We start from the raw sequence: 72089 nt of genomic DNA, 5'->3' as shown, positions 1-72089 counted from the left end.
CCTTGCCATCCTTGATGCCCAATTATCCACCACAATCACCTGGCCAGCACCAGTGGAGACCATCAACAGCGTAGAGACAGATGTATGGACAGATCACATGTGCCCATCTCCAAGCCCTTGGGTGGAAATGCAAGGGGCTTACTTACTACAACAGGAAACAATTCCATAGTATGATAATTCAAGCTACATGCAAGGAGGACCTTCGCTTCACGGACGTCAGTGTGGGTTGTTCAGGGGTGGATGCACTACGCAAATGCTTTCAGGCAATCCAGCATTTCTTAAAGAGGCCTCACATACACCGTGAATGGAGCCAATCATATTGTAGGTGATGCTGCCTATATGTCCTACATCCTTGGCTCCTTACACCCTACACCTACACCCTACAACATGGCACTGGCATCCAAGAGGGAGCTTACCAAAAGAGACTTTGGCATTGCTGAAGAGAAGATTCTCCATGCTGTGCCTAGGCATTGACATTGTGAACCTCAAGGATGCGAAGAGTGTGATAATGTCCGCTTGTGTTCTACACAGCCTCTGCATTCTCCAGCATGCCCCTGACAATTTTGAGGAGGATGAATGTGAGGTACCAGAACAAGAGGAGAGAGTCCGTCATCATGAGACAGCAGGTCCTGCAGCAGCTCCAGAGTCTGGCCAGGAGAAATGCTTCCACATCACCAACACTCCTTTCCTGTAAACTAATGTCCTGATTTATTGCATACAGAAATAATGGAACAGAAATGCTTCAAATAAACATAATTTATTTCTTTAATGTGTCTATAAGGCTTTTAATTAATTCCGAACGCTCAGCATGATGCTGTACCTCTGCACTCTCTTCTCTCATCTGATTCCTTGAGGTACTCCATCACAGTCTGAAGAGCTGTATTCTTTTTCTCTCTAATGGTATGCAGTGGGTTCATTTCAAAACCATAACAGCATTTTTTTAAAGCACACATTTTTTTGGCAGGGGATACTCGAATCTTTAACATTTCCCAGTTGAGTCGAAAGGTGCAACATTAGCTGCACTTTCGGTGAAGAAAGTTTCCGTGAGGTAATCGGGGATGTCATGTCTTCCCTCTCTGCGCTTGTTAGTCGGGGCAACAAGCCTATTATCCCGGCTCCTCTCTGCCTTCACCTTCAGCCGGCATTTTTCTGCAGACAAGCAGTTCACATCACAAAAGCTGCTCCGTGTGAACAGCTATCTTGGTCCGGGAGATGTTTTTATTCTTTGATGCAGTTGTATAGGTGCAGTTGTATAGGTGAGAGGAGCTGGTGCACTGCTGCATGGGAGCTGAGAGGATCTGGGGTTTGCACTTTGGCCTGCACACAAATAATGCATCATCTCCAAAAATTGTTGCTTGAGCACTGTGACTTCCATTGATGGGTTTAAGCGCTTAGCCAAGTTGATATATTCAGAACTTGGCAGTGTCATGCATCAAGAACACCTAAGCCTCAACCCATACAATTGTGTAAAAAATGAGCTGTGATGTCCTTAATATGACATATGTTTGACTTACAGGAATTTTGGTAATTGTGCCATATCTCGTCAATTAAGTTACGAGAGCTTGTGAGGATCCAAAAATGATATTTAGCTATATAAGCAGTTTGGGATAACAATAACACAGATAGTTGTAGTTGAAAGCAAATTGTGACAAAATGTGTTCAATCTGTTGTGCATCCTGTTGCACACAGAAAGTAGACAATGTTTGCAAGAGGAGGCCCAAACATGTCAGGCCTCTATAGAACAATAAAACACAACAAAGAGGATGAGGGTTTAGAGCAAAAAGGGCTTAAGTGCTGTTTTTGTAATTTTACAGCAGATCAAGAACAAAACTTTATAGTCATACTTTTACAGAAATTAAGAATCAAAAAAGTATATACTATAAAAAGCTAGTGCGCGCAGTTAGATCTTTTTGTACCAAACTAATGGTACACACTCATGTTCAGCCAAAATGTCACTTACGCCCTTTTCACACCAAACCCTTGAATAGAAACCACGCCCAACCGGGTCAAAAGCGGTATAGCGGCTAGCGATATAAGTTCTCCTGTCGTGTAATGTCACCAAAATTCATTTGCACACAAGAAGAGGATTATGGGAGTTTAAATTGCACCTAATATGTGAAGATATATAGGTAATTAAATTTACAATAATACAACTTTTACCTCACCTGGAGATATATTTTGTAATTAGCCAATGTGAAGGGCTATGGAGATACATTGCTGAAAACTTTTTCTGAGAGCATTTCCTCCTCTTGTGTTCGGAACTTGCTAACAACTCTTTGAAGTGGAAGTGCTCTTCCCCTGGGTTCCAAACTACGGGGACAGAGAGGTTATGAGCGTAGTTCCGGGACCCCAGAATGACAGCAGGGCGACCAAACAGCATGGGACATTTTTATTCTTTCCTATCGGTGTTGCTGGACTCGCTGCCCGCAGGTCGCCCGGCCCGCCGGGAAAACCCCCGCTACTCCAGATGGCCAGTCCACCCCCGCAAGCTACTATTCACAACACTGTTCAAATATTGACTTATTTATGTGTCCCAAATGTAGACAATCATAATCAATAAAATGTCATTTGTGCTTATACTGTGTCCGCCCACAGTAAATAGCCAATAGTATTCTGATATAAAGAAATATTTCTCATATGATGAGATTAGGATCCAAAATGCACTTTAATCAAAAATGTTCAAATATATTGATGTGATTCCATTTGATTATGGGTCATTAAACCATGTTGAAATACTGACACCAAAATAAAAGACCAATTTTAGCTCACTGAAATTTCTGACTATATGTGGATGCTCATAAAGACATGTATCCAAAATTACTAGGGTTCTTTGTGAATCAGACATTCATTAGCTCATACAGGTATCTCATTAGAAAAGGATACGACTATACAGATACAGTAGGTCCAGCTGGCACATGACAGAAGCCAGGAGGATCTCAGCATGACCATTTCACATCCACACATGTACACACACACACACACACACACACACACTAAGGTTAGACCAGTATATTGGTTTGCCGATAAATGGGGCTGATATTGGCCTTATATTAAAAATGGCATATGGTCCAGTCAGTGTCGTCCACCTCTAATATGATGGATATGATGCAGTTTATTTGATTCTAGATTTATTGTAGAATTGATCAATACTACACTGGTTGTGTATGGGAAGCCCTTAACCTCAACTGATTCTAATGTAACATTTTGATCAGATTCCACACAAGTATGCAGGAATATGTTTCTTTAATACTGTGTTTCAGTGGAGAGTTTTAGTGTCCCATGATGGTCTAAATGCTGTTTCAGAGGCTTTTCCACCCTGACAAGAATACAATTCTGGGGGATACATCTTTTTTTTCCTTTTGTCATGAAAATGGTCAATTTAAAGCTATTGAGTGTCAGCACAAAATATTGGCTATCAACAACTTCAATCCAAAAGTGTCAGTATCAGCCTTCAAAAACCCTTGTTGGTCGAACCCTAACACACACACACACACACACACACACACACACACACACACACACATACACACACACACACACACACACACACACACACACACACACACACACACACACACAGACATTTCTCTTCCAAAACCCTCAGCATATTGTAAAGTGCACTTTGTTGATCATATATATTCAAGGAAAGAAACCAAAGTTACCGTATCATTCAGCACATGCATACACACACATACTACACACACAAACACACCCTTCACCAACGATCAAACAAATTATTCACCTCGGCTGGTTTGCAGACTCATGACTAAATCTCCTCATTTATGCTGAACGGCTTCAGTTTGCATGTTAGAGCGACCCAAACTGCTGGCCAGGCCTTACAGAGGAACTCAAGGGCATTGAGAAGGGCTGAATGGCTATTTGAGCAATTCTACTGTACACTGAGCATGAACACTGTGCCGTGAGAGGGCCTAAGCATAATACACACACACACACACACACAGCTACAGTATGTTACTGTCCTCATTTTCTTAAAGTGGTAGCGATATCCTTGTTTTTTGGAGTTTGTGTGTTCGTTGCTTTGGTGTTTCTGCACTGCTCTTCCCAGAGATCACCTGTCAATCAAACAGTGTGTCCAGTACTGTGACGTCTTTTTCCTTGGATTTTCTGTTGATGCAGTTTGAGTTTCTGTAGGTGGCGCTCTTTTCTTTGTCTGTTCGCTGCTCATGCTAACTACCCAGCTCTTCTTCTGTTTATTCCAAACAAATTGTAAATGTAAAACGCATCACCTCCTGTGCACCAGAGAATTTTTCCCAGGAACGACCTACCAGACACCGGCTGTTTAGAACAGCAAATATAAACGCTTTCATGAACTAGCTATAGGTTGAATCACTATTATGTTATATGAATGCTGATAGAGTAGCCAAAGAGACATTTTTCATTCATATGAAAATGTTACCGATTGTTACTTTAAGGATGACTGGAATAAAGTATTTTGCTATGTATTTATTAGAGCTTAGAAATAACTGTGTGATTGATCACACTCATAAATACACACAACAAGAACAACAAAACAACAGCACCTCTGTAAGACAAAAAATAATGTATTATAGAGTAGGTCATCCACATTCATGGGGTCAACACTGCATATAGCAACAAATATATTGGGATGAATCTCAAAACCTCTTACTGCTGCAGACAATAAAATGCTATTTTTGTTCAATCACTGTGTAAAATCCTTCTTGAAATACATTGCTATTGTGCTATAATAAGCCTACTAATGAGGACTAGCAACGATGTAGTGGAGGGAAAATCCAACTAAACCCAGTTTACCCACTTCATATATACCCACTATACATCATAGTAAGTAGTGTCAAACTGATATAAAGTTATATGAAGATAGGGTCTTTTAAGGGGAAAAAGTCTCTTCATCACTGACCAGCAGTCATGATTCAAAAGCATGTCTTGAGTCAACAAGAGACCAGTGGCATTTGGTCAATAATATTCCAGTTCTAAAGGGCAATACCACTCAGCTGAAGGACTCACATATGTTATTTTTATGGTATAAGACAGTCCAGTCAGTAGGTATGAACATGAATACTCTCTATCAAAGCTGGTAACCAGAAAATCAACCAGGGAAACGTTTTGATGTTGAATATAAATTGATACGAAGGTTGAAAACCTGTGTAAATATAAATGAGATGAAGATTAAAGTTGAGATGACGTCCACAGTCGTCCATAGCTGCTACCTGCATTGTTCTGTGAAATCAGAACCAGTTCAAAACAGTTTCCAAAGCTGTTTTAATATTCATTTTTACCATGCCATAACATTATATAGTAACGATTTTGTGCTTATTTGGGTTTACGTTGAACCTGTCAAACATGTAAACACAAGGGGTTGGACTTGGCTGCCTCCCCCACGTCACCATCCATCAAAAGTTTGCTGCAAACACACACTCACAGACCCTGTGAGCAGATAGGATGCTTTTTTCTCCTGCTGCGCAGCTGTGAGTGTCGCTCATAACAGAAGCTCTGTTTCATTACTCATTTTAATATTCCCTGGTGGACTTCCCCTTGGCATGTCCCCATGGAGGAATCCCTGCTGCTATCTTAAGTGCCATTCTATTACTCTGATAGCTCAAATGAACTTTCTGAGATCGACCCTTCGAGGGCCGAAGTCAAGTCACCAGTAGAGTTCAGGGTCCCTCATTTATAAAACTGTGTGTAGATTCCATACTATATGGTTACGTGTGCACAAAAGAAGAAAACGGCGTACGCTCCAAAATATCCTGATTTATAAAACCGTCTGTACGCTCACCTGCACGTGATCACGCAATCACAATCAACTTGAAATGTTGCGAACGTTCACGAGCCTTGTATCCCACCCAGTTAACTCCCACCATTAACTATAAATGGTTAATCAAACGCCCATTGTGAATATTGATATGCATATAAATCAGCTTGTCATTCAATTATTTATAAGAGAAAATAGATCAGTCAGACCGCAAAACCAAAAAAAGAAACTTCACAGAGTGTGAAATAGAGGCACTTGTTGCAGAGGTTGAGGCCAGACAGGCGGTATTGTTTGGTGGTCATAGTTCTGACTCGGCCAATAAGAGAGAGAGTGTTGAGTGGCAGCTTGTCACAGCAGCAGTGAACGCTGGCAGCTCAGAGAATTGAACCATTTCAGAAATAAGAAGTGGTCAGATATCAAAGTCGTCACCAAGAAGCGCATTGCTGCTGTAGGTGCCACTGGTGGGGGTCAGGGGACACCGGAGCTCACTCCCCTCTGACCTCTATAATTGGAGACGGACTCGTAAGTGGTGTTGTTCCAGAGAGGGGAGGCGGCACAGACCTGGCAAAGGATAAAACTTGGGTTGAACCAGGTAAAGAGGCCAATTCCTTTCTTGTGTGCAAAAAGCGCACCAGACTACATGCTTCATAAGCTACTTGTCATTTCATAAATGGCTTCTGAAACAGACAAACTAAAAAAATGCCCGGCAGACTTTAATTTTGTTTTTATTTTCAGACTCCGGGTATCTGGAACAGGGTGCAACCGGTGGTGAAGAGGTGACCGCAGACGACGGTGCTGCTGGCTATGTATGAAATGTGCCTCCAGCAGTGGTCGTGTCCTCACTGATGCTGTATCACAGACACAAATGGACATGATCCGGTCAACTGACAATGTTGCAACTGAACTAAGAGACATTAAGGCCATTTTGGCAGAAATCTCTCTCAGCTTGAAAGAGTATGTAAAAAGAATGAAGGCATGAACTCTTGGCAGCTTACCATGTCTTTCACAGACGACGCATCACATCCACACGCAGCTGCATTGCAGCAGCATTGGGTAGATGGATCTGGATCAGGGTCATCAGGCCTAATGTCTGGGTGCAAAGGGAGGCCATTCCGCTGTGGCATATAGGCCAGCACAGCACATGATCTAGGCATCTCCACTGGCCCTTGAGAAGGCTGATCCCACAACGGACGGTGCCTCGAAAGGGCGGCCATTAAATTGTCTCTCTTTGGTGCTCTATTTAGGGAATGGGGTAAGGAGCCATCACTTTAGGGGGTAGCTATTGCCCCCTGCAAGATGTATTGAACATTGTTATCGGTAACCAAGCACAGAGCGCATGGTTACGAGGTCAGTTCACAATATTAGAGCACAATTTCTCTAGTAGATATTAACTTGCCAAGGAGCCAACCATCATGCACAGCTCCAGCCTCAAGCCTGTTCCCTACACTGCTGTGTCTAGGAATAAGCAAATTATGGGTTCCTGTCCACCAACTCCTTCTGGAAGGTCTCAGTTGCCAAAAAACCAAGAGTGGTCAACACATGTAACTTAGGGACCGGTACACAACAGATTCTCTGGGTTGATCTCTCTAAAGCTGAGCCCAATTCAGCACAAAGTTCCAAGAGAACAGATCTTGGTAATTGAAATCGTCATCATCATCATGGGCCAAGAAATCTTGGTGGTCCCTGAACACCCATTTCATTCTAATTCAATTTTGTGTAATCCAACAGTGCCAAAGCAGCCATTGCGCATCATTACGCACCATCACCACCAGCCCTTATATAAGCCTGTGTCTATCAGTGTAATTGCTTAACCGCCTTGCAATTAATTTGGACAAATTGGGTCTCTGCTAAAAGACTGTAATGCATTTAATTGAGACTAATTCACATCATATGAGTCACACCAATGAAATGTAGATGCTTTTTGGACAAATGATAGGCTTTCAAACCAAAGCAACCAAGACACTAGTTGTAGATGTTTTTCTGACAATAATTATTATTATTAGAGGGCTTTCTATATTTGATGTGGAGCAGGCCTGGAAATGATCTGTGTAGGCCTGAAGATTCCTGTTGACATCTTTTATTGGGAAAAAAAAGGACACCCACAGCTGTAGGAAATTTCCACCGCACTGAATATGTCACCAAGACCCACTTTACAAGGGCATTTCCATCTTTGAAAAGGAAATAAAGATTTTGCCACTTGCTGATGACGTTTGATGTTTTTAAAAGACAGACTCCTGTGCCTCAGGTTTGAGATTTAATCTAAATAAATGTGAGATGCTTTGTCTTTATGATACAGAGGAAAGTATGATTCACAATAGTCCAGTCAAAAATTATGTAAAATACCTTGACATTGATGTCTCGAAGAATCTAGCTTGCACAGTAGAAATATATCATGCAAAATGGATATATAGCATTGTGGAATGAAGCCATTCAAAAGAAGCTTTCGCTCTCTTGCTTGATTCTGAGGGACTGACACCAAAACCTGACGTTTACCGTTCATGTTTTAGTTAGCTGAAACATTTTCTGCTATTCAACTCAATTATAGATTGGTGGGATTTCTCCTTTAAGGTTTCTCTGTGAAAATGTTTACCAAGGGCTTAGCAGGTTGGTACTCTTGGACTCCTGGATACAGAGAAAGCTGAAGGTCATTGAAAGTGAAATACTGTGGACTCTCCACCAGTGTTTATCTTTCATGTATATTCTGTCAGTCTGTCTCTCACACACACAAATACACACCATGCCATAAAGAATCACAGTGCACAGGGAACAAAGTGTTGTTGCAGTAGTTTCCTGTCTGGAGCCAGACTCAGGTCATGAGATCTTGTAAGAAAGAGAGTATAGGGGAATAGCATGAAAATATGCCAGCGATGATTTGAACTCAATTTTGCAGAAAACGTGTAGGTTCCATTTGCCTGGCATTAACCACAATCTCTTTGCCAAAAATAGGCAGCATGTGGGAAACGTGTTTGATGTCACCAACAACCTGAAGTCCAAAAGGAGTTATGGACTTATCTCGGTTATAATTGGAGCGAAGTCTTTTTGAACAGAGCAATCACAAATGTCTGTTTGTCGATGTTGGTCTGAATTCAAATGATATATAATTTACTGCACTAGTGGAATGTGTAGCACAATGTGAGAGCAGAATCCTCCTTGCTTGCAGCAACACCTTTCAGTTGGGTGTAAAGATGATGAGATGATGAAAAACTGCAGTGTACAGCAGTTCAATAGTGGGAATTCTTCAAGCAAAAGTGAAAATTAGCTCTGACGAAGTAGCCATCATCACTTTGAAGTGTGGTGTCACATTTGTTTTCAACCCCCAGTAATATTAGTCCTGTAGGATTGTAGGTTTATGACATGTTGAGGCTGTTTGTTACTTTGGTTTTGTGTTAGGGATGGGACGATATGCTTATCTCACGATATGATTCAATACGCGATATGGGCATCACGATTCAGTACAACCACGATACAATGTAATAAATAAAAGTTCAATGACAACAAAGTCTGACTGTGCAGAATTATGTTTATTTCTGAGCCACAAATCTTTCTAGCAATGGCATTGTCTTGCTAGAATGTAAACAACAATTTACAAATGTCATTACAAAGTGCAAATAATATAATTTGGATGGAGAGTTTGTGAAACTGTGATGGTCAAGCGTCTCATTTGTGATTACTACAGCAGAATAAAATGGTGCTAATATCACGATTCATATTTCTACCCCACAATACGTATTGTCACTTTTTTGTATTGCGATATATTACATTTTGATATATCATCCCATCCCTATTTTGTGTGCATGCGTGCACTTCTGTTCTTATTTAGCTTTGGATTGTCCTGACACATAACTGACCTTGCTTTTCTTCAAAATGGCAACATCAACTCCAAGCGGTTGAGGGCCAATCACATTCTCAGCCCTGCCTTCCACTACAAACCAGGCCCAACATAATAGCCACAACGATAGCCAACATGCTCCTCTGTGCACACACCCATCAAGATACTACAAAACAAAATAAAAAAAAATCAATGGCTGGACCTCGGCAGAATCTGCCAGTGTTTTAACATCCCCTGACGGTTTCTCAGCCTCTCTCAACACATGGGTTCACCCCATCCCTCGCCTCATCCCAATGTCAATACAATTCCCTTCCACTCCTCCTGCTCGCCAACTTCCATCTCAACAGTGGCTTAGAAATTCTGATTGCCTGTTGTACTGTGACTTTCCCAGCCCGCTACCTCCCACTCACCTACACACACTTCCTCTGTCGTAGCCTCGGGTCCCTCAGCCCCCCCACTCCCCCAGCCCCCCCCACTCCCCCTCCCTTCCTCCCTCTGTCAACCTCTTCCTCTTGCTCTTCCTCTCCATCCTCCACTCACTCCAGTGCCTTTGTGATCGGAGTGACAGCCTTTACAATATGTCGCTGTGGATCTACCTCACCTTTAATATTTCAATAAAATGCCAATGGAGGGTGGTGTAGGACCCAGGGGAATGGCCGGCGGAAGCTCTCGCTCTCTCTCTCTTGCTCTCTCTCTCTCTCTCTCTCTCTTTCTCTCTCTCTCTCCTCTACCCTTTAAGTCAGGACAAAAGGTGTACATCAACAGCTAAACAAGCAACCAGTAATTATCATAGCAAATATAGAGGAGGGATGGATCCATGTTCAATCATAGCCGAGGACAAAAAGTCACTGTAGCCTGCACATCCGAGGTGTTGGAGAGAAAGTCTCCATCACAGAAGTGATGAGAAGAGATTAGAAAATACATCCCTTTAAAAGTTGTACTGCTCTAAGTACCTTTAAATGTCTTTTTATAGGTTGATTGTAACATTGATTGCAAACGTACAACATACAATGCACTACTTTGCACTACTTTGCAGAAATAATTAATGAAGTAAAAATATATGCAGCACATGCAATAAAAGGTTTTTCACAATGAACTAAATGTCTAATATCGCCTACTTTGTTTTGGAATGTGACACATCCTATTTATGCTGTCTAACCTTATTTAACCAGATATAAGAAACTTTCAAGAGAGACTTGGCCAAGAAAGCAGCATAAATGTTGTACAAACATAAAAAAAGCAAAAGCATAAAAACATATACATAAGCTAAAACACAATCAAAACCACCTGAAAGGTAAGAGAAAAGTCAGAATTTGTTCCAAATGCCTTCAAAAGGCAGCAGCTCGACAGCAGAGCAACCTATTAAAGCCGCTCTCAGTTATACTGCAAACAAATGAAACCAAACCAACATATTTCATATCTCCTTGAATTAATGCCAATTAGTCAAGATAGAGCAAAATGAATATTTATCAAGGCCTTATCCAAGGCATCTATGAGCTAAATGCGGTTAAATCTCCTCGGGTGAAACTCACGATAACAGATGATATCTACAATAGATAACTGAGCACTGTGACTAAAGAGCCTATTTACTTTTTCCATCATTATCTTCCATCAGCATGTCTTATTATTGGGTTACTGTAAAATCTCTATTTATTTGCCTGACACATTATCTTATTTTTTTAATCTAGGATATCAATTTATGATTTGAGAAGTTATTTCTTGCAGTGAATGCAGCTGCAATACAGTAAGACCTGACAGCGTTTCCATGTCCCTGAACTGGATGATTTGTCTCTAGCATAATACCCACAGCGAAAGGCCTCCTATCCAAGGATTCAGGATCGGTCCAGTGACATCATTATGATACAATATCCACAGAGAGAGAGAGAGAGAGAGAGAGAGAGAGAGAGAGAGAGAGAGAGAACGAGACAACTCTCCAATCTCCAGTATTAGAACTTGGCCTGGGGATAATGGCTAGCACTGGGGCCTTTGAATTCTTAATCCTGAAGACAAGGGGCGTGGATTAATCATGGAGGAAATCTATTTTAGCGACAGGTCAAGTAATGTTTGAAGGGCATTAGTAAGGGGTGGAGTGTTAACACGCAAAGTTAAAGAAACCACAAATGGGATCATTTTAGCAGATGAGACATTTTTGGAGGGGCTTTCATGGTTATGTGGATAACTGTGGCATTTTAAAGATATTTTTTGCTTTATTGGGCAATTTACGGTGGAGTGAGACAGGAAAGATGCAGGAGACAGGGTGAAGACAGGTTGGATTGACAGGTCAGATTCAAACCCAGGATATGGTACATGGTATGCGCCCAAACGAAGACATTTTAAATGCATAATTTGCCTTTACCTAACCCTAACTTTAATTTGTGGGAATCAAAATTCATATTTAAGACTAAGGTTGCAATTTGTGCATGTATAAACATGCATAACATGCAGATCATGCATATAAAAGATCAAACTAAACTTACATTACACCGCTGGCCTTACTTTATACGTAAGTTGTACATCATATAACCCTAACCCTTTTTAGAGAAAAAGAGTTAAATAGCATCTTCCTACTTATCCAGAGACCATTGTTGTCATACCCCTGGATATTTTAAAAGTGCCACAGGTGTTCTGTGGACAAGAGATGCCTGAACTAGACAAGTCAGCGAGCCTCGATGGAGGTGTATGGGGGGAGACAGGCAGAGAGGTGTCTTCAGGCTTGGCCGCCACGTCACCTTACATGCTGTTCAGAGGGACACCAATGGGACCTTCAGTGTTGGGAAGTAGTCTCACTGCACGCAAATAATAGTGATTTAACCACATTTTGCAGTAGCTTGGTGGTAATTCAATTAAATTAAAGTTTGGCTAGTGTTTGCCCAAATTGACTATTGAGTCATTTTTAGGCATAGTTAACTACTGCAACTACCAACTATTTTGGGGCAAAAGAAGGGAATTGCATTTTTTCTATTTTTTTAATTGTTAAGGTTGTAAGTCCAATGTTACAAAGACCCTTGTATTTGTTTATGTTCAATTTACATACACAGAAAGTTCCACTTTTTCTGTGAAAAAGTGCCAATGTCTCCTACAGAATATAATTTTTGTTAGGGTAGACAGGGTGGGATTAGACCGATATGGTCTAATCGTAATCAGTAGTACTTTTTTGCTGTCATATGATTTTGTATCATGTGACATTGCACATTCAGATATGATCATTATTTACAGTAGTTTGAGCTACTTTTTCTAAGTACCTTTAGTTAACAAAACTTGCTCTAGTTCATCTTCTTCCAGTGTTAAGTAACAGGTAGCATGTGCAACTAGACTTTCAACACTGGGGACCTTGAGTGTAAAGAAAATTCCACCCTCAGATCCTCTTACACATTTATATATCATCAATCTGTGAGGTTCATTGCATTCCAGGAGTTATTTTGAAGTATTGTCATGTACTTTTTTAGTGTACCCACTGTCCCTCAACCTGCCTCGTATACTTCTACTTTAGTTAGTGATTTCCTACATTTCTCTGAATGCCTTTCGACAATCCCCAGAGAACGGCAGTGAACTTGATGCATTCAGTCGGTTTTCCATGTAGCAGGAGAGAGCAATAACCATAGTGATAGCGATAGCGATAGTAATGTCAAGAGAACGAAGACCGAGTTGAGAAAAAGCGTGTCGAGTTGAGCCTTACTCAAAACACAGCATGTCTTGCAGCTGTGTTCCATTCTGGTCTATTGAGGCTACTGTCTGTGGAGAAACTGGTATCTCTGCCTCTTCTATGACATATTTCTCCCTGTGTGATTGTTGAACATTGGTGCAACACCAAAACGTTTTCCGTTGATGTTTTAGATGGTTTGAAAAGTTTTCTCCTATTAAACTCCGTTGTGGCTGCGCTGGAAATATCTCGACGTGACATTACATCATCTACATTTGGCCACCACCAAACAACAACATGGACCCAGGAATGGAAGTGCTTTAGGTGTGGACCTTTCCTTTATCGTCAGCCCAAGCAGACTTGCTATTTTGTCTTCCCAACCTCAGACGACTGCAGGACATGTCGAGAGTCTAGAGTCTCTGGGCAACGCTGGAGTGGGAAGGCGATACCCCTGTCGCCTTCCCCTCAGTTCATTCAGACGCGAGTTTGATCAATGCATTGGCTCTGTATGGACTGGGCCTGCTGTTCCTAGGCGTCACTGCACTCATTTGTGTAGACTATACTCCCTACACCCCCCCGCACCCATCCCATCACTCTTCTGGGACCCCTAGAAGGAGAGGAAGTTAAAAGACTCACTGTTTCTTGATCATGATGCCCTATCGCTTTTTTGGTTGTTAATCTTTCTTTTAGTTGTTCCTTTATCCTTTGTCTCACATTCTTCCATGCTCACTCCCAGCGATATTCTACTTTGCTGCTCCACTCTGTGTGTGTGTGACCTCAATGACAAGATAAGCAGCAGCTAGATCACCAGGCACAGTCAGTCAATTGTTCAGTGATCAAGCATCGAGATGACATCATTATGCGCTGAAATATTAGCCGAGCCCAGCGCTATCTGCCCGGTCCCACGTTCCTGTCACTTCTCCCTGGCCCTTTTTTGCATATTCATTGACGGCGTAATCTCCTTGACGTGTACCCAAGGGAATAAGGGGGATAACCTGAAGAGTTCATCTGCGCCCGTGTTTATCTGGGCCGCGGCATGGGGGTGGGTGTTAGGGTGCAGAGCGGGTGAGCCAGGGCTCAACTGGGTGTGTGCATACATGATTTATGTGGCTTACACACAGAAGGGGGAGATAGGGATGACCTTCCTTCGAGTCGTCACCAAAGCTCTCTTCCACATGTTAGAATGCACTGCAGGTGTGGTGATGGTACACAGGAAATGGCACGTCACAGTATATACGTTGGGAAAGATACAGCTCTTATGATTGAATTGTGGGTTCTCTTGCAGCTGTGATCCCAGGTTTTATATATATGGACTTTAAAACAGATGCTGCTTGAAATAATTATCCGCAACTTTTTTTATATAAATACAAATGTCCATTTTGCTACTCTCTATTCATACCATAAAATCTTGATTCAACATATACCCAGTTATACCCAAGCTTTTAAATTTGCCGTTCTAAATACCCTCCTCTCTGGGAAAAGTTCTCTGCTGCACAGGAGGCTATGAAGCTATGAAGGTGACAGGTGTGAGGCATCACACACCCCTACAGTCAATCTTCCAACAGACCATCATTAAACAGGTTAGGAAAATAATCTCAGACTCCTGTCATGTACTCCATTCACAATTCAACCCGCTCCCTTCAGGTAGATGTTTCAGGACTCCAAAATGTAAATTAAACAACAAATTGAACTCTGGAAGATCGGCAATTGACTATATAGCGCTTATGTTTGTAGATGCACTGTATTGTTTTGTCTATTGTCCTCTTTTTATATAGCAGGGTCAGACTTAGGGTTAGGGTTAGAGCCATGCATGTCCAAGGCAAATTTCCCCTTGGGGACAATAGAATTGATCTTGATCTTGATGTTGAAGTGATGCGTTTTACATTTACAGAAGCAACAGCGGTTTGTTTGGAATAAATATAAGAAGGTAGCAGAAATATAAGACGCCGCAGTCAATATTACGTGTCTTTATTATGTTGGACCAGTGCCTACACCGAGTGCAAAACACCAAAGCAATGACCGCTTATCACCATAGGTGTCGCTGAAACCAATAAAAACAAGCGGATTATCACTTTAAATACAGATACAAATTCTATGACTTGAATGCCACGTTTAGCAATTCTTGAATCGATCACATCGCTGAAATATCGTCCATGGTACACAATGCATTATATCAGGTTTGGTGGAGGAAGAATTTTAGGCTGAAGTAATTAAATATCTCCAGTAGTTGCATTGGAAAACTCGCCTAACCACATCTAATAAACTATCTCTAAGCTTCTGATGGGGCCATGCATGCCTCTAGCAATCACTTGCAAGGAGTTTTACACAATTAAAATGTTTCCAGTTGCTCCCATTGCCCTTCCGTTTACTTGGAGAATTCAATCCAAAATCAATTGCATGCTTGGCCATGACAACTTTTTAACCCTTGTCAAAACAAGGGGATGTGCAATGCGTAACGTTGCATTCAATTGCTGTGGTTGAAACCTTGTACATGAGTTCAAAGTGTCATGAATGGAATGAGGACCTTGCATTGATTTGTGTTTACAGACAGGCCACTAAACATATAGACTTTGAACCTGTCACCTATCAAGCATTAGATTGCTATGAATAAGGCACTGTGAATCGTAGTGCACAATGTAAAGTAGTCCTGGATGTAGTTTAAAAGACTGTGTGTGTGTGTGTGTGTGTGTGTGAGAGAGAGAGAGCGAGAGAGAGAGAGAGAGAGAGAAAGATACTGCTAATTTTTAGTGCCTCTTTATTTAATTCCTTTTATTGCATACAAATCGGCGTTAATTCACTTTGCTGCTGCCATCATATTATGTTCCTCTACTTATTATAGCATTTCAGTTCCAGTTGCACATTTGCGTGAGACTTATTAATACATTAAACCAAGAGGCAATTTGAGATGAATGTGGATGACATCCAGCTTGTTAGCGCAGATTAAAGCCCTCCTCCCTAGCTGTTGACTGTAGATTTTCAGAGAAATGTGAGGGGGGAAAAAGAAACAATTTACCTGTCCTTATTAAAACTGCGCCAATCACCCATTGCTTATAAAACACATTAGATATGCTGCATTATACACAGTTGTTTATGTGACAATTCTGCCACAGCTGTCATATGTAGGCCATGTAAAACCCTGGCAAAATGAGAAAGCAAGCAACGTGTTTCCTGAGACAAGATTGCTTTATGGAGGTGGTAGGTGACATGTTTATCTGTGCTTTATGGGTGTATATGCATGTGTTTCAGAGTGCACATGTGCGCGTGTGTGTATTTGTTCTTATACTTACATCCTTCTGAGAAACAGTTTGAGCGTTATACCTTCAGAGTGAGGACATTTTTGCAAGTGAGGTCATTTTGGCCACTCCTCACCTCTTCAATGGCTAGATTAGGAATAGAGGTTTAAAGCAGTATTCCACTTAGTTTTAACATGGAGGTTATTTGGCACCTGACCGCCGTTAAAACCAGAATATAATCTATTCACCAAGATCAGATGCAGCTGGATGAGTTTGTAGTGTTTTGATTTTTACTTCCCATTCATTTGAATGAGGCCACTAAAATATCCTGAAAACTTACATTGAACATGTTTGTCAACAGATCCCACTATCGTAATTTTCAATTGACTGTGGGTCCAACATTTAGAACATAATTTTGCCGAATAGCACTTTTACTGATAGATGGACTGTTTTTCTTCCACCAGTGTTATTTCAAATGAAGAGATGATTTTTAACCAATGGGATCAATGCACATTGGCGCATGCACTATTAAGAAACTATCTCATTGGTCCAACTTCCTAGAACATAGCGGAGGGATACCATTTAGGAGACCCCGGATCTACTTTCATTTTTAATTTCTAATTTTAGTGTAAACCAATAAAACCAATGCAAAATGACGATGGACCCAGGACTGCTTTATTGTCTTAAAAGTGGGATCTGTTATTGAATCTGTTCACGAATGTGATAAATGCCAATTTTCAGTGTATCACAGTCGTCACGTGTATCTGGGCTTCACGGTTTTACACTTGTGTATGTATGTATACGAGTGTGCATGTGTGTACACTCCCTCCACTGACTGGCACCACCCACCACCCTAACCTAACCCCTTTTATAAGCTCAGGATTCCTAATAGGGGGGACTTTAATGTGATGCTGAGTCATGTTCCCGAGACCCTTTTGCGATTCTGAACGGCTTCTCATCCTTATTTATATACCGCCGGCCTGCACACAGCACCTGCCCGTGTCCACACCACCTCAATCTAATACTGCGAGCATAAACAGCCTGCTATTATTCAGCAGCACATAAAGCCCCGACTGCAGAAAGCATGTACGCGATTTATATTCAAACTCACACACAGGCCCACAGGCTTTTTCTATAATATCGGTCAGTTTGTTGACAGTGTGGCCTTGCGGTTAGAGAGATTGTCATGTAGCCAAAAGGTCACAGCTTTGATGTCAGCAACAGCCACCAATAGCCTGTCGGCATGAGCGGGACACTGAGCCCTTACCTGCTCTTTCATTGTAAGTCACTTGGGATAAAAGTGTCAGCTAAATGCGTGAAATGCAAATGTTAGAGGTGGGATTCTTCATTCAGCGCCTCAGCAGAGCTCCAGCTTCTACAAAAATCCTGTATGTGATATGATTGATGTTGCAGTGAAATGTATGTAAATGTACTCACTTAAAAACTGCAAAATCTCGAAAGGGATGCTACTTATAAATAACAAAAATGTTCAAGTACATAACCGTACAAGTGTTTAAAATGTCAATCAACAGTACACACATGCTTAAGCGAAGCCATGCATATTCATAAACGTTTCTGAACGAGAGAAGGCGCAGGTGACTTTTTCTTTTTTTTTTTTCTCAGTTCAGTAGCAGCTTCATTCTTAGCGGATTAGCTGAGAAAACAACAGAACGCACGACTCGAGACTCACAGCGAGTCCGGTGGTAAAGAGCTCTAACAAGGAGCCTCTTACGGAGGTTTGCTTTCTCGCATCTATTTCTCCGTAATTTGCAATTGACAGCATCACCGGCGATAATTACTGTGGCTAAGAGAGAGGCAGTCTCATTTGTAGGGAAATATCAACAGTTTTGTCTTTGTGCAATATGTGATTTTTTTGCATTCTGCCAGTTGGGTTTGTAGTCGCATATACCAGAAGCTGAAATAATTGGTTTCACCCTGTTTGTAAGCATTCCCTCTTGAATTCACTGCAATCATCATGTGCATTACTAATGGTGGGTGGTAGAAAACGGTGTTTGACCAATATGGGTTTTTGAAAGCTGCTATTTGTTTTTGTTTTTTTGTTTTTTGAAGCTGCCAATAGCTGTTATTTTGTTGAATTTATATTCAAACTTGACAATTTTGAGGCCAAATGACAAAGATTCAGTGTTTCCCCCAGAATTTTATTCTTGTCAGGGTGGAAAAGCCTCTGAAACGGCATTTAGACCATGCTGTGACAGTCAAACTCTCCATTAAAACCCATGCTAATGAAATTCTTTAAAGGTGAGTTAGCAGCTCCTTAAGGTTGGGTGAGACTGGTTTCACTGCAGGTTTTACACACTGACACCATGAAGCTGTTGAGGATAATCAGATCTTCCATCACATCGGCTGACTGGTCGATTTTTATTGAAAGGCAGATATTGGCCCGATGTATCGGCAAACCGATATATTGGTCTAACCCTGGTGAAAAATATAGAGTCTTATCTGAATGGACCCAGTCCGATAATAGCTGACTTCTCTCTGGCTTCTGCAACATAGGCTCTTCCAACAGACGTCCATCTCCTTCCAGCTAAGTGAATAGCAACAGGAGCATGAGGAATACTGAAAGGCCACGGCTCTGTGTGAGGGTGAGGGGGGGAGGATTATCCACACAGAACCGCTTTCTTTTGGCCATATTAAATCACCTGGCGTCCATAGCCGCTGGTTGAAGCTGCTCACAGGGCCACAGGCAACTCATAACCGCATAAGCTCTCTGGCTGAAACCTCCAGCCTGACAGCGCTTTAATAAGCTGCGGGCTGACACTTAGAGTGAGGCGGAGGAAACTCCAGCGCTCGCTTTTGGAAAAGAGAGACCTCGCTCTCCCTGCCAGGCGAGTGTGCAGTGCAGGCATGAAAAGGGCTGCGGAAACAGCCTGGCTGAGGTGAAATCATAAGACTTTAAATGAGATGTCAAGATCCATGGCGATGACAGCTGAGTTTGGGAACGGCTTCGCAGCTCAGTGGTACGATAGTAATAGACCTGTAAGAGCATAGTCATACAAAATAAGTGTGGAATTTTGAATGATAATTAAGCTATGCTGTGTATGGCCGGGCTTTCTGACACATCTTAAACTAGTTTATTTTTGGTGAAGCAGCGTCTCCCGATCATAACACACAGCGATCGCAGCCCCCAAGCGAAATTAATCTGAAGCCGGGAGGGAGGGCGATAAATAAAGTTATGGGTCAACATTCAAGTCACCTGAAAGTATCAGGAAGCCCTTTATTACTTGAGTCAGGGCAATAAGACTGCGTGAGAAATATTAAAAAGGCGCCTAACATTAAGAGAAATGGAAGAAGAAAAAAATCAAGCCAAGGCTCACCTAATTGCTTGCCGAGATAGGCCGCCTGTCCGTCGAGGAGCAGCGACTGCAAATCCTGCAGGGAAATTACCTGGATGGATGCACCTCATGAGTAGGACATTTTTAATATCCTCTCCCAAAGAGAGAGTATTTGAATGATGGGAGGTTTATCAACAACTTCCTTTATTCATACCAAGACCTTTGGAGCCTATTTCCATTCTGGTTTTGCGGGACCCGTTATTACTCAAGCTCTTGCTAAAGGCCACACCAGACTGAATCTAATGTACATCAGTGAGAAATGCAAGCCCTACCGCGTCAGATATCTGAATCTGTTGGTAAGCGCTGGTGCGTCTCCAGGCAGATCGTGTCCTCGGACCTCCTGTCCAGCCATGCATGGTGACCTAATGGTCTGAAAGGCTGCGACTGGAGCTCAGATATTGTTTCCAGTTCGCCTTCCTTCACCTTAGCGTCTAAATAGTTGCCTCCGTGTGACCCTTTAAAATTGATTTACTGCCCCTAGCCGCTGCCTCTTTATCCCCATCCAGATGAACAATTGTTGCAGTTGTGGCCAGTGGAGCTAGGAAATAAATGCCTCGTGTTTAAAGATTATTCCTATCGGTCGTCCATGTGTTGACTGAGCTCCTTCTCCCCATGTAAAAGGATGCCACTGCCTGTCCCCGATTAGAGCCCTATCGCACCGTGTTTCCATTGCAGGGCAATAAAATGTAATACACCTAGCTGTCACTCACTGGTTATATCCTGCTAAGAGAATATGGAACTGTCTGGTTAAAAAGTAGGAAGATAAGCAAGCTGTAATAGTGCAGGTGTGGGCCCCTTCAGTGGCAGCTGTTGAAAAATGTGGGGCAAAACTGTCCCTTGTCAACGGATAATGTTTCCAGTGTTGAAGGTAATCCAACTGCACTGTATGCTCACAGCTAGGCTACTGATAAAATAAAGCAAATCATGTCTTAGAATCTATTTTCGCCTAGTTTTGGGGAGATGTTGGTCAACTTACCTGTTAAGTGATGAGAACATAGAAACCAAAATCATACACGTGTCGCCGGTAGATCATTGGCTCTTGTGCTCCATGCTAACACTGTAGCATACTATGTTACTCTTCTACTAAATGCAGCTTCCTTGGGACTCAAGGAAGTCAACTTTTCCTCTCATTGTACAATTTATTTGTGTACAGTACATCCAGTCTGGGAGCACTTGGCCCTTTTACGTTAGAATTATTTTTTCTTTTTTTCTCAGTCAAATCAATCTCCAACTTGTTCACTTACCCCGTCTTCACTCTGCAAGCAACACAATCACAATCATAATGGCTGGAGTGAGATTTTCATGTTATGGACTGTAACGTTTGCGCTTGCATGTCTTCGCCATAAATCATTATGGGTTACAAGCATTTCTCAATACTGAGTTCCAGTGTTGTAGTGGTATTTTTTAGAAATGGAGGAGTGCCAACCCTAGTTATATATTATGTTCCAATTCACTGTATTACAACAGATGCTATACCTTGGGTACAGTAGTACTACAACAAATATTAAGTTGCTGTCTTTCACATTCAAAAATAATTATCTGGACAATTTGCATCAATGCACAGCCAACCAAAACTGTGTAATTAACGAGGCAACACTTTAAAAGCATTAGTGAGCAGTGCGTCTCTGTAATCACATTACTTTGTCCTGTAACAGAGTTGTTCAAGTTTCAGTAATCATATTACAGTTACTGATCGAACAGATAGGTTGTTACTTGCGTCACATTCTTTAGCCTCTTTGACCTCTTTATTGGTGTAATATCTATGAAAGATTTCCCTCGTCTTATCCTGCCTTCAAGTCATGTCAGAATTATCAGAATTACAGTACAGTGACATGAACAAGCCAACAGATAGATAGTGGATATGACTCGGAAAGTCGGAAAGACTTTTTGGTTCTTCTGCCTCTGACCATTAATGGCCTGGAGGTAGAGAAAGTGGACAGCTTTACAACAATCACCTCCTCTCTGAAATGGGATGTCAACTCAATCTCCATCGTCAAAAACGCCCACCAAGGCTCTTTTCTTCCATGCCATCTCAGAACGTTCGGAGTGTCCAGAAAGGAGATGCTGCAGTTCTGCAGAGCGGCGATAGCAAGTGTGCTAACCTTCTCAATCACCGTGTGGTTTGGCAACTCCAGAGCTCAGCAGAGGAACCAACTTGACGGGATTGTGCGTTCAGCCTCAAAAATCATCAAGCATAAATGACTGATACAAATACTCCAAGACTCTGAGCACCCCACCAACCTCCTCCTAAAACTCCCCCCTCAGAAAAAGGCCCACCGTTTCCTCAACAGCACTTACTGTAAGACTATCCAGCTACTGAATGGCTCCCCAATCATACATCAGCACCTTATGTCAACTGACAATCCACTGAGACAATGGTCTTTTCAATGCACCCGTCACTTTACCCTATCATTGCACTAGATCTCTTATTATACATATAAGGTGATCTGCTACTTGGACTTTATTCTTGTACTGTGTGGGTTTTCAAGTCTTACATCCAAGGACTTATGCACTTTTTTATGAGGTGGGGTGTTATGTTATGCTTGATGTCCTTGTTCTGTTTTGAGCACACAGACAAATTCCTAGCAATCAAGTTGGTATGACAATAAAGTACTGAATCGTGAATTTTGAATTCAAATTCAAATGGGTTTTATTGGCATGAAATACAAAGGTACTTATTGCCAAAGCAACATATTACTACTGCTACTCTTCCCTGGCTGATAAAACTTGAGTATTTTATTGATACTGTATGTAGAGTGATGTCACTGTACATACTGATGGAACTCTACAGCTCTCTCATTTCTTTATGAACGTTTGAGCAGTGAACTACAGCTTGCAACTTGCAACAAGGAAAGCAAATAACCATCAGAGATTATCAACACATAAAAATGGAGGCTCAACTCAGAGCCAAAGAGCAAGAAAATGTGACCCTGAGGAACACCATCAGGAAGATGGAGCAGAGAAAAAGGAGTGATTCAGTTTGGTGGGCATCACAGGTGAGGATGACGGAGGAGAAACTGGAAAGCCTCAGGAAAGCTCTGGCTGAATCCGAGAGCAGACCAAAAACGTCCGACAGAGATGAGGACAAATTGAAAAGAGAGCAGGAGAACATGGAGGAGAAGTTGCAGAAGGCAATGGAAACCATCGAAGCTCTCACTGTGGAGGTCTGTGAGAAGAACTCTCTGCAGCGCTGCTGGGGAGTCACAGCAGAGACACACAGGAGACGGAGATGAGGGTGAGAGAGACTGAGCTGAGACTGATGTTGGAGCAGAGAGAGAAAGGGAGAAGTTTTAACTCCCTTCTCCTCGCATTGGACATGCTGACTCAGAGGCATGGAGAGAAACACCGGGAAGAGCACGGACCTGGAGGGAGAAAAAGCTCTGCTGAGCCAGAGCCATGGAGAAAAACATGGAGAGAAACCAGCCAGACTGACTGAGCAGAAAGAGACACCAGCTGCTCCAGAGACAAAAGTCGTGAACCAAGCCAGCCAGACTGAACCTGTGAGCAAGGTAGACCTACTGTGCAAAAGTCCATTTGTTCAAGGTTGACTAGTCAGTGTGTTGTCCGAACATTTAGTCAGCTAGAATGGTCTATATTTAAATTCAGCATGAAAAAGCATGAACTGTGCGTTTTTTTTTTAGTTAAAATGCTTATCAATTTATTTAAAAGGGAAAAGAGAAATGTAAAAGATCTTTCAGGTAGGACCGATTTAAGAACCTTTATAAAATTGGTGGGATTTGGCAACTTTGGTATCAAAAAAAGCTGAATGGGCTATAGCATGCAGTACAGGTTCAGAATATAGATCTAGGCCTTATTGGCTTATATCAAATTAGTAGGCATGAAAACACTAGTGACATAGTGTAAAAAATTCTTCATACTTTGGTCACCAAAATAAACCAACAGTCCATGTCAAGCATAAAAAAAATTATAATAATATTCCTAGTCAACTCTTCTAGATCATCACTAGTACTGAAGCATATATTTATTTATATTATGTTTATTTTTCTTAGCTAAGAGTTTCTGGTAAGCAAAGACAAATTGCAGCGCTATATTCTTACTAAAGGAATTCTTTCCTTCTGTTTCAGAAGCGCAAAGGACTGAGGAGATTTTTCAGCATTTATAGGAGGAAGAAGAAGAATGACATCTAATTCTGCAGTTGTGTATGGGGAGAGATTGCCAGTTGTAAAAAAAAAAAAAAAGAAAAAAAAAAGGTTAATTCAATAATAATCACATTCAATTTCAAGCCATTGCATTCAATTTCCAAGTGTGGCTTACAAATTCAATGTTTTTATTCATTTATGAAACAAATTTTCATTTTGAAATCACCAATCAATATGAGCAGACAAATTCAAATTCAATTCAATCCAATCTGTGCTGGCACTGATCCTCCTCCGTACCACTGCTTTAGCCTGCATGCTCCATCTGAAAACCACAGGCTCCTCTACTCCAACAACCAGTCAGCCAGTGTCTCCTCCTTTACTCCAACCAACCAGTCAGCCAACCAGTCAGCCAGTGTCTCCTCCTCTACTCCAACCAACCAGTCAGCCAGTGTCTCCTCCTCTACTCCAACTAACCAGTCAGTCAACCAGTCAGCCAGTGTCTCCTCCTCTACTCCAACTAACCAGTCAGTCAACCAGTCAGCCAGTGTCTCCTACTCTACTCCAACTAACCAGTCAGTCAACCAGTCAGCCAGTGTCTCCTCCTCAATTCCAACCAACCAGTCAGTCAACCAGTCAGCCAGTGTCTCCTACTCTACTCCAACTAACCAGTCAGTCAACCAGTCAGCCAGTGTCTCCTCCTCAATTCCAACCAACCAGTCAGTCAACCAGTCAGCCAGTGTCTCCTCCTCAATTCCAACCAACCAGTCAGTCAACCAGTCAGCCAGTGTCTCCTCCTCTTCTCCAACCAGTCAGCCGGTGTTCTACAACCAACCAGTCAGCCAGTGTCTCCTCTCATGCAGACAGCCAGCCAGTCAGTCAGCATCTCCTCCTCTCATGTGAACAGTCAGCCAGCGTCTCCTCCTCTCATGTGAACAGTCAGCCAGCGTCTCCTCCTCTCATGTGAACAGTCAGCCAGTCAGTCAGCATCTCCTCCTCTCATGTGAACAGTCAGCCAGCGTCTCCTCCTCTCATGTGAACAGTCAGCCAGCATCTCCTCCTCTCATGTGAACAGTCAGCCAGTCAGCCAGCGTCTCCTCCTCTCATGTGAACAGTCAGCCAGCGTCTCCCCCTCTCATGTGAACAGTCAGCCAGTCAGCCAGCGTCTCCTCCTCTCATGTCAACAGTCAGCCATTCAGCCAGCTTCTCCTCCTCTCATGTGAACAGTCAGCCAGCATCTCCTCCTCTCATGTCAACAGTCAGCCATTCAGCCAGCTTCTCCTCCTCTCATGTCAACAGTCAGCCAGTCAGCCAGCATCTCCTCCTCTCATGTGAACAGTCAGCCAGTCAGCCAGCGTCTCCTCCTCTCATGTGAACAGTCAGCCAGTCAGTCAGCGTCTCCTCCTCTCATGTGAACAGTCAGCCAGTCAGCCAGCGTCTCCCCCTCTCATGTGAACAGTCAGCCAGCGTCTCCTCCTCTCATGTGAACAGTCAGCCAGTCAGTCAGCATCTCCTCCTCTCATGTGAACAGTCAGCCAGCGTCTCCTCCTCTCATGTGAACAGTCAGCCAGCATCTCCTCCTCTCATGTGAACAGTCAGCCAGTCAGCCAGCGTCTCCTCCTCTCATGTGAACAGTCAGCCAGCGTCTCCCCCTCTCATGTGAACAGTCAGCCAGTCAGCCAGCGTCTCCTCCTCTCATGTGAACAGTCAGCCAGCTTCTCCTCCTCTCATGTCAACAGTCAGCCAGTCAGCCAGCATCTCCTCCTCTCATGTGAACAGTCAGCCAGTCAGCCAGCGTCTCCTCCTCTCATGTGAACAGTCAGCCAGTCAGTCAGCGTCTCCTCCTCTCATGTGAACAGTCAGCCAGTCAGCCAGCGTCTCCCCCTCTCATGTGAACAGTCAGCCATTCAGCCAGCTTCTCCTCCTCTCATGTCAACAGTCAGCCAGCATCTCCTCCTCTCATGTGAACAGTCAGCCAGTCAGCCAGCATCTCCTCCTCTCATGTGAGCAGTCAGCCAGCATCTCCTCCTCTCATGTGAACAGTCAGCCAGCGTCTCCTCCTCTCATGTGAACAGTCAGCCAGCGTCTCCTCTCCTCCAATCACAGGTGAGTCCCTCAGGTTGGACAGCAGCCTGTCAGCTTGCAGCAGTGATTCATCGTTCTCCATCTGAAAACTGAAAACCCGTCTGTCTTCCCTTGTTTTCACAGTAGTGAACTTAGCAGATATCGCTAACTGAAGTGAAAAGGTGCAGATTTGATCTTCAACAACCATCTTCCATATCAGCTAACACTTCTTCTATCTTCTCTCTGTCTCCACAGCCTTTCTACAACTTCAGTTTCCCAAAAAGCCCAGAGCTGCGTTCACTCGCTCACTATTCCCTATGCAGTGTTTGTCACATAGTGAACTATATGGCCAACGACCAAACAAAGTTTCGGACATTGCATTAAACGTCATTGCTTTAAAAAAATGCGCCGGATATTTGTGCGACGCACCTGGGCTCCCAGCATCTCATAAACAAACCAAGCACTCATTACAGCGGGTTGAAATGTACTCAGGTATCGATTTTAGGAATTTTTGAACATTAAATTTGAAATTTTGATCATGTGCAAGTGTGGTTTTGTCAAGTAAGGTGCTGTCTCCTAATGCGGTAGCAAGCTTTTGTGTTATTTGAATCTTTGGTTGCTAGTATAAAATATGTATAGGCTACTGTAGATAATTTGCTTATTTAACTTTTGCTTGTAAAACAGCATGGAACCTCTTGTTTTACTATGTAGGCTACCATACTGAAATATACACAATAGAAATACTGCAGAAAAGGCTTTTTCACATTCTACAGTAATAATTACAAGATACAAAAAACAAAATAGTAGTATGAGAGTAGAAACAAAAATGTCAGTACTGTAATACAGTAACACTGACATAGTTTACAGTAAAATAGAAAATGTATTTTATGTCAAAGCAATGAAAACTCACACAATTTGGTCCACATTGAACACTGTTGTGCGACCTGCATGAAGTGTTTTGAAAAAGTGAACTCAGTATTGTCTTGAAACCAGCCTGCGGTTCATATTGACTCATTAAGTTGACTCAACATCTTGCTCTTCATTAAGTGATGATTCTATATTATACGGGACGGGTGACAGCCTTACCACCGTCTAACAGTTGAATAATTATAACCTAGCCCTAACCCAAAAAGCAACACACAGCGGAGAGTCAGAGCCAATCCAGACGGGACTTGAAAGCACGAGTCTCACGCCAAATGCATGAGATTTGAAAACCCTGCAATCAACAAGTCACCGGAAGGTCCATTCATTTCCTATAGAGCTGAGCGACCAGGGAAACTCTGCCGATGTGTGGACAGTCAACAAACTGGTCGGCTGAGAAAAGTTGGCCATAGCTGAACTACAGAAAGCTGTTAATGGTGGGTGACCATCATTATTAGGATTCAGTAGGATTTGGGTCAAACTCTGTATGGCCAGATTGACAGGTTTCGGTCACATTTAATTCTACACTAATTCTCTGAGCTCACACACTAGAGAAATCTGTCCAAAACACAACTGCTTCTACTACTGCTACTGCTACTACTACTACTGCAATTGATAAAACTACTACTACCACAGGGCCGGCTCAAGATTATGACTTTTATACAACGTTTACAGATGCATACGTACAGTCTGAAATTATTTCTCCAAAGTACAGTAGAATACACTCAGTACATAAGAATAAAAACCAGGAAAAAGCCAGAAAGATATCTCGCTCTCTGGTTACCACAAGAGTGCAATAAAACAATCAATAAAGCACAGCTAGCCATGCATTATAGGAATTATCAGCACAAATGGAACACGTCATTGACCAATCAGATTGATTGCATGATTGCCACTTCTGTATAATATGCCAATTCAGCTATACTTTTGAGAAACATTTGAGAAAGAATACTGTAATTCAGTCTAATGCAGTATAGATACATTACACTGTATTTGCTGCACTAAATGTTCTGTTTGTGCAGTACATTTTCATTGAGGATAGATTTTTTTTGTGTCTCTTTGCTTGATCTCTTAACAGAAAACAATGGCTTTCACCCAATTAAACAGCTTATTGCCAAGTAATTGCCAGCTCAGCCAAGCTGGTTGTGGATAAACGTAATTAGTTTCAATTTGGCCGATAAAGTAAGTGAAATGATTCAAACACTGTTCTGCAGCATCTAATACAAAGTGCATTTTACCTCCCCCGTGTTTGCACAAATCATGCAGGAAACATCTGGTCCAAATAATTATCCAAATAAGCTGTGCATACTGTCAAAACAAATGACCAATTAGCTACGACATAGCGCATAATCACAAAATATAATTTCAGCTTTTGACACAGAAGTTCCATTTGGGACTAAAAACGCATGTGTGCAGATGATTACATAGCAGTCAGCAAATTAACAAGCATATGGTTAATAGTAACACAGAAAACACGCTCTCTTAGCATTTTAATACCATACCGGCCACAGGTTTTATCCTGTACCGTTATTGACAAGCTGACTGAGTCGGTTAAGTCATTAATTGAGTTCTAAAAAAGTAAAAGTAAGTTTATTCAGTCCATTATATAGATGAAAATAGAGGCATAGAGTGAACCACATATTACTGGCATCCACCCTAAAACTCTCTTATGGCCATTTTCTCCATGAAGTTCAAAAGAATAGTGTTGTCATCTTGTATGAGAGGACACACAGCTCCCTGTACAGCTTAATGGCCATCTGATTTCGCCCAACAATTGATCTTCGCTCTTTGCGACGAAAATGGATACGTCATGTGTGATAGGGTAGGCGTTTGAGGAGGGTGCCAGTGTTATATACATAGTGGCTTGGTGCCGAGTTAGCTTAGCGTCATGCTTGAAAAGCAGAAATAAAAATGTTGAACTTGTGTTTGATGGTATGATTTCTTGGGTCAGGTGGAGGTTGATTGAGAGGTCACAATACTTTTCCACCTTGTGCTCAATTTACCGGCAATGGCTAACTAGCATTATAATAGCTGTCGTCGCTATTAGCTAACTAGCTACCACTTGGCTGTGATGCTACGCTTGATGCCGAATAGTAGCTAGTTAGCTATTAGCCACTAGCATGCTAGTTCGCTGGAGGAAATGGAAGAAATCCTACTGGTAAAAAGTAATAAATGACACATTACTTGTTACTTTTCTTAAAAGTAATGACTTACTTTACTTATTACTCCCTGAGAAAAGTAATGAGTTACACTACTTGTTACATTACTTTTGCGTTACATCCTGAAATAATTGTGCCTGTCTTACCTGCATTCATCGGGTCGATAAATCTTGTGGAGCGAAGCCTCATGACAGCAGAAGAATCTAAAAGACAGACTAAATCTATCTTAAAGGTTTTTAATAAAGACAGAGCCTACAGCATTAAATTCAGACTTTCTGAGTCGTATTTCCCTCTTTGTGGCGTTCATGTCGCTCTGCTGTAATTCTGATATTTCTGACAGGACTTGAAGGCAGCAGAAGACGAGGGGAATCTTTCATAGATATTACACCAATAAAGAGGTTAAAGAGGCTGAAGAACGAAACACAAGTAATGACCGATCTGTTAGATCAAGAACTGTAATGAACTGAAACTGGAACAGTAATGTCTTACTTTACTCTGTTAAAAAGTCATGTGATTACATGGAGCCAACATGGCCGACACGTCAGGCTGAGCAGCATCACACTGCAACTACAACCGCTTTCTCCACACTTTTGATTTTCAATAAAAAGTCAGCGTAATTTTATGTCATTAAATATATTGAAATATCTCACTAATCCTGGTGAATCAGACAGTAGAAACATTTGGACTGAAGGAACAGCAGGAGGTTCTGCTGCTGGACTGATGGATGTTTGTCCTTCGGCTCCTCAGGAAACTGCAGCTGGAGAAAAGCTGAGGACAGAGAGAAAAGAAGAGCAGTTAGCTGTTGCACTTCTGAAAGGGTTACCATGGAAACGTGTCAGTTAGCGATATCCGGTCAGTTGTGTCACTACAGGAGTTAAGACAAGTGAAAACAGGAAGAAAACATCTGGCTCCAGTTGAGGAGCATCTGTTTTCAACAGTCAGTTCAGAGGAAAATAGGCAGCAAGTCATTCTGATGTTCTGCAAGGAAGGAAGATGGAGACTCACCTGTATGACTGATTGACTGTTCACATGAGAGGATACACTGTCTGACTGGCTGGTTGGAGGAGACTCTGGTTGACTGGTTGGTTGGAGGAGACTCTGGTTGTCTGGTTGGTTGGAGGAGACTCTGGTTGACTGGTTGGTTGGAGGAGACTCTGGTTGTCTGGCTGGTTGGAGGAGACTCTGGTTGACTGGTTGGTTGGAGGAGACTCTGGTTGACTGGTTGGTTGGAGGAGACTCTGGTTGTCTGGTTGGTTGGAGGAGACTCTGGTTGACTGGTTGGTTGGAGGAGACTCTGGTTGTCTGGCTGGTTGGAGGAGACTCTGGTTGACTGGTTGGTTGGAGGAGACACTGGTTGACTGGCTGGTTGGAGGAGACTCTGGTTGACTGGTTGGTTGGAGGAGACTCTGGTTGTCTGGTTGGTTGGAGGAGACTCTGGTTGACTGGCTGGTTGGAGGAGACACTGGTTGTCTGGTTGGTTGGAGGAGACTCTGGTTGACTGGCTGGTTGGAGGAGACACTGGTTGTCTGGTTGGTTGGAGGAGACTCTGGTTGACTGGTTGGTTGGAGGAGACACTGGTTGTCTGGTTGGTTGGAGGAGACTCTGGTTGACTGGCTGGTTGGAGGAGACTCTGGTTGACTGGCTGGTTGGAGGAGACACTGGTTGTCTGGTTGGTTGGAGGAGACTCTGGTTGACTGGCTGGTTGGAGGAGACTCTGGTTGACTGGCTGGTTGGAGGAGACTCTGGTTGACTGGCTGGTTGGAGGAGCCACTGGCTTACTGGTTGGAGGAGACTGACTCGTTGGTTGGAGGAGACTGACTAGCTGGTTGGAGGACACTGGATGACTCTGCATGAGATACATACAAAGGCTGGCTGACTGGCCAGAGGAGACACTGGCTGACTGGTTGTCTGTCTGCATCAGAGTGACCAAAAATTGTTAAACAAATCAAAACTATCTTATATTTTAGATTCTTTAAAGTAGAAACCCTTTGCCTTGATGGAAAAGCAAAGCCATTTGCATTGCCTGCTAGTCTTTTCATTTTGGCATTTGTGGTGCCCCACATTGGTTGATTGTACAAATGATGCAGTCAATCTTTGGGCCAGTCAGTAAATAGCCTTAGGGAGAGAAAACTGTTTTTCAAGAACCTCAAAATGGTGGAAAATCCAATATGGTGAACACCGATGGCCCTGGAGGGAAATTTGTGCAGCGAGAATAGCTAGATATGTGCACCAAATATCATGTCATCCCAACGTGTGCGGTGGGAGATATGACTGGTTATTAATGCAGTGATGAGATGCATAATTTCCCAAGTTTCGTCCAAATTGGATCAATGATGTCTGACATACTGCGACACATATGACACATGGACAAATGAATGAACAGGCAAATGATGCTGCGCCCCACAGGGTCTGAAATTACCACCCGCCAAGCACCAAATGCCAGTAGAATTTGTCTTCGGTAGATAAATCAATAAAGGTCACCGGCCACACTGGCTGGTTTGAGACTAGTGTTGGGTCATTTGCGAATGAGATGATTCCTCTAGGTGAACGATGGGAGCTGGCTCATTTATCTAAAAAAAAAAAAAAAAAAAAAGCCCACTAACCTGTGATCCGACTCGTAACAAAGTTAACTATAGCAAAAACAGTGTGTGTGTATGAGACAATAGCTGAGCCAAATGATGACTGAAAAGAGACGGAATTCCTATCACTATTTGAGGTGATAACATTTGAATTCCTTGGTTATATACAGTCTTTGCCTGTTCTCAAACTTTGTCCCTGCTGGCCACTGTACACTCTCTAACTGTGAGCCAATCAAATCAAAGCAAAACAATGTCTCTTTATCAAACAGGTCCCTGACTGGCGAGTTTCTGTTGTTCTGTTCTACAGAACAAAACAACAGAAACTTGTTTCTCCGCTGCCTGGATGGTTAACTAGTCTAAAGTTAGTTGAAACGTCTTCCCATGTGGTGACAAATACCAGGTGTGAGGCCACCAAAAAAAGAAAAATTGAAGAGGAAGACACTTCTTTATACCTACACTTAAGTAGGTAAGCTGATAAATTTCTATGAAAAATGTAAAAGAATTAGTTGGGCCGCTAAAAATGATTCTTGACTTTTTTTTTCATTTACTAGCCCCTGGCAGGTCAGCCAAAAAGTTCATTTCAGACACTGAGCATTCCCCTTGGAACACATTGGTAAGATGCATCATTCTCCCAAGTTTTCTCAAAATCCGATCAGCGGTGCGACGGACGGACGGATAAACAAACAAACAAACAAACAAACAGATGGAAACCGATCCATAGTCCCAAAAAGCTTTTTAGAGATTCTCTCAGCTCGTCCGGTGTTTTTTTATGATCATTCAAACGGGATCAGCTGAAGCAGACACATGCAATCTGTCCAGTCGGAAGCCATTTCTATATACTTAGCTAAGATCCATCAGCCTCATCTCCCACAGCGATTTACCCCTCGGAAATTTTACTGACAACGCACTTACACACGAACATGAACCGATGCCAGATGTTTACAAGGCATTGCAAAGGATGACCAAAGCAGAGGTAGCATTAAAGCTGCCCGGCACCAATGATATACAGTACAGCAGATAACGTGTAATATAATTTTACGTCAACTGGAAGGTAGATGGTTATCTGTGCCGGGCTTAGCACTGTCAAACAAATGGATTAAAATGCATTTGGATGCGGTCCAGCACTTCGAATGAAAGCTGCCAGACATGAAACTCCCAGTGCTTTTCAAATGTGGAGATAAAAAAATATTATAGTTTGCTTGCCAGGTCCTCGCTGCAGACAAGCCGTTTGTTAAAGACGCATTCCCCTCGAGAAGTAAACTTGAGACGCCCTGAATGCAGAGGTGGGTGGAACAAAGAACTCAAAGTCTGCATTTTCCTTTGTTAAAAAGGCTCTTTGTTTGGGTCACGAAAAAAAAAAAAAAAGACTGCTTTTAAGAATTTAATATTAAACTTGTGGATAAGCATGTGTTCAGAGTTCTGGTACAATGGTTAGAACAATGCCAGTGTCAATGCTCAATAATCTGATTTTATAATTCCATCCTTAAAGAAAAATCTACTAAGATCCAGTCCAATAAAAACAAACCATCTAGATGGTGAGTTTTATTATATTTAATTATGCTAAATACCTTATGTACAGTACCGTATGTACTGTTATGCTATTAGACTGCTTAATGAAAAGCAGTTAAATCACATTTAACTGCTTAATTAAATGTGATGTTAAAGCTCCATTGGGCAGTATTTTTATGTAAATATCTTATCATTCTTAGAAAGCTGGACTCACCAATGATGGCTGAACCACTTCACCACCTCCACCCCACCACACACTAAGAAGAAGACATTTAGATCTGAGGAGTGCAGTTTACTGACTTCACATCACATGATTTCTGGGTAATGAAGTCCTTCAAACTTTCAAAAATTTCAATTATCTTCCGCTGCCACTTGGGGACATCACAGTGCGAAGTCGCAGTCCTGACTCCAGACACAGGTTGCATGGCCAATCATCAGACATCAGTATCATCAACAGATTGTCTATGTACATTTCTATCTGATAACAAAACCCAACTCTAAGATGCACTGAACTTGTACATTTTTGAAGCTCTTCGCTGATTAATGAAAAGCCCCTGGCATTTCTTGTCACTTACAATCAAACAGAGAATGCTGGGGATATGCAAAATGTTATCAGAGCATAAGCTAGATAAGATGTCTTAGCTGCCTTAGCCTGAACGCCTTCCCGCAGCAAGTATACATGCAGTACTTTATTGTCCAGTTCTCATTATAGTGCGCTATTTCTTATGACTTTTGATTTTATGTACACATACTTGTCAGATGCACATGTTATTATACCATTGCAAGATATACTGGAGAAAGGCTTTGCACTGCTGTGAAACCTAAGATGGAAGGAATGGAGTTCTTATACATGTTGGAAAGGGAAAGCCCTCCATGCTAATTCACAAAGTTCTTAAAATCTGTTAAAATTTCAGAGAGATGTGCTGCTTCAGAAACCCATCAACACAAGCATCTCACAGTACTTCCAATGTACTGTGCAGAAACCTGATCCAACTATTTGGCTTCACCTGCCTCTCGATACCGTAGCTCTGTCGCACGCGGATCTCTTTACAGTTCACTTCACATTCCATCTGAAGGCCGGGAACACAAACAAGGGGCCGCTACACTTGCTCCGTTGGCTCCGGTTGCTGAGGCAAAGGGACAGGAAATCATTGGCATCAAAACAACTTCGGCAAAGGTCAGTCAAATCAGGGAAATTAAATTAGTCACCTTGAAGAAAAGCGGAGACCCCGCCAACAGATGTGGGAGATACAGCAGGAGGCGGAGATATTCAGCACCCGTGTATTGACTTTGTTTTAAATTTGCTAATTAAGGTGTATAATTGGGTCCTTCCCACTTAATTACCATGACGATGGAAAAGGTTTAAAATGATGAAATACAGCCGATAGCCTACATTTCGAAGTAGATAAGACGAGGGTGGCGTACTTTAAAAAAAGAAATCAATCCATTCTTTTGTTGCATTATACATCTATTCTCCATGGACTCCAAAGAGAACGGAGTGCAAATAAAAGTTGGGAGCTTGAAGACTTTGAAGAATTATTTTGAGCACGGGAATATCTTTTAAATAGCAATTGGATTTAACTTACGGACAATACAGTGCAATCTCATCATCCAGAAAGGTCTTGTTCATGATATCACAGGCAAATGTGAGGAAGGGTTGAAAAGGTCACGACTGGCAAATTTGTTCCCATTGTAGGAGACACAGAGGAGCCGCTGGGTCTTTCAACTAGGGGATTCATTAGATGAGCAATTCATTTGGTTGTTAGCGAAGGTCTCATTATGTCAGATACACAATGGCTCCGGCTGTATTTATAGAGTCAGCGAGCGTGTTAGGAGTTGTCATACACCTCGGGAGGTATGAATAAAACACAGCGTTGCAGATAGCGTTGGAGAATATCATCATGCACATTACATTCATCTCAGACCAGTGTTAAGCCTCATAACTACCTGCTTCATGATGCCTTTTTTTGTTTGTTAGTCATTCCTGACAATGAGAAGTGAGTGATATAGCAATGATAAAAGCACCGTAGCCTATAACAATTACTAGCTGATTTTCTCGTAGTACTTAGCCTAGAAAATTGATCCAGCTGGCTAAGCACTTTGGAGTGCAACAGTTAACAAGTCTCACAGTTTGATGTATACCTTGGTTACCTTGAGGTTCAGTGTGTTTTTGCTACACTGGAGGGAAAATTGTCATTGTAACGGTCATGTACAATAAAATGAATGGCAAATAAATCTTGTAAAAACTAAATTTTAACTTTAGAAACCCACATGTACTTGCAATAAATACAGGAAAATTGTTTCCATATGGATATATAACGTACTTTGTGATAGAATTTTATGTTCAATTCCTCATGGAGAGGCCAAGCCTTTTCTCTGAGCTTTGAATGCAAACATTTCATTTTACTTTACTTTATTTCCCGTTCTGGTGAGAAGGTAGGTCCATGTCAGGATTGAGGCAGATTTAGTGTTCTCTCATGTGTCAGAGAGCCCACACTTGAATGGGGTTTTCAGCAGCTCCACTCATTTAAGAGAAAACACAAGACCTTCTCCCATTTAAAAATGAAGAAACTTTTTGCCAAACTGGTTATTAGGAGTGCTTAATCATCAACACCTATTTTGAGACATTTTGAGATGATGGTGTGGTCACTTTATTTGGATAGTTCAATGCTGATACTTAACTTACTATCAATGACAGTAATGTGTCAGGTGTGTGAGTTTCAGGTGATACTCTGAAAAGTAATGTATAGATATTCATTGTCTGGGCTAGGGTACACTATAGGCCTGATGGTGGTGTTGTGCAAGGCTAGTAGAGTAACTTTAGGGGGTTTACTGCACTGTACTTGGGTCAAATGCTTCCTCAAACTCATGGTTCAGTACTACCTGTGCATATGTTTTACAGTACAGCAATATATGATTCACAAATGTGATGCAATGATTTTATTTTTTTATTTTTTTTACATTTGATTAAAATTTTATTCTGTGGTGGTGATTGCTGATTCTGTGGTGAGCCGCCACAGAATGACCCGTTTATGGGAAACACTGTATCTGTCAACTTCATCCATCAAAGCCAATGGGCGGGTTCTAACCGGTTCTAACTTTTGATTGAATTGATTGTTCATGCCTGCTTCAAAATGGCAGTGCCCAGGACAAATGTTTACTTAGAGGTTGATATAGTGTGAGATATGTTCCCATTTTTGGACAAAATGGAAGCAACTGGCCATTCTTCTGATTTCTTAGGGCCAATATGCAAATGCTTCAGAGATGCATTCAACTTGCTCTCTCTCACTATGACACTGATGATGCCAGTACTTGCAAACCTGGGGGAACTTCTGCAGCGAGTTAGGCTGCATGATAGGAGCTGCAGCAGCAACACTGCTCGCCCTGGACGCCCCTCTGTTGACATTTCTGCTGAATCAGTTGAGCTTTAGGTGCCATGAGGTGAAAATTCATGAAACAGCCTCTAGTATCAAACTAGCTGCTTCCCGAACCAACTGAGGGCAATTTTTGGAAGCCATCACTTTGCAGTTAGCTATTAGCTTATCCCTCCATAGCATTAGTTAACTCTCTCCATGCATTGTCACATGGCAATCTAGTGGACAAAAATTGCTTGAGACTGCAGCCAGTGAAGGGGTTTCTGTAAAATTTGTATGTAACTGATGTTTTAATTCATTTATTAGCCAAAAGTATAAAAAACTATAACAAAATTGGGACAATTCTAAGCGTGAAAGTAGAAAAAAAATACAAACTTTTTCCATTCAATGCCAAACATTTACATATAATAATAAAATACATCACTTTTACCATCAGTTGTTGACATTCCCATACTCTCTGTCCCCAAAACATCACATCTCAGCACCTCGGGCATCATAGAAAATTCTGACTTTCCCAGTTGTGTTTACCACTCATAGTTACAATATTTATGACAGCACTTGAAGGCAGCACAAGTATAACTTGCAGGGCACCAAACAACACAAAACAAAAAAAGGAAATGCGAGCATGGGGCCCGCATGGATTTATTGTAAAAATCAAGGTTCACTGAGAGTGTGCTCATGTTGTGTTGTCTATAATTTACATCAATGTTATGCTAAGGTAATGCCGGGATGCTCCAGGAGGGACCCATTCCCCACGCTGTTAAAAAAGCCTTGATCCAGCTTAATGTTATGTTCCCTTATTATGCTCGACAAAACCCGGAGAAAAAAGAGGTGAGTGAAGCCCAGACAATTATTTACAGCTTATTAGCCAGATGCAGTGGGGTATTACTTAGCGCCACGCTGTGCAGGCTGCCATCTTGTCTGCATCCCGGGACCTCACAGCAGAATCCTGTCATCTACAGCACATTCTCCGTCTCCGCACTTTCTTCCAGACAATGTGGCAGACTCTTTACCAGTCCCCCAGGGACGGAGAATGACCAACTTTAACTTAGTGTCCTGTTCAGTGGCCCAGAGCAGCCATTTAGGAATGCAGTGTAATGTCCCCTCTGGCACATACCGCCTCGCCAATTAGAGGTCAGAACGGAGGCGGTTCCGCAGAGCGCCGGTGTAGATAGATGATGTCATTGTTTCGGGGGACGGGCACGACGCAGGACGGAGAGAGAAAGAGTCGTGTCTCGTTGGATTCCCAAGTTGCAGCTCTCAAAAAGCTCAAAGGAAAGGCACTTTTCGCAAAAAAAGCCTGTGCAACACATCCGGAACGCTAGTATTAATTCATTGCATTAGTCAGTTAGAAACTGTGGGCGAGGAAATCGGGCAACTCTCCAGGGTGAGACGCAGTGTACTTTATGTTCACACGCCACAAAAAAACATCGGATTTACCCTATGGTTTTGAACGCGGGACGCTGTCGTGAGGTGTCTTGTTCCGAGCGTTCTTCAGGATGGACAGTAGCACTTGTGTTTGCTCTGCCTGAGGACATTGGCCCCCGCTTGCCTGGAGGCTAATGCCCATACAGTCCCCATTGACGGGGTCAAATTGGGTCATCATAACCCCCCAAGGCCAGATTTCACTTGGTGTTGCTCAGAGCGCGCTGTGTGTGTATGCAGTGTTTCGGAACAAAGCGCAGTCACAACACTTCATAGCCAAAATAGAATCTCGTGTTGGTTGTTTGGAGTGTGAAGAACACACACACACACACATGGTTAGTCACACACAAGCACACATCAGAGTCTGCAAATAAATACAGGTCTAACATCTTTTTTTTTTTATATTCATTCGGTTCATCAGTGATACAATACGAACACTTGATTCAATTGAGTGATGCATTCCAATCTCAGACTTTCTTGAGAATATGTGTGAGTGGTGTGTGTGTGAGTGTGTGTGTGGCCATCTTGTATTATTAAACAGGAGGAAAAAAGGTCCAGGTGGGTGAGTTAATATTTCAGAGGACTGTTGGATCCTTTAACATGCCTTGCATACCTAAATAAATAACCTTAGCCATTGCAGTCAATAGCAATCCCTCAGACCGCCCAGTGCTGCTTCACTCCCAACCCTCAGGTATTCAATCAGATTTACAATATCGCCACACCGCTCTTATAAAAGCACTGCTTCTATATGCATCCATATAAGTAATGATAAGATTGCCCAGGAGTGCCCGCTTATATCCCATCTGGCCAAACAGATGTGCTTCCTCATCTCCCCGATGTACTCATGCCAGAAAATTGAGAACAAACACTCTCTTTATAAGAAAATGTATGTGCGCCCATAGAAAAGTGTGGTGGATGTCAGGAAGATGCTAAATAGTTTGGAAGATATGCAGCCACCATTAAACGTAGACTGGGGCTTGGGAACTTGAAATATAAGAGGTTATCTGCATTTAAAGTAATAATCCACAACATTTTAATCTAATTAAATGTCTTTTTTTCTGCTCTGTATCACTATTGCTATGACACAACAGTGATTCAACCTATATCCGGTTCATGAAAGCTTTTATATTGTCTGTTCTAAACACCTGGTGTCTGGTAGCTCTTTTTCTGGGAAAAATCCTCTGGCGCACAGGAAGTGATGCGTTTTACATTTCTGGTTTGTTTGGAATAAACAGAAGAAGAACTGGGTAGTTAACATGAGCAGTGATAGCCACCATGGCTGAACAGACAAAGAAAAGAGAAACTCAAACTGCATCAACAAAAAATCCAAGCTCCGCCCACTGTTTGATTGACAGGTGAAGCGCAGTGCAGAAACAACACAGCAATGAGCGCTGAACACCAAATACGGTTTTATTTCAAATTTCAAAAAATGAGGAACCCGAGGATTACCACTTTAATGTCAGTTGAATAACTAAAAACTATTGTAAAGGCAAATAAGGTGAGCCATGTAGCACATATACATATCATGGAAAATACAATGGCACTTGACAAAGTAACTGTTTAGAAAAAAAAGAAACATTTGTGCCAACTGAAAAGTGCAAGTGAAAAAGGAGCAAGGAAAGGCTGGATGTAGACATTAGTTCTGGAGTATTTTTGGCAGCACATGGACACATGGCAGCACAGACCAGGAGGATTCAAATGACAACTGTACACGGCGTATACAGCAGTACAATAGTGACTTGATAATGTTGAGCCTTACAGAGGGCACAGACATGTTCTCACAATTGAATTATTCATGCAGAATCTAAGCGACAGCGATGCGATGCTATATCTGAACAAAATTCTGAATAGGCATAGGTGGAGCAGAAAAATCAAAAGCCTACAGTAACCATTTCTACGCTTCATATCTGAATCATATGGCTGAATGTGGCATAAAATCCTTTATCTGTCCACTTAAAGTCTTTCATTTCACAATTCCATTTCAACTGGAGGAGGTTGTGGGCAAATCAATGTGTGCAATTAGACACACAGAACCTCGCAATTAGCAGTTGTGCTAATGTGCTGGAATGGATTTTCTGAGTTGGTTGGAGGAAAGCAATACTGTACAGCTAAATCTCCAGCCACCTGTCCTCAGTCAGCGTCTCCCTGACAGAACAGTCAGAGATGTCTGCGGCACCTCTGCCCCTCCACACACTATTATCCCTTTAACTGACGTTTAATTATTCCTGCAGCAGCGGTGGAGCTTTTTACATTTCAGATGGCCCAGGTTCTTCGCTGAAAAACAGGGGGAAACTGAATTACAGCAATTGTCTGAGGGAAAAAAGAAATATTTCAGTTAGAAAAATGATTCTCGGCAGTGAGGGCTTGAACAATATCTGTCAAATTCTCCCAAAGAGCTTATTAAAGAGACTGACCTCTGAGCGTTCGCTCACAACTTCTCCTGCTTATGGAGGGAGAGGATTACATAATATTAATGAATGTAACAGCTGCTTGCCTTAACAACTAGCTCAGGGCGCACTGCACCTACAACACAAATGTTCTCCTTTTCATTATTTTCCTTGTTGAAGAAAGGTGTTCCTTTTTTGATTTCACTTCTCCAGTCATTAATACAGATATACTCAGACATGCGATACTGAGCAGGGAGAACATGCTGGTGGGAAACCATTCTTTGTTAGTAGATCCATCATCCAAATGAATTTCAGATCTCTCGAAATCTCACCTGCAATGTTGTCTGCTATGTAAACTGTTAAGAAGTGGTCATTTTTTTAAAGTTGTACAAGGCAACTTCACGTGTTGGCAGCTCCAAATGGCAGGGAAAATTGTATCTTCAATAGCCAGAAATCCTGTAATGTGACGTCAGTAAACTGCACACAGCTTGCTCATGTTTACCAACCCGGCCGGTCTGTGATGCTTTATACCAAAGGAAACCAAAGGGACGAGAGAGGTCTAACATTTGTGAAATAGATGTGAGTTTGTTTGTCTTGTGGGTGGAGAAGTGTCCATACCCAACACCAGAATTCCATTTGGGCTAACAGAGCGAATCTACAGAGTCTCAATTAGTGTAGATGAGGCGCTCTTCTCTTTTGCAGCCCCACTTTGTGATTTAGATTGATAAGACAGCTGGATTTTTACATAAAAATCTTGCCTATAGTGCAGCTTTAATGCCAACAGGGCTGAGGGGAGAATGTTAGCAATGCCACCTCAGTAGCTATACTCAACAAGTGCCATGGATGGGTCTAATTTACATGTTATAGTACAGTAGAACCTGGTTAAAAGGATGTGATGATGATTGGTCCCAATGGAGTGCCCACCTTTTCCCACCCCCAAATTAATATTATATATATATTATTCATTATTAGGGTTCAACTGATTTTGAAGGCCGATACTGATACTGATATTTGTGGACTGAAGCTGCTGGTAGTTTATATTTTGAGCAAATATTCAAGGTAAATCTGTATATTTGACCATTTACATGCCAAAGAATTACTAGTATTCAGTGTTTCTCTCAGAACTGTATTCTTGTCAGGGTGGAAAAGCCTCTGAAACAGCATTTAGACCATCATGGGACACCAAAACTCTCCATTGAAATCCAGACTAATGAAATTCTTTTAGGTGGGTTAGCAGCTCTTTAAGGCAGAGTGAGGCAGATTTCATTGCAGGTTTTACAGACTGACACCCTGAACATGCTCAGCCTGAATCATATTGGAGATGGATGACAGTGACTGGTCGATATCCAAGTTTAAATAAAAGGCCAATATCGGCCAAATATACCTGTATAACCCTAATCCTTATTATCCATCCAAGTTTTTGTCTGTGTGTATGTGTCTCTGTCTGTCTATGTGTTCAGATAAACCCTCCACTGACACGCACTAACTAACACTACAGGTTTTTTCTTCCCCTTCCCCTGTCTGGCTGATGCTGGAAAGACGCGCAGTGCCTTAACAGAAAGTGAATACCGCCTTGTGTCCTTCTGAAAGAGCATCGATTTTTACTTTGCACCACCCCAAGGTCAGCGCTAAGAACAAGCCGGGAGGATCTTATCACCTCAGAAGTACAGGCCTTTTCTGTCAGTCTATTTATTGAGGGATAGAAAAAAAAAGAAGAAAAACCCAAATCAAGTTGAGAACATACCTGCCTGACTTATCGTGACCTTGCGTAATGGAAGACAAACACATCGCTAAATGTTTAAACTACTTTGAATTAGAAAGAAGATTGACCAAAGCGTCGCGATAGTACGTACGTATCTCTTCGTTTCACGACTTCTGCCTTCAAATTGCCTCCATGCCTGTTTATCTGCTCTTTCTCCGTCTAAATTTACCTTGAGACTTCACACACAGTGTTTCCTAACGTTCTCCAGTCTCCAGGCAAATGACTGTACCTTCCCTCGGCTGTTTGTGATATCATACTTAGGCCGGGGGAAGTCGATGCGCGCGGTTCCCTCGGAGGCAGTAAACAAGTAATGGGCCTAATCATGGCAGGTGACAGCGCCTCCAAATTAATTCTTTCCCGTCGAACGACTTAAACTTGGCCCAAGGTCCGTAAGCGGGATGAGAAGTGACAGGAGAACACGAGAGGTAACGCGGCACAAAAGAGGGGGGAATGAAGTGGATGCAAATTTTCAAAACAAAAACATTACTCATTACATGATGGTACTGTTGTGATTATGGAAATTTCCCCGACACATACCACTTTGTGACTGTATGAATCACAAATCGCAAAAGCCATTTGCAATCCTTTCTTTTAGCGGGGGAGGGGCGGGTTTGGGGTATTCATAACATGCTCATGAATTCAGCAGTCATTACACAAAATCCTTACTGCACAGGGTTGGAGAGTAATGGACATGTAATGCGATTATTAGCAATCTGAAAAAAAAAAGTGTTATAATAAGGTGATAAAAACAGTAATCAGATTACTGTTATTTGGGGGGGAAAAATAGATGATTACTTGTTGGAATTTGAGGGAGAAAAGGGCATTTGGACTGTGACGTTATTGACGGATGGTAATATAATTTTACACATTTTGAAATAATGATTGATGCTGCTTATGCAACTATGATGGTAAAAATACCAGCGAAATTACAGTCTGTAAATTAGAATAGTTTGTTAAATTGTTACATTTTGGATGCAAAGTAGCCCAAAAATAATTGAAAGTAATCAGATGTTACTGAATTCAAGTAGACTACTGATTGCAATTTTAATCAAGTAATATAGGGAACATGTAATGGTTTACATTTTGCAAAATAACTTCAACTTCAACTATGTTTCTGTGTGTTGTATATTGTATGTACCTAAAACACACAGGGCCAACAAATGTATTATTTCATAAAACAGTGTATCTGTGATGAATTTATTTAGGGTTGGATCCGAGTTTATTTTGGCCCTCCCATCAGGATGATGGAACCAAAGCTGTCAATTCAAATGTTGTCATTCATTGTTAGGCTACATACATTACATGTAGATAGGTTTTCTTGATTCTTGTGCATTTATCATGGTCTGCCTATTCATAATACATCCTCACAAAGAGATGTGAATACTCCTACTACTACTACCACCAATAACAATAAGAAGACGACGCAGAAGAATGCAACAGTAAACATGTCATCCCCCACCAATCAAATGTGTCACCTTGTTTTGACTTGTCAAAATCCGATACGTGGTCGGATATCATATGTAACGGGGGAATGAATGCACAAAGAAATAGAGACTGACCCACTGTCCTCCCCCCGATGTCATAGTGGAGGACAAGAAAAACAAGAATATGAGCAAAAGTTATCAGTTAAATGCAAGTTCATAAAAATGAGTTTTAATCAAAGATGATACAGAGTTTAGTAAGAAGAAAAATTGTCCTCTCTGTATTTTGTTAGTCAAGTCTGCAAACTAACTTGTTGATTATGTTGTTTAACATGCCTTTAACTTTACTCAGAGGATTTTGCACAGTGCGTCATCATTTAAAGTAATACACCAAGTTTCTGGGAAATAGTCAACTTCGCTGTCAAGTGATGAGAAAATGCTATGTAAATGTGACTTGAAAGACAACTTTCTTGCAGTTTGAGATGATGAGCATATTATATTTCATTTCATGGTGTTCAATGGTTCATTTGGTTGTTCTATCTTGAAAGATGAGTTTGCTGTTTATAGAAGTGAAGGCTCGGCTGTTTGGACTTTTTATTATTTTTAAAGAGATCCAGTTGAATGGCTACAGATGATAATTCTGGCCTTTATAAAGAAGCACATTTACATTAAGAATGCATTGCTTGACAGGCTGAAGTTGTGAATTTTATGAAGCCTTTTTTACTTACTTAATGAATGAATGAACATATTTTACTTAATAATTGCTCATTTGCTTATTGTTTTTTTAACATCCGCAGAATATCGCAGAATATTACTTTCAAGCTGCATAACTACCGCAGAACTTTGGGATATTTGTCCGCGGAATCCTGGCGGGACTAATATATCCTCCTGTGTGTACCTATCCAATAACCCCCGTTAACAATCACACAATATTTCCATTTTACAAATTGCGCAGTGGGTGGGTTTGTCATCGAGTCAGCATAATATCCCCCTGACGCCGCCATAACGGCTGTCATATGCAGGTTGTACTTAGTAATTTAATCTAATTGCAGTGTAATGTAACTGATACTGGGGTGGCAGGAGGAGGGGGGGGAGCGAGTCTGCAGGGAAAGGGATGTAATTATTAAATTGATTACCGGGGCTCTGGATTGACAGGGCCGAGATCCTGTAAAGTGATTGGATGGCGCGATCGAGAGGAGGGTGTTGGGGTGGAAGGAGAGGGGGGGGGGGGGGATCTAAAAAAGAGGGAAAAGAGGGGATCTAAAAAAAAAAAAAAAGATAAACCCGGAGGGGTGGCAGGAAATTCTGCTCTCTCCCTTGTTAGAACTCGTCCGCTGATAACTCCGCTGCGCATATATCGTCCATATAGGGAGATCTCCGGGCACGAAGCTAGATAACACACACACACACACACACACACACACACTTGGAGAAGAAGGCATTCGGATGGATCCATGCGTGAAACTGTCCTTTTTGGTTGAGATGAATTATGTTTGCTGTGGGGGGAAAAGGCCGAATAAGAGGATGAATAAGAGATGGGGAAAGTGTGTTAGGACACACCGGCGTTTGCAGATCTAGGCCCTTTCACTGCGAGTGAGATATCAAAGTAGCCCGGTATTGATCGCTGGAAACGATCAATAGTGAGCCATTGCACCTTCGTATTTGTTGCTCAGCAGTCTGCTTTCCTCTGGAATGGGCGATCATGACACTGAAACTGATTGCTGGTGGTGCACGTCCTTGTACACACACATACATACTGTATATATGCATGTGTGTGTGGTGCCAGGTGCCACCTCCATGCTGCCATATGTGTTTATGCAGGTTTGTATGCACACATGCATGCATATGTAAGTGTCTATAAGTGTGTGTGTGTGTGTGTGTGTGGGTATGTGTGTATGTGGCAGCAGGTGACAGGTCCACTCACGCTGACGGGAGGCAGACAGTTCCCATGAGGCCGTGCGGACTGACAGAAAGCCGGCCGAGAAGAAGAAGAAGAAGAAAAACAGCCGCCGACTGGTTTCCAGTACAAAGAGCCCACGCTGCACTTTCCCTTTATCTGTCTTCACCCCTCTTTAGATATCTAGTCACTTCATTGCTCTCTCTTTCACTTCGTTTTTTTATTTCCATTTCTGTTTCAGTACTGATAGCCCCCCCTTCCTCCCTCCACACACACACACACAAAAGCCAAATGTCTATACCTCCAGCGTGACAGTTAAATGTACGTATGAATTTCATCTTTCTTTATGGTTTTGGCATTTTTTAACACTCTCTCTCGCTCTCTCTCTCTCTCTCTCTGCAAACAACTTTTCGAGCTTGAGGGAGGAGGAAAGGAGGGAAAGAAAGAGAAAAAAAATCTGCTTTGAGCCGGTTATCGATTTTTCCGCGACACCCCTCATTGTCCAAAGTGATTGGGCTTCCTCCCGCAGCCGCCGCGCTTGACCGACCCGCTTTCTCCACCGTCTCTCCCGCTTCAACATTATCTCTGGATTCACACGACATGTTTCAGGCACGGAGCGCTCGCACACATACAGTACAGACACACACACACACACACACACACACACACACGCTCAAACACACTCCTGCCCTTCCTCACACTTGATCATATCCCCAATCAGGTGTAGGCGAGACGACGCTATAGATGTGCAAACAGTGATTGGCCAAGTTTAATTAAAGGGGATGAGCTGCGCACATCTGTGCAAATATGTGGCTTTTTTTAATCCTCCAATCATTTTGAGAGTAGGGAACTACATTAAAAGGAATGATTTTATAGGTAGTGTCTGGGACTGGATAGTGGGGTAAAGTAAGGTGTGTGTGTGTGTGTGTGTGTGTGTGTGTGTGTGTACTTTTATCCCTGTGAGAACCAGTTTTGAGTTTCCGACCTTCAGAGTGAGGACATTTTGGCCGCTCCTCGCTTCTTTAAGGAGCTAGTTTAGGATTAAAATTTGGGTTTAGGGTTAAGATTAGAATTAGGATTAGATTTAGGTTAGGTTAGTGTTAAGGGTAAGGTTGCACAAACCTTTGATACCATGTGATTGAGCCTCCCTGTTTCCATGAATAAACCAATTAACAGAACATCCCCCCTCCCTTTTTGACTGAGCAGTAAGTTACTTCTAATAAAGAGGAAAGAAATGATGATCCCAATAGTAATACATGTAAACGTCTTGACACTCTTGACAAATAACCTCATGTTACAGGCAATTATGTTACTTTTCTAGGTTGAAATCAAAATGTACCCATAATGCTGTGCGAGAGTTTGTGCAGACGCTGAAAACCAAAAGTGAAAGGAGTAAAATGATGATGTCACAGTAACCCGTTTAATATAGGAGTAAGAGAGGCATCTTAACCAGGTTTCTCATAATCAAAGGATGAGTTATTCTTATATGGGTTATTCTACGGGTTATTATATCCAGTCATGAGTCGACCCAACACTGGGTTACCTGAGTTCACTGGTATGAGAACAGACTTCTCCATGCGTGTAAACACAGCTACTGACACATTGTCATGTTGTTAAAGATAAAGGCGAGTGGTGCCAGCCGTCATAGTGCGAGCTGGGTGCTTTGGCTGTGACTGGGCCTGGCAGCAGCTCTACCTGCAGCTTGAGAGGAGGAGGGGGAAACATGGCCAACAGCTGCTTGTCTGTCTGCTCTGCCTACCAGCAACTAGTCCTGCAAACCATCAAATCACGATTTGACTTCCACTGCCTGCATTTGACAAAGTCCACTCATCTTTTCTATTATATTTCCATCCAGTTTTCATCAATCTGTATCTGCATGGCCAGCACTGATGGTTAGCTCACTTTAGGATTATGCTGCATCTTTAGGGTAATGTTTGTGGTTATTGTGTGTCAGGTTCAACATAAAAAATATATGCAAAGGGGAAAACTGGAGCTTTAAATATGAAGTCAATATTTACAACTAAAGTGTGGCACGCTTTTCCCTTGATGGTTTCTGCTTCCATTACTCTGAAAACATATCAGTTCATGCAGAATGACTTACCTGCTTTAATCTCCATATTGCTTTTGTAAATACTGAATGATTAAATGCACACATTTTCCCATGGGTAGCACTGTTTTAAAAGCAGCATTCAGTACAAACTTAGGAGAAGCATGCCAGGCAGGAACACATGCATGTAAATGTGCACTTGCACACACAAACACACAAATCCCCCTGCTCCCCTATTCTTCTTATTTGCACTCACTGTCGTTCCACGTTCCCCGCATCACACTGTGCTGCTTTGCTGCCATGAAAGGTAAAGTTGAAAACAACGAGAAAGCAGCTACCTAGCGCTGTGCCGCTTTCCTCCTCTCCAACTGCTGCCTCTCTCTTCCCGCTTTTTTCATCTTTGTGAAATGGGATACAGCTCCCGCTCATTTGTCCAGTAGCTTTTGCCAAAGATCTCTATAAGGGAGTGGGGAGAGTCCCACAGGACTGGCTTAGAAGGGAAGAGAGCCGAGCCACAAACAGCTGTGTTCTGCCTACCAGAACTTTGGGGAAAGCTTAGAACTGTTAATGGCCACGCAGTGTTATACTGAGATGGACAGAATAAATGTAATTGGACCCTGTAGTACATGTATGGAGTGAAATGTGTTTGGTTTGGTTACAACTGCTAGAGGCATAGTTGATTTCTCACACATGTAGTCTTAAAGGACAGTGCCAGTGTGACTGATTTTGCGCTTTCCCTGCATTCCAGTGCTTTTATCACGTTATGAGTTGTTTACTATTTTTCCCTCATCTTAGTTGTTTTTCAAAAGTAAATATTTTGAAATATACCTGTGTAAATATTACGAGGTACTCCAGGTAAAGAAGAAGGTGCCAATTTTAAGCTGTAACTGTGCAAAATCAAGCTTTATTTTTCGGTTTAATTTTACAGACTATTTCTGGTGGAAGCGTCTTGCTTTGGTTTGTCTGTTGGCTTGAATGGGTTGTGATTGACAGGAGGCGGGTCCTAATGTAATCACAGAGAACATGAACTATTAGGTTGAAGGATTTATTTTGGAGGGAAAAATGCAGAATTCGGAGAAGCAGTAGAAGTAAGATGCCCAGAGGAATCTCCAGAGTTGTTTTCTATGCCATTTGCAATTGAATGGGAGTGAATGAGCTTGAGAAGTTTGGCAAAGCTGATTTAAAAATATCTTTATTTGTGGCGCATGCATGTAAAACTGGCACAATCAACATGAAAGGATTGGAAAATGTAAAAAATGAGCAAACATTCCAATCATGCTTGAACTGTCCTTTAAATGCAAAAAAAAAACTGTAAACAGAATGTGACAAGAAGATATCAACAATCTGATGATGTTTGTTTTTAAGTTTCCACACATGCACAATACAAAATTTTGCCTGCAAACTAAAAATGGCTACTGCATTGATACTGCATCAGTTAGGAAAGCATGTTGGGTGGAATACATATCCATTCGATCACCTGAGGAAGGTTATGTGTGTTTTTAAACCCGGTGTACCACAGACAATAGGAGAAAATTTGATTCATCTCTTGGAAAAAAAAAGGTATGAAGGACTTGATGGATCAAAGCGCAACTTTGAAGTTTTCAAATTTGATTTAGTATTCTGTAGATTGGGCACTCCTCATCAGCTTTTTCCCATTAAACATGCATGCAGTGAGTGATGATGCATTTGAGTTCATGTTTTATAGCAAACCAAACATTGCAATGTCAACTGCAAACTAAAAAAACAGCAAGTAGCGGTGTCCTGCCATGACATTTTAAGAGTTGTCATCACAAAATGACTTGAGTTATGGTTGACAAAATTGACATATGATTAATTTTGTTCGTTTTATTTGAAATTAATATAATTTCAAACAGTTATGCTGTGTTCATGTCAAGTTGTTTTTATTGTGAATATGACCTGCCAACTGGGAAAAACCATTGGAGAACATGGGAACTTTTTCTCCCACAAATTGTTAGGTTTGCCATATAATAAATAAAAATAATAAAAAGCTAAATGATCAGTTCTATTCACAGTAATACAATCAATTCTACTTGTGTGAAATGAGTAATATCTGCAGCAGTTAATTTATGGTTGATTTTAAATTTATATTTAAAAATTATTTGGGATGCGGTTGTTCCAACGGTTCCAAGTTGAAGCGATAAAATGTCATCCTGTTCTTTCACTTCTTCCAATATGACCTGAACACAGCATTATTTACAGGTATTTCCTTGTTGGTGACATCTGAATTCAGTAAGTCAGAGTTCCCAAATAGTATTTTCCCCATGAAAGCTGAGGTGAACAGTGTTTTCTATAGTATTTACCATCTGAAAGCTGAGGTGAACGAAATTTCCAAGGAGGAATCTCGTATTTACCATTTTCCCATGACTATGAATGCAGCAATCCGACTACAGCGTCACTGTTGTTCATTTACGGGTATTGTAGTTTATTACTATATGCACGTATCGTATTTTACTCCGACGAAAACTACAACTCCCATATTTCCCAATGCGGAAGTAGCGCAACAAAACATCCCAGTAACTTCCAAGTTGATTTTCAAGCAGGCTATAGACGAGGAAAATGTCTCATATCGTAAAGAAAAGGAAATTAGATAAAAATAGGCAGGACAGCCTGTACTTTGACAGCTATTCCGATGTGACTATCCACGAAGAAATGATAGCAGACCACGTACGAACCAACACGTACCGCACGGGGATACTGAGGAACAGCGAGTCCATACGGGGTAAAGTCGTCCTGGATGTCGGGGCAGGAACCGGCGTTTTGAGCATTTTCTGCGTACAAGCTGGTGCTAAGAAAGTCTACGCCGTCGAAGCCTGCTCCATCGCCGAGGAGGCTGTGAAAATCGTTAAACAAAACAAGATGGAGGACAGAATCGAAGTCATACGAGGCACCGTGGAGACAGTGGACCTACCGGAGATGGTGGAGGTAATTGTGAGTGAATGGATGGGGTATGCCCTGCTGCACGAGTCCATGCTCAACTCGGTCCTCTACGCCCGGGACAAGTGGCTGAAAAAGCCGGGCGGCCTCATTCTGCCCTCCAAAGCCGAACTCTACATCTCGCCCGTCAGCGACCCGGTGGTGGAGGACCGTTTGAACTTCTGGTGCACCGTCAAGGACCAGTACGGCGTCGACATGTCCTGCATGTCCGACTTCGCCAGGAGGTGCATCATGAACTCCGACATCACCGTGAACGCGGTGACCGTCGAGGACGTGCTCTCCCACCCGGCCCGCTTCGCCGAGCTGGACCTGTACTCGGTCACCGCGGAGGAGCTGCAGGCGGTGAAGGGGCAGTTCAGGTGCGAGTGCTTCGGCTCGGCCACGGTGAACGCGCTCTGCGTTTGGTTCACGGTGACGTTCCCGTGCCAGGACAAGCCGGCGCTGGTGCTCTCCACGTCGCCGTTCAAACCGGAGACGCACTGGAAGCAGGCGGTGCTGTACCTGGACGCGCCGGTGGACGTGGTGCAGGACACCCGGGTGACCGGGGAGGTCAGCATGTATCCCTCCGAGCAGAGCGCCAGGCATATATGCATCCACGTGGACTACACGATAGGCGAGCAGAAAAGACACTCCAAGACCTTTTCCATCCCGGACTGGAGCTCAGAGGCTCAGCAGTAGCATGGTGGTTGTAGTTTTAATGATGTCAACATTCATATTCATATTCACCAAACTCTAAGCTATGGCAAATTCCCTGCATCTAATAGCATTTTACCACCAAAACTTCCAAACCCACTGACATAACTAGACTAACTCTCTGGGATAAAGTGGAGCAATGACTGATAACTGACAACATTATTTATTATCTGGTCACTCTGATGAATTTAAATGTAAGTCACCAAAGTACCGGTTTAGATGGAACATTGGTCCTGAATACTCTCTTGATGTGATGATTTTTTTTTTATTATTTTGATTTGGCTTCTAAATAAAATTCAGGTGATTCTTGCTTCATGTTTGTTCTTTATTATAATGATTAAAAACTCCTACAACATCAACTCACTTAGGTTAACACATGTATAGTATCACACCTTGTCATTCCCAATTGATACAAATTGTCTCACACAGTTTTTACACATAACCCCAGGCCAAAAGCCATTAAACATTTATGTAGATTTTGTGAGTATACACACATACATGCACAATGGGTACTACAGTGTCTAATATGTCCTTACTGGCTTTTGAATGATTTATATAACTGCATGTTCTGAATTTGGAGCTGGTTTTATGTTATTATACATAGTGGTGATCATGTGCTATTATATAGTACATGTTTTCATACTAATAATTGATAATTTTCTGACCTGAGCTGTAACAGAAACACCTTTCTCCATGCTGAGTTTTTACTAACCTCACTCCAACTGTACTGATTTGTCTTTGTGGATTATGAATGATAAAGATCAAGATGAGGGCGTTTACTCATTATGGTTCAACGGATATGGGTTTTTGAAGGCCCATATATTTTTGTACTTAAATTAAATACTTAAATTCCACCATTTTCATGCCAAAAAAGTCCAAGGATTCAGTGGTTTCCCCAGAATTGTATTCTTGTCAGGGTGGAAAAGCCTCTGAAACAGCATTTAGACCATCATGGGACACTAAAACTCTCCATTGAAACTCAGACTGATGGCATTCTTTTAGGTGGGTTAGCAGCTCCTCAATGCATCTATTAAATGGTAGGGAAAACTGTAACAAATACTATCCAACTTGTGTTTCCCGTGAACTGTCGCAAGTCGATAAAACAGCTGGATGTAATGGCTGTCTCTCCTTAAAGAAATACTTTGCACTAAAAGTGAGAGGGTTAACATGGGCGTCTATTGAATATAGCAAGGTATGCCATTGGCTGTACCTTAACCTACGTAAGGTTTGTAGTTTTTATCATTATAATGGAGAGCAAAGATCAAGCACAAATTGCCAGAAATCTATTTGGAAGCCATATCTAAATAAAATCACATCAGGGGAACATTCAGGCCCTCTACGCTGATAGTTTGGTGACCTGCGGCTAATAATTTATCACACTGACCAAACAATAATATCTTGTCAGTCATCAGTCATTGCTCCACTTTGTCCCCAGAAATATAATTTAATTATATAAGCCGGTTTGGAAGTTTTGGTGGTAAATGATATGAGATGCAGGGACTTTACCATAGATTAGGGTTCAGTGAATTGCTCCTAAATTATGTGCCAACTGCTTCCATTATAGAACAAATGGGTAGCCTTACTAGACTATAATAAATTGTTTGACTTATTCAATGCCTCATGAGTCCTGGCCTGACAAATATCCAATATGTGTCAAAATTGAAAGAGTCATACTTCCATAATTTGCAACAAACTCTGGTGGCACCAAATCACAGCATCAAAATGCCTGAAAATGCGAGTCTCTGTCCTCTAACAAGAGAACTGTGTGTGGTTCATTAGGAGTGAGAACGTAATCTGAACCAACTACAGGAAACGACCCCAAAATACAAGGGTTTATGGGTAATAAGGAGACGGATGTTGACATCTGATAGCCAGCAGTTCCTCATGCTTGGAAAGCCTAGCAGAACAAAATGAAGCATATCTGGACTGATGCTCATATTCAGCTATTTCTTCATGTGTTCTTACCTGGTATGAACACAAAAGAAGGGAAATTATTGTCTATCATGCTTAGCTAAAGTTACAGGAACTGAAATCAGATTTGTTTTTTTCTCCCTCGCTGCTAAAATCTAACCTGGCGAGATGACAGGTTACCAAAACTGTCCAATAAACAAGCTACTTGTGAGTCATGTGACTTTGTTTATAAGCCGTGGTTTGCTTGTAATTGGGAAGTGTGAATCTGAACGAACCAAATACAAAAACACAACAAAGTGGTGGTTCAGACCAATGAAAACCGTCTGTAGGTGAGATCACAGCCTTAGATTTCTTGGCCCTGAGGCGTCAGTGCAAGAATCAAACTTTCCAACATTATGTACTGATGTGGAAGTCAGATGTAGTAGCAGTCTAGTCTAATGCATATATGGAACAAAGACGTTTTACAGATTTAGCCTAAAAGTCTTTTTTTCCTCTAAAAAAAAAAAAAGTGTTTGATCATTATATGTGTTACAGGCAAAGTGCAGTAACTGACAAATTCACCAAAATAGTTTTTCTCTTGGTACTGCCTGCATGGAATGGTATCTGTGGATGTAGAAGATTTGGACTCACATCTCTAAACTGCAATTTCAGTGTCCAAAACTGCAGTACAAAGTGTACAAAAACAGCAGGACAACTTTTTGGATTCTAACATTTTAATCGTAGTTGCAGCAGTCACCTCAGTTGGTTCTCCATGACATTCCATTGGTGACAACAGATGACTAGCAGTGATGATATTAATATTACGGCACAATTATTGGTCAGTTTCATGTTGATTGGGCTACATTCTTACCGGGAAGCGACTGAGAAAAAACTAAATAGTGAGTACTGTGATGAACATGAAACTATTTTACTGCTTTTTTAGCAACTATACTGCTCTTTGGCTTTGTCAGGATCCAAAGCCATGTTCTTCATTCCAGTCATCTAATCAGAGACTGATTTACACCTGGGATACCAGGTGAAGGAAATTAACTGCAATTAACTACCAGGTGGGATAGAAAACCAGCAGCACTTTTAGTACAGAGGACCAGGATTGAAAACCACTGGCATATAGCACCTTATTTATTTGTTTAGCGTACTAATTATAGGTAATATATATGCATAGATTCTTGAAGATTAGGACTTGCAAATATTCAGATCCCATCATAGCTGGAAATATGGTCCTTTCCTTCAGTGTTATTAGTAAACAAACCTTTTCAAGAAGCTTTTAAAATTCACCTAAAGCTGTCTGTGCATAGTGTTCTCAGATCAAGGGCATTGTCAGTTTGGGAATGAGTGAAATAATGACAAAAATGACATTTTCAAATGCTGTTGCATAACTATCTTCTGGTTTCCATTTGGATTAAGATTTAGGATTATTTTTTATTTGGCCCACTATTACTATATCTCTGTATTCCTTCATCATGCTATGTAGTATTGTGACCCAAAAACATAAATTTTGCAGGCTATTGTGCGGGCTAAAATAGTAGAATTTGTTATTTAGTGGCCATCAGCCTACCAGTTTACAATAATTTATTCAGCTTCCCTTACTTTGCAGACATATTGGAATAGATTTATATAGTAATAATGCTGTATATCACAACATAGTCCTTCAAAAACAGATTTAAGAGGCTGTTCATCACAGAATCTGCCATTTTAAGGCTATCAAGCTATCACCTTAGAGTCATTTATTCACCTTGCCCTATGTTGAAGGCACATGCATAGACATAGGCATCATAATATAGTCCGCCCCAGCCATTTTACTTAGGACCTCTGTTTAATCTTTCCACAACCACTGTTGGGCAAAGTTAAGTTTAAAATTCAAATAAATTAGTTTAGAAAATGTTACAGTTACTCTTTATGAATAACCTGTTAGAGTACTTTTGTGTTACCCACTTCAAAAACGTGCTGTAGCAATAATGATTGTGCTGCCAACTGTGTCAATCGTTTTAAAATGCAAGACTACTGCTCTAACAGTAAGCTAATCTCATTCAAGCAGACAATCAGCAACATGTTGTCTGCACGAGATGTGGCAGAATTTTCACTTTTTCCTTTTTTTAAATTGCAGCTAACAAAAATGAAACAATACAATAAACAATAAGGTCCCGTGTCCACCAAAGACCTGTGAAAAAAGCGCTGACGCTGTTCTTTCATTATTTCCTATGGAAAAGTTTTCAGCGCCTACGACCCAAAACAGGTACCTGACCTCTTTGTAGCGCTGAACGCCGTGAGCACTGGACGTGTTCTCAAGTTGAAACTATTTCAACTTTTCTGAAGCGCACCGTTCTACCAACCAATGAGGATGAAGCAGGGCCGGGACCAAGAGCCGGCATCCTGCCATTTTGTAGCTAATGTTAGCTAGGCTAACGTTTAGCATAGCAACAACACCAGGAGACGTGTTCTCAGCGCTCCCCGCTCCAGTACTCACCTGATGCAGCCAAAGCGCTCAGCACCAGCACTTCAAACGCTCAACAGGTCGCTTGGTGGACACGGCCCCTAAGAGTAACAACATCTTAAGTTTAATAGTAACTAATAATGAGTACTCTAACACATCACTTTATAAGGAGTTACACCCACCACTGTCCACAACCCACCTTTTCTGTTCCAGACAGAAAAACCCTGTTAGCATCCAAGTGGAAAACTTGACATTGAACTATTTAGCAACACACTGAGCCAATCAGATGAAGAGCAGAAATAATACACACATCCAGTCAAGGACTGAGTGAATCAGCAGAGAGCTGATAAAACCCACACTCCAAACTGCCTTGTCATCATGCACTGAGACAATAACTAATTATAAGTATAGTTTTTGTCACAATAAATGTTGGAAAGGCTAATAGAGTGCAGGTTTTATCAACTATTTGACCCCAATATCTGGCCTCAAACTGTCATGATTCGTTTCATGTGACTACGCTACTTTAAGGAAGGTGAAATGCCAAATCCATCTATAAATGTGTGCTGATTATGAAAGTGAGTAAGTGTGAAAGTACAGTAGCTCCACCTTGCCCTTTGATTGCGTGGTAGAAATATGCAGGCTTCCTACTGTCCAATGACGTCAAGGACATTCCCACAGTAAAGACTATCACTACCAAGACTGATGACTAATCGAACAAAACTTGGTCTATTAATTCCTTGATACCTTGATACAAACAATTGGATAGTAGCTGCGGTTTACGAGAGAGCTTCCAATCAACATTTTACTGATTGCCGGATTCTCAGCCAGGTCTAATACACTACAGTCGGCTGTGACAAAATGTAACCGGACTGGACAGCTACTAACAGTGTAGTTGTACAGTAATCGACACTGCGATCAGTGTACAGTAAGAAACAGCAAGTGAGCGGTAAGAAACCAGTCCAAAAGCTAGTGACTCCAGTATCAGTAAAGGTCTCTCACCTGAAAACAGCAGCTCTTTTTCTGTGCTGAGCTCCAGCTAAGAAGCCGACCCCTGGGCAGCATATGATAGGAGAATAAATACTGTAAGGCTAAGGTGGCAAAACTACTCTTTTACTGTCTGTCTGTTGGCCATGAGCTGCAGCAACGGGTCTATTTCTCTATTAACTAAAGTTCAGCTGACCTGATGTGCGGGCGCTGTGGCTCAAATTCCTCTCAGCTGCTACAGGTGCCTGGAAAAAAAAAAACCCAAATGCCCCGCAGGCTGAACAAAGCAAGGTGTCCAGAGAATGGAAATGTCAAATGCAGTGTGTTCGTTTCCAGGCAGCCGCGCCGTTAGAGCCCAGAATCACACTCATGCATGCGCGGCCACTCTCGGCCCCGCTAAATGCTAAATTAATTGTGATCCGTCCCTGCCTCGAATCGTTTGGAAACCATTAGAAACAAGTGTTGAAACTTTTTAAATGGGATTATTTGTCTTGTATTGCACAGCAATTTAGGAGCCAATCAATAGACAATGTGCTTAATCTAACTTATTTCAAGAGGCATTGTTCGGCGGAGGGGGAGCGAGCGAGGCGGAGAGGCAGGACTTCGGCGAATTGAAGTCACGACATGTGCAGTGACTTGGTTTCAAAGGCGCGCTCTTTGCAGTTGGTGCATATTAACAAATGCGTTTCCAAATCAGCAGCTGCTAAGAGACGGGTGGCTGGTTATATAGTTGCAAATACCAAATTGACTGATTTTTTGACGCAGGTGAAAGAAAAATAAAAGAGCAAAAGAAAAGATATCAAATTCTATGTGGGCCAACTTTGAAGCGCACAGTTTGCTCGTTCGAGATGAAGCTGCCGGAGCTTGTGAAGACACATTCATCTGTGGTAAATGAACATTCGTCTTTTGTTTTGGTGCCAAGGTTGTTTTATTAAGAAGGCGATATGATATCATACTTGACGAGAGCTGCTAATTGTTAAGCGTGTCAAAGCAGGAGCAGGCATGCTGATGATCCAGAGACAGTTTTGCCAAATGAATGAAACTGGAATTTATGGTGTAGAGAAAAACAAATGAAAATAGGGATCATGGGGGCGGCCTATGTTTAACATTTTTGGCAATTGAAGCAATGATTTAAGGTGATTTGATCAAGAATTCTAAAATATGTCCTGTTTTCCCATGTGACTCCTACTAGAGTTGGTAGTGGATAAATAATACTGATTTATGTAGTAACCACAAACCATACATTCCAGTTTCACCTGGGTTTTATGTGACTTAGAACCTATAAACAGCTCCAGCACACTGATCTCAACTCAGCACCTCTAGACCTCCACTGCACATATCTTAACAGCTAACAGTAGTTCTGATGGTTTGAGATCAGAGGTCAGGTTTTCTCCACCAGCTCTGTAATTATCACCTGAAAGACTGAAGCAGTGTTGAATCAGTGTGCTTAGTACATACAGTGCCTTCAGAGAGTGTTCAACCCCCTTGACTTTTTCTGCATTTGTGGGTGTTGCAGGCTGAATTCAAAACAGATCAAATTGGGATTTGTCAAAGAAAGTTTGGCAAATTTAAAAATAGTTTTATACAGTTCTGTCTCTGATGTCTATAGACAGTTCCTTGGACTTTATGATGGAGTTTCTACTTTCTACTGATGTGCACTGACCTTAAAGGGTAACTTAGGTATTTTTCAACCTGGACCCTATTTTCCATCTTTTTGTGTCTAAGTGACTAAAGGGGACAACAATTTTTGAAATTGGTCCAGTATTGAGCGAGATTGCTTCAGCCGGCAGCCGTGAAACGGTCTGCAATGTAATCCGACGGGGCAAATTGCACCGTCAATGTACGTCCACTAAAAGTGCTTGTTTTTGCCACTGACAGGCTCAGATTGTTATTATAAGTGTCTGACAACATTATGGAAAGGACCCTACAGAGAAATGAAACGTTTTTCTTTACCTTTCGCTTGATCCGGTCAGTGTGTAACCAAGTCTCGCGAGAGTTGAGTTGTTGCAGGAAGTTACACACAGACCGGATCAAGCGAAAGGTAAAGAGAAACGTTTCATTTCTCTGTAGGGTCCTTTCCATAATGTAATCCTTTTAGTGGACGTACATTGACGGTGCGATTTGCCCCGTCGGATTATATTGCAGCCCGTTTATCTCGCTCAATACTGGACCAATTTCAAAAATTGTTGTCCCCTTTAGTCATTTAGACACAAAAAGATGGAAAAATAGGGTCCAGGTTGAAAAATACCGAAGTTACCCCTTAAGACCTTGTAAGACCTTATGATGTATATTTATCATGTCTAATCAATTAAATTGGCCACAAGTAGATTCCCATCTAGAAACATCTCAACAACATTCAAGGGAATTTGGATGCACCTTATCTCAGTTTGGAGTGTCACTGTAAACGAGATTAATACTTAAGGGTACTTAAGCTTTTTTATGGATTTGTGAAAATTTGTAAATAAAAAAACCCACTTTAGCATTATAGGTTATTGTGTATAGTATTTAATCCTGTTTGAATTCCGACTGTAACACCACAATGAAGAAGTCAAGGGGGTGGAAATGCTTCCTGAAGGCACTGTATCACTGTTATTGGGTAAAAAAAACAAACAGGTATCTGCAAAAAGGAAGTTTTGCATCTTTTCTCACTGATGCCCATGTATTTTGGAAATTTCATAATGGGGTTTTAACAGGTTTCAGTGGCCTAAGGGATATGAAACTCACTGAAAACATAAATGACACTGTAAACTTTAAGTTCACACGTCAAAGAAAGACTCCAACATGACATGATGATGTGGTTTTTACCTGACAGCAGTGATATAGGGTTCTGCCTTTAGGAAGATGGGTACAAAGTGCACATCTCTTCATCTCTGTCATGACCGCAGTCTGAGCCCATCAGCTCATTTTACAAGGCTCCAATTCTTCAGCTGAGCAAAATTAGGATAATATTTTGTCTGATGTCTGATAATATCTCACCAACACTAATCCATTTGAAAATAATAGTGCTGCTTTTTCAGTTATTGTAATGTAATATTCCATAGTTCACGGGCATGTTGAATAACAGCCTGCGTTATCAGAAAAAGAGATATTTGTGGGTGCTTTAACCAGATACACAAAGTGTGAAAAGATGAAGTGGAAACATGCAAAACAGTTTTTTTTACACATTGTAAAATGCATGACATTTGAAGTTGTGGATCTCGGGGTGTTTCGCCACTACATTAAATATAGTGTCACCTTGCCAGAATCAAATAGTGCCCTCTGTGACAAAAAAAATATGAATTATGTATTCTAAAACAGACACATAATAGGAAAACATTTAAATCTTCATAATGTTAACTTGGGTTTGTTTAAGATAATTGTCTGCTATGGAGGCAGTCCTTTTGAATTCACGCAGTAATTTGTTTCTGTTGCTGTTGTTTTTGGGTACCGCATTAACATCCTAAAACTCTGTATGGGTCAGCCGGTGCATATGAATACCAAACATCACACCAAACTGTGGGGAAATCACCGGATGCGTCTTCGCACAGCTCATTTTCGATCGCTGCTGAAAACCGACTGGACTCGGGTGGCAAAGCATCTAATCATGGCCTCCCATTCATCCTTGTATGCTAATGACACTGCGAATAAGCCAATAGGATTCAATTCCCACAGCCGGTTACAGTAACCAATATTTCTGTCAGCACATCCTGAGAGGACAAATTGGAAACAGGGTATTGACAAAAGCTAATTTGGTGGACCAACCCCCCAGAGAGGTGGGCTTCATCTCTCTGGGGCGGAGGAGGGGAGGACATTTGTCATCATTATCGTTAGCAGCAAGAGCAGGCCCCCTGTGCCCGCCACTGGACCCCGGAATAACTTATTCCGTATGTCCCTATGTCTTCTCAACAGTACAAGCGTTTTAAATGAAGAGCAGCATTCTAGCCCTGAGCAGCAGATCTGGGCTGAGGAGGCCGGCGCCTATCAGACATGCATCCGGCTGAAAGCACTGAGGCGTGACTTCACGGACGGACACGCGACGCACAACGGGGACGGATCTGGACACCGCCTGTTAAGCAAGTAAATCCCACATCGCTCGCCGGGGCACGTAAATCTGAACGGGATGGCCCCGATTCGCAATCAGCCCGAGGCAGACGGCTCTCAGCCTGTGAGCAAAGTACAAATCCACCAAACTGTGTGGGCACATCACCCCTCCTTTCTCTCTCTCTCTCTCTCTCTCTCCCCTCCCCACCCGTCCACTAATCCCTTTTCAATCATGCACTTTTTGGATTACGCTTCTATGTTATTCTTCTCAGGTATTGTTTTATAACTTAATATGATATTTCAATTTGGGGGAGTCGAGTTATGGGTTTAGGACACGGCGCGGGATTGGATAAACAGCGGAGGCCTGCAGGCGGCAGATTGGAGCTGAAGGTTAGTGCCAGGCGTAAAGCACCGTGATAAACCTTGGGCACAGAGTCCAAATGGACCAGGTGCATAAAGGTGGTGCCTCCTAGACTGACCTGATTCGGTCCTCCTGGACCATCCCATACTGCAATGGTGACCCAGTATTTGTCCCGCCTCTTATTATCTGTCCCAAGCAGCAAGAGATGTTTGGATCCTTTGCATTGTCAGACAGTTTATGAAAAGAGCAATGATATCAACCGTGGAGGCCACCATCTTAAATCACCTTGTCCAACTAGTCTTGATAGCAGCAAATAAAAAGGTTGCAAAGTCAGAGTTACATAAACCTGATTGGCAAAGAAAAACCCATTCCTTTCACTTTGTGTTCAACACTGACTTGTTGCTTTAAGAGTTTCACCTTATCCAAGTTGACATGAGCTCAATAACTCCAAAAGAAGAAGACCAAAAGAAAGAAAGTATTTTTTTCCTCAGAGCCACTGAAATCTGGGGAATCAAACTTCATTTTCAGTGCAAAGTTGTTCAACACATTTTGAAGATATGTTAGCCACAATGTTCAGTGCACAGGCAAAGTACTGTTAAAGCTGCATTAGGCAACTTTGCAAATTGGCGACCCCAAATGGCAGCGAGAAGAATTTTTAGGACTTCATTACACAGAAATCCTGCATGGTGACATCAGTAAACTAAAGCTCCCTGTGGCAGCAGGGAGATAACTGAATTTTTGAAAGTTTGAAGGACTTCATTACCCAGAAATCAAGTCAGTAAACTGCACTACCCAGATCTAAATGTCTTCTTCTTAGTGTGTGGTGTGGTGGAGGTTCAGCCGTCATTGGTGAGTCCAACTTTCTCTGGACAGAGTACTGCCGTTTAGGAGACAATTTTGTATTTCACTCTTAAGTTTTGAATCATCACTTCTTGTACACCAAAATTTCCCACCAGCATCCTTAACTGACCCCAGAATTTCATTTGAGAAAATAGGGGGAATTTACAGTTTCTCAATTAGTGGGGATGGGACACTTTTGTCTGTTGCAGCCCAACTTTGTGATTTAGTCTGATAAAACAGGTGTAATTTTACATAAAAATCTTACCTAGTGCAGCTTTGAGTACAGTATTTTCTGACATTAGCCAACCTGCATCCCCCCCCACTAACAAACACAGTCCTCCTCCGGATGAAGGCAACATTACCCTCCATTGAGCGGGTGTAAAAATCCAATACCTCAGTGCCTGGCGTCCGCCAGACAGGGATGTGCAAAAAACAGCTCTACCCATCAATTTTCTAATAATCATAACAAGATATGACAAGAAGCCTTAAAGGAAAAAAAGAGCAACATACAAGACACGCTGGGGTAGGTGAGATATATATCGGAACACAGGGGGCCATGTGATTACTGAGATCTCAAGTGAAGAGCCAGCTATTGAACCCACTGATGGATTTGAAAACACATGGTCCTGCTGTGTGTGTGTGTGTGTGTGTGTGAGAATATTCCTCCACATCCAAATACATCCACATAAATCCTTTCCCTCTCCTTGTGCGCTGTCTTCTAGCGTGTCTCTTGTTTGACACAACACTGCACCTGCAATGACAAGTAAATAATATATAGTGGCCGTCCATTGGTGTTCAGAAGTACCTTAGCCTTTTATTGATGACCGCCTTCATTTACAATGTCTCCGTGCAATGAAAGCGTGATGTGTCCTGAACCCAATGTGCCTGAGCTCGGTGTTTTTAGGCCTTGGGAGAAAAGCTAGAGAAGAGCTTAATAGTCTGCGGACGAGCTCCGACAAATGCATTGTGAATGAATATATTATACAATGTCATTGTATTGAGTCAATAAGTGGGATTTAAATATGCTCTCTCTCTTGTAGCTGAGTGAATTAGAAAAAGAGGTTCATGTCAGGCGAGCTGCCCTTGGGCTCACAGAGAAGAGAGAGAGAGGGAGAGAGAAAGAAAGAGACAAAGCTGCATAAAGAACTGTTTATGGAGCTGAAATCGTTGGCATTGTATCCCAAGCTTCAAGTCACAAATAAACATAAAGATGCATTAAGCAAGATTTTCACTGTCCCATTGCACAGAAATGACCATAATATTTCTGCATGCAGTTGATAGGTTTGCTGATCAATACCAATGACTCAACGATTATTTGGCCAGCTGCTGAGATTACTGGCTTCCAAAACTCACTTTCTGGCTCGTACTCTATTTCGGAAACACCCCCCTCCCTTCTTCGCATTTTTCAGCTGTTCAAAGATGGAGGACGGTGCTATGAGCGAGCGACTGGTGCCACAACACATTTTGTTCTCAAGCCAAAAAAGAGAAAAGAAAATGACATAGTGATGTATTGCCTCTTCACGAGACGTTTCTGTTGGATCTCTGCTCTAATTAGCTAGCTTGCTTGTTTCTATTGTGAAAATGTGGCTTTTATCTTTCTGTCCATTACAGGCCACCATAAGCTGTGCCAGAGACCTGTCGATGTTGCAATTCCTCGGTCGCTGATAGAGCTCGATAAAAGTCATAAATTACTTAATGCCCCTTTAAAGGTGCTGTGTAGCATTTTTAAACATCAATATGTCATTGTCAAATCACTTGTGGTACCTCTATATAATTGCTGTAAACAAATGAGAGCATGGTGGAGATGATTGGTAGTCTCTATCTCACGCTAGTGGTATTCTTAGCACTAGTTTTTCTCAAAATGAAGACTACATTTCCCATAAACCCTGTTGTTTCCTGTCCCCCTCCCCCTCCCTGGTGTCTTTGACTTCACTGAAGAGGATAAACTTGTTGGAAGTGATTTTTCCGTCAGTCTTCCGCTCCTTCTATCTGTCATTGCCAGAAACTGTGAAAGCTTTAGCTCTCTTTGCTCTGGAAGAACAGTGCCCTCTTCTTGTTTTGTGCCATAAAGCAATCTCTCTTTCTGCTGTAAAGCAGTCCAGCAATGATTGTGGTAATGATGTGGTAATTATTTTATTGATATTAAAATGCTACATGTAGCACCTTTTGTAGGATAAAGGCAAAAATTAAATATTTTTGATGCTTTGGAGAGGTGTGGCTGCTACTAATACTGCCGCTTTTCATCAGATTTAAGCATAAGCATGAAGGCTTATAACCTCAGTGACATTTGCTGTCACTGTCATATGATTGGCATGTGTTAGATGGATTTTTGGTAACCGAAACGACAGCTGTAGCTACTGTTCACACATGATAAATAAATAAAAAAAAGAATAATATCACTAATTAAAGATGCTTCTATTCAAGGACTCCAGTCCATACCGATGGCAACGCTGCTCACTGGCTTCAACCATAAACTTGAGCTGAAAGTCACTTGATAAAACCTCACCGCCTCAGTGTGTGTGTGCAGTGAGTCTGGACTCTCTCTGCTGCCCATGTATGGCTCTAAAGTGAGAAGGAGCAATTTGGAATCTGATTTTTACCATCGCCTTTTATTATTATATAACTTTTTTTTTTTTGGCAGAGTCTAAAACCTCATAGCGGGGTCCGGAGCATTTCTCATGTCATATCCACTCGTGTGTCCGGCTTGTAAGTGACGTTGCGCCTGGTACCGGAGCTCTCTCCTCCATTCCCCGGGAAGCGGCGGAGACAAGCGGGTCGTTTTCCACGGCGGAGTCTCCCGGATCCTGCGAGGCTAAAGATGTCCCGTTTTAAACCGGATTTATTCGGCTGCGCTACATGACCGGCTGTCTCCGGCGGTATGAAGCACTGAAGATCAAGGTGAGAGTCTCCTGCAAGCCCGTTTCTTTTGATTCCATTAATCTCCAACTGGATGCGGGGGCGCGTAAACTTTTGAAGCTTTGGCTGCGACGCGCGCCGAGTGGGTGGCCAAATTGTGCGCGGTGATTATTGAGAAAGTAAGCTGACTATTTGTGGACCAGATGCTATTTTTTTTTTCCTGCTTATCTTTTTTTTTCTGTTGTTTTCATTCAGTAGCCTATTCTGCCTTTTCGCTGCGTGGATATTTCATGAGTCAACACACACACGACACGTTTGGTGGGATAACCAAATACCAATCCAGGTGTAAAGCTGTATGGGGAAAAGCCAGTAGCCTATTTTACAGTTCCCAGAGCAGATTTCACGCAAGTTTACAGATTTATTTGACCTATTTTGTGCGCAACTTTACCTGTGTATTCAAAAGGACGCATGGATATATGCCCAGTGCGCAGAGAAGCAAGGCGGTATGAGCGCTGTTTGCTTATATTTTCACCTGTAAGTCCTATATACTGAAATATCAAAAACCCATTACTCAGTCATGCGCTATGCAGCCATCAATTCAGCCAGCACTTGTATTTCTTTGCCAACTGTAGTGCAAAGAGACAGTTTTCTTTACCATTCAGGGGGATTTTTTCTCTTACACCTGGTCACCATATTTATCATGTATTTTAAAGCGGATCTCCCTGTGGTGAAAAAGAGAATGAAAATAAGGCTTCTTTTTAAACTATGTGAGATCCGACTTGTTTTCATTCTCATGGTTTCCTCGAATCTTGCCCTCAGCACAGTGCAGGGTTTTTATCTGTCGGGTGGATCAGGCCCTTTCTGGGCCTGTAGGCTGCACTGTACTGTACTGTACTGTACTGTACTGTACTGTACTGTACTGTGCTGTACTGTACTGTACTGTACTGTGCTGTACTGTACTGTACTCTAGTCCCTGAAGGAATCAGCTGTTCAGACGCGTGTGAACCTGCAAATCCTGCTGCGAGGTTCTGTGCGCCAAGTGTCATGACCTGACTCATAACCCCTCTCTCTCTCTCTCTCTCTCTCTCTCTCTCTCTCTCTCTCTCTCTCTCTCTCTCTCTCTCTCTCTCTCTCTCTCTCTCTCAGTGGCATCAATGTGTTGCACACTCCATAGTTTGTTTGTTTTTTATTATCATAATGAAGAGCAAAGATCAAGACAAAATCGACTGAAATTTATTTGGATGCCATATCTAAAATTAAAGAACATTCAGAACCAATGTCCCCTCTAGTTTTAGAGTTTGGTGACCTATGACTAATAATTGATCACATTGACCAAATAATAATAATTTCCAGTCATCGGTCATTATTCAGTTTGTCCACAGAAATTGAGTCTGACTATATCAGCAGGTTTGGAAGTGTTGATGTTAAATGACATTAAATGCAGGGACTTTACCATAGCTTAGGGTTTGGTGAATTGACCCTCCAACCCTCCTCCCCCCCTCTTGTCCGTGTTAATTATCCCCAGACAGCTGAGCGCTTAATGTGCTGTGTATTTGTATTTGGAGCGGCACCTTCACCCCCCCCCCCCCCCCCCCCCCCCCTCTCTCATATCTCATTTTTTATTTTATTCCGAGGAAGAAAACAGAGGATGAGAGGATGCACCCCCCCTTCTCCCACCCCCACACCTTTTCCAACCATCATCATCACCCATGCTGCTTAAGTTAGACAACTTAATTGGTTAAACCAGACACGCAATGCAACCGGGGATGTAGTAAACCCACTTAAACCCGGTTTACCCTCCTTTTTTTACGACCAGAATATAGTTTACCCACCTTTTATATTTGCAGGAATGGAGAATAGCCACATTTTCAGGCTGATATCAATATTTGAGATATCAAATCTATAATACACATCAGTATCAAACGGATGTAAGTTATATGAGGATCTGGCATTAACGCTTATTTGAAAATTTAATAGATTTTTGTTCATATTGGTGGAGTTTACCCTCCTTTTTATTCACCTGGATGGCAAATTAAAGCGATCGGGCGAGTCAGGTGAACCGCGGTTTGACTCCATCAACTCCCTCCGGACTTTTCTGGCGGGTCCCGAAAGAGGACTGGAGGTAGTGGTGGAGGGGTGGGGGAGAGCGACCATAGGTGTGTGTGTGCGGGATGGGGGGAGGGAGGGAGGGAGGGGGAGAGGTAGTACAGGCTTGCTGAGTGTGTGCGTCTCATCTAATAGAGCCTCGGAGCGCATTATCTCTCCCCGTCATCTCTGTCTGGGCGGTCGGCGGTCTGCTCCCGCGCCGGGGAAACGGGGCAGCGCGGAGGAAGAAGAAGAAGAAGAAGGAGAAGAAGAAGAAGAAGAAGATGCGTTGATGCGAGCGCGCGGTCGGAGGATATTCTCAGCAGCAGCCGAGTCTAATTGGTGTGATTCATGTCCCCTTTGAGTGGCTGAAACCTATTCATAGCCAGGGAGAAAGAGAGAGAGAAAGAGAGAGGGAGAAAGAGAGAGAGAGAGAGGAGCGGCGATTTGCGCAGAGATCCGCGCGCAGGAGTCCAACATCTTGGGATATCAGGGATTCTAAAACGGGGAGGAAAACTAAAAAAAAAAAGAAAAAGAAATTCGATGAAAGACAAGGGACGCGCGCCAGGTCAAAGTTTCTTTTTGCAGTGCTGTGGCTTTTCTTTGCTGCGGACATTACAGCGCGTCAGATTGATGCCCGTGATGGAATGACACTTGGAACGAGGATGATGGACACTTTGGCACCGGAGCTCCCGCTCGCGAACACTCCCGTTTCCACCGGCGATGGTGCTGACCGAGCCCTCAGGACGGTGATCAGTCATTTGTTTTGAAGTGGCAGGAAAATCCTCCTCTGATCTTTTTTTTTTTTTTTTTCTCTCCTCCCGTCGCCGAACCCCCCCCCCCCCCCCCCCCACCCCCACCCCCCGTCCCAAAAACACACACACACACACACACACAAGAGAGAGAGAGAGATGGTGCGCACAGCGATTCCTCAGAGATTGACGTGCGTACTCATCACATTCCCGTTAAGGAGCGCATCTTAAAGAGCTTCATTCTTCATTCATGTTCACGCTGCCTCTGTGAACTTGTTGAACGGCGATAAAAGAGCAGGGGGAGATATGGGGGGACTGTGAGCAGAAGGGGATTCAAGAAATGTAAGTTTCTCGTTTTGCTTGTAAAGTTTACTTTTGTGTGTGTGTGTGTGTGTGTGTGTGTGTGTGTGTGCGTGCGCGTGCTGTAGCCTACATTCTTGCATTTCTATACAGGCCTGCTGTAAAAGTAGCTGGTTATTGTTGGAACTTGCTTGGCTCTGGCCTGGTTGCCTTTACACTGACTATAATAAATAGATAAGGCTGGTGGGCAGAAGGGAGACTCGTGCGTCTTTTCCACTCATCGCCTTCTCCCCGTTTAAAACAACACAACTGACTTCTAAGAGTTTCTGAATCAGAAAGGAAGACTGACATTTAGAAAGGAGGCGTCCATTTATGACATTGCACGCAATCAAAACTTAACACGATTTCCTCAGATAACTCGGGTCATTTCTAGAGGCGCCCCCTTGTGGAATTTATGACCTAATCTTCACCTATCCATCGCATAATTACAGTTGTGCGTTGCTGCAGCTAATGGGCCTACCTTTAATGGGCGATTAGAAGAAGAAGCCTACTAGATTTAGATTTGTTATAGCATGTGGTTCACACCTTGCACACGCATAAGCTTTGCAGGAGATTAAAATAGGCTTGGTGTAAACGCATGATGCTCCCTTGTGCTTTCTGTAGAGCAGACTTATGATCATATTTTTTACATTATGTGAGCATTCTCTGGCCATGCATTTCAAATGAATGCTTTTTATTCAATGGGTATGAATTAGATTAGAAATGAACACTATCACTGGAATCATTTAAGTGTGATCTTCATGACCCATTTGACTTGGACTCACCTGATTTTTAGCTTGTCCTTGTATTGGATAATACCCAATTATTTTTTAAAGGATGGGCCCATAACCATAATCATAAAACATTATTGCTCCTTTGGGTTATGGGCTAAGGCAAATGGTGAATGGCTGAACATCTGTGCATTTGAATATATATATTCAATATATTAGCCGTTTAAAATATAAATAACTAGGCTGTTACTTGAAATAGACAGGCTACTGCAGCTGTGTTGTGTTGATCATATTTGGTTCAAGCAGCAATTCACACAGTCACAGTCAATATTAGCCCACTAATTGTGATAACCTTTTGTACTTGCACAGATAGGAGTTGGCAGTGTTTTTTTATTGATTTAGTATTGATCTTATGAAACAATGACAGGTGTGTGTGGAGTGATTCATCCCTCTGGTAAACCTCTTTGTGGTTGGCAGCAACTGTCGCTTTAAACCTTAAAGCTTCTCCTGCACATTTCCAGCTCCACTGAGCTACCTGGGCGAGCACGTTCTTTAGAGCCAAAGTGGACATTTTGAGTATCCAGGCATGTCACTGTGGTTGCTGAATAATGTGCTAGCAGCCTTTTAGGAAAAGTGTCTTTAATAATGCATAAGGTGTTCCTATGTCGCAAAGAGAGGCGTGCTTGGTGGCGAGGAGGAGAGGGAGAGGGAGAGAGAGAGAGAGAGGGAGAGAGGAAGAGAAGGAGGAGGCGTGCATCCTCTCCCTCCTGTCTCACCGCCTTATTGGGTGCCGCTGTGCATACGTTGGTGCCGGAGGAACTGACGCCCGAGGGTGCTTAGCTCGACTTCGGGCAGCGTCGGCCACGCAGTCGCCCTGTCAAAAAGTGCCGCTCTCGCACACACAAAGTGCATGTGGCAGCTTCCCCCCCCCCCCCCCCGCCTCAGAGGAGGGGGTAGGGGGGTGTAGAGGTAGAGGAGAGAGAGAGAGTGATAGAGAGAGTATTCTGGGAGATGCAGCTCAAGGAGGCAAGTGAAGCGCATCTTCAGCAGCGTCAGTCAGGGACTTGCGTTGCCTTCAGAGGCCCGAGATCAGTCTGGCTCCAACAATCACATTGGATTTGGGGAGGAGCTGCCGCCGCGTCCCGTTCAACCAGTGATGACTTAAGCAGGGTTCGACCGACATGGGCTTTTGAAGGCCGATACAAATAGTTTTGTAATGAAGCTTCCGATATATGGCAATATTCAATATCTTAAATCTGACCATCTTTATGCCCAATAATCACAAGGATTCAGTGTTTCCACCAGAATTGTATTCTTATCAGGGTGGAAAAGCCTCTGAAACAGCATTTAGACCATCATGGGACACTAAAACTCTCCATTGAAACTAATGAAATTGTTTTAGGGTTAGCAGCTCTTTAAGGCAGGGTGACCCACTGCACCTATTCAATCAATAGCAGGGAAATTTTGGGATACATTTGACCTTTAAATTAAGAATTAATTTACAAAAAATCTACTTGAACAGATAAACAAATAAAGAAAATGTGCATAGAAAATCAAATTTCAGTGCAGGTTTTCTGCAGCTGTGGTCAGATAGGAACCTCCATTATATCACAGGTGAACGACATGACTGGCTGATATCTAATAAGAAGCCCAGTATCGGCAAACTGATATATCGGTCTAAACCCCGGACCTAAGCCTCAACTTTGAATCCTCCTCAGTCCGCCCACCCATCCACCACACTGAGTCACTAAAGCCCTGTCATCCCTCCAACCATTTGCTACCTGTCGTCATTATTAAAAGATCATAAGCCTGCCGATTGGAGGCGGCGACGTTTTCAAAAAGCGGAATAGAGCGCTAAGTGATGGGCTGCCTCGGAGGCGAGCCCTGGGGATGCGTTGTGGGCGTACTCGCCGTTCCACAGGAACGTTGGCTGTCATGTTTGCAGGGCCATGCTCCGTTCGCCATATGTTTATTTATGAGGACAGCGGCCTATTGGCAGGTTGTTAACAGGCAAGATTAGGGATTCTGGAAAGGCAGGCACGGAAATATGGGGAGAGGAGCGCTGAGAGCGGGCAGGAGGCTTTTTTTTTTTTTCCTGATGCTGGGCCAGCTTCCGTCTTTATCTATCTTTCGTTCGTTTCTGACTGTCTGTCTGCCCTCCTGTCCTCTCTCTTGTTTCTCTTTTATTAAGAGACTGATGGGGAATATGAAGCAGGTAAAGTCAGGAAAGATGAGGTTGGGACAATACTGGAGGCAGAAATTATCCTTGAAAGGTCATAAAATGTGTGAAATTAAAAATGAAGGGGCAAAAAAATGGCCCAGATATTAGGAGTACCATTTTATGCATTCTACCTTGTTTAAATTTTTTGCATTGACTTGTCAAATACTCACACGTGACTGCGACTACTGTTCCCTGTGGGCCACCGTAGGTGATTCGTGGAACCCTTTGACCAAGGGATTCTTTCCAGTCTGTTCTGGGTGAGAAAAACAGCGGTTTTGATCAGAGTACGCAGCCTAAAGCAGTAGAAAATTTTGGTACCATGCAGCCAGTAGTAGGACAAAATGCCGGCCACACACAAACCACTGTATCAACAAAGAATAAAACAACCAATATGGTAAAAACTAATTAATCGATAGGTGTAAGATGGACTGGTTGGGGACAGAGAACACCATGCTCTTGCACATGCAAATGTATTATTTCCTAGTTCAATCAAATGGTCCCTAAAGAGGACAAAAGTGCCCCTAGAACCAACCAAAAATAAGTTATTTGGTACCCTGGACAGGATGTACAGGTGAGAAGAGCCGGATGGAAATGAAAGGGAGTGTTTGTTTATTTGTTCTTTTGATCATATGCATGATTCAGAAGTGACTCCCTGTAGTTGTAAACAGCTGGATGAGGGGGGGAGACACACGCGGAACATTCCCCCTAGTGATTTCGCGAACTCTCAGCCAATGCTTGAGTGACCCCGGGGATGGAATGGAAGCAGACATAAAGGGGGGTGTTTCTGGGGGAGGGAGGCGGGGTGCGTGGGCGGGTGTTTGGATGGGACAGGCGGGGTGACCTCACCAGCCGGGGTCGTCTGGGCCCTCGTGAAAGATTCATGTGTTTAAGTATAAAATCGAGCTCGCAGCATGGGCGGGATGCGGTGCCGTCCCCGGGTTCACAGCTTGATCACCCCAACACAGCATGCGGGGAAATAGAATACTAACCAGCTTACTGTATAGAGGGTTCACTGTTTTCCTGCCAAAAAATTCCAAGTATTCAGTGTTTCCCCCAGACTTTTATTCTTGCAGGATGGAAAAGCTTTCAAACAGCATTTAGACCATAATGAAACATTGTCCATGCATATTTTGTGTGGACTCTAATCAGAATGTCACATTAGCATTAATTCAGTTTAAGGTCTTCCCATAGACAACCAGTGCTGTATTGACCAATTCTACAATAAATATCCATCATATCAGAGATATATGATACCAATTTGTCCAGATCTGGTTTTTAATAAAAGGCCAATATGGGCCTCACTATCAACCGATCTTAAGTGTTTACATCGCTATTATAGATGTGATTGTTTTTAAGGGACTAAATGGTTTAGCACCTTAATACATAGCAGAAGGCCTGAAGGGAAGTGTTCCAGGTGGATCAAATGCTGGTTTACATTTCTACTGTAAAGCAAAGGAAAAA

General features: G+C 42.3%; 1 protein-coding gene across 1 annotated transcript; it reads left to right on the top strand.

Moving 5' to 3' along the window:
• The first annotated feature begins 49473 nt into the window (after positions 1 to 49473).
• Positions 49474 to 51407, top strand: prmt6 (protein arginine methyltransferase 6). The gene has a single exon (XM_071904171.2). It carries the CDS (start codon positions 50027 to 50029, stop codon positions 51080 to 51082), a length of 1056 nt encoding a protein of 351 aa, XP_071760272.1. The 5' UTR covers positions 49474 to 50026; the 3' UTR covers positions 51083 to 51407.
• The last annotated feature ends 20682 nt before the right edge of the window (positions 51408 to 72089 follow it).

Source organism: Centroberyx gerrardi, chromosome 22 (assembly GCF_048128805.1).
Source record: "Centroberyx gerrardi isolate f3 chromosome 22, fCenGer3.hap1.cur.20231027, whole genome shotgun sequence".
NCBI classification, from domain to species: Eukaryota; Metazoa; Chordata; class Actinopteri; order Beryciformes; family Berycidae; genus Centroberyx; species Centroberyx gerrardi.
Note: the sequence above shows the minus strand (reverse complement) of the source record. Positions and strands in the feature narration are given on the sequence as shown.

Excerpts from the sequence above, each read along its gene's own strand:
- prmt6 (XM_071904171.2), top strand. The coding sequence starts at position 50,027 with ATGTCTCATATCGTAAAGAAAAGGAAATTAGATAAAAATAGGCAGGAC.